This window comes from Mustela nivalis (genome assembly GCF_964662115.1).
Source record: "Mustela nivalis genome assembly, chromosome: 20".
Classification (NCBI taxonomy): Eukaryota; Metazoa; Chordata; class Mammalia; order Carnivora; family Mustelidae; genus Mustela; species Mustela nivalis.
In genome coordinates this window covers 12,397,236-12,465,946 of record NC_139039.1, presented here as the reverse complement: position 1 = coordinate 12,465,946, position 68,711 = coordinate 12,397,236, and the positions used below count along the sequence as shown (strand labels likewise).

General features: G+C 47.9%; 5 protein-coding genes and 1 long non-coding RNA gene across 9 annotated transcripts in view; 2 read left to right on the top strand and 4 right to left on the bottom strand.

The window, feature by feature from the left end:
- The window catches only part of MAK16 (MAK16 homolog), a 15,377-nt gene extending 10,781 nt beyond the window's left edge, over window positions 1-4,596 (top strand). Inside the window, exons 7-10 of the mRNA XM_082715470.1 lie at window positions 55-129; window positions 850-960; window positions 1,701-1,766; window positions 1,908-4,596. Of these exons, the coding sequence (XP_082571596.1) occupies window positions 55-129; window positions 850-960; window positions 1,701-1,766; window positions 1,908-2,096 (441 nt within the window). The 3' untranslated portion in view covers window positions 2,097-4,596. The remainder of the gene's footprint in view (window positions 1-54; window positions 130-849; window positions 961-1,700; window positions 1,767-1,907) is intronic.
- Window positions 186-10,818, bottom strand: TTI2 (TELO2 interacting protein 2). Of its 3 annotated transcripts, none has more exons than XR_014306717.1 (8): window positions 9,731-10,809; window positions 8,188-8,374; window positions 6,987-7,079; window positions 5,716-5,903; window positions 5,495-5,638; window positions 3,637-3,799; window positions 2,549-2,728; window positions 186-931 (listed from the first exon to the last, which is right to left on the bottom strand). XR_014306717.1 is itself a non-coding variant. In XM_082715464.1 (8 exons), exons 1-7 carry the CDS (start codon window positions 10,375-10,377, stop codon window positions 2,624-2,626), a joined length of 1,527 nt encoding a protein of 508 aa, XP_082571590.1. In that variant the 5' UTR covers window positions 10,378-10,818; the 3' UTR covers window positions 186-931; window positions 2,606-2,623. The 3 variants fall into 3 exon arrangements, 2 of the variants coding, with proteins under 2 accessions (XP_082571590.1, XP_082571589.1); XM_082715464.1 differs by having other exon boundaries at window positions 2,606-2,728; window positions 9,731-10,818; XM_082715463.1 differs by having other exon boundaries at window positions 186-2,728; window positions 9,731-10,814.
- A 16,965-nt stretch (window positions 10,819-27,783) lies between these two features.
- Window positions 27,784-44,118, bottom strand: RNF122 (ring finger protein 122). Of its 2 annotated transcripts, none has more exons than XM_082715486.1 (6): window positions 43,636-44,118; window positions 38,055-38,211; window positions 31,611-31,656; window positions 31,294-31,335; window positions 29,383-29,465; window positions 27,784-29,217 (listed from the first exon to the last, which is right to left on the bottom strand). In XM_082715486.1, exons 1-6 carry the CDS (start codon window positions 43,658-43,660, stop codon window positions 29,103-29,105), a joined length of 468 nt encoding a protein of 155 aa, XP_082571612.1. In that variant the 5' UTR covers window positions 43,661-44,118; the 3' UTR covers window positions 27,784-29,102. The 2 variants fall into 2 exon arrangements, with proteins under 2 accessions (XP_082571612.1, XP_082571613.1); XM_082715487.1 differs by having other exon boundaries at window positions 29,383-29,462; window positions 43,636-44,068.
- A 58-nt stretch (window positions 44,119-44,176) lies between these two features.
- Window positions 44,177-45,221, top strand: LOC309855321. Its single transcript, XR_014306724.1, has 2 exons — window positions 44,177-44,286; window positions 44,897-45,221. It is a non-coding gene; the product is annotated as an uncharacterized lncRNA (long non-coding RNA).
- A 6,559-nt stretch (window positions 45,222-51,780) lies between these two features.
- DUSP26 (dual specificity phosphatase 26) lies at window positions 51,781-60,719 on the bottom strand. Its single transcript, XM_082715485.1, has 4 exons — window positions 60,356-60,719; window positions 58,099-58,380; window positions 56,261-56,475; window positions 51,781-55,759 (listed from the first exon to the last, which is right to left on the bottom strand). Exons 2-4 carry the CDS (start codon window positions 58,317-58,319, stop codon window positions 55,560-55,562), a joined length of 636 nt encoding a protein of 211 aa, XP_082571611.1. The 5' UTR covers window positions 58,320-58,380; window positions 60,356-60,719; the 3' UTR covers window positions 51,781-55,559.
- Window positions 60,720-63,788: 3,069 nt separating this feature from the next.
- LOC309855290 (uncharacterized protein) lies at window positions 63,789-64,839 on the bottom strand. Its single transcript, XM_082715462.1, has 2 exons — window positions 64,761-64,839; window positions 63,789-64,590 (listed from the first exon to the last, which is right to left on the bottom strand). The coding sequence occupies exon 2, from the start codon at window positions 64,441-64,443 to the stop codon at window positions 64,057-64,059; it is 387 nt and encodes a 128-aa protein (XP_082571588.1). The 5' UTR covers window positions 64,444-64,590; window positions 64,761-64,839; the 3' UTR covers window positions 63,789-64,056.
- Between the last annotated feature and the right edge of the window lie 3,872 nt (window positions 64,840-68,711).

The window sequence follows — 68,711 nt, the reverse complement described above, 5'->3', positions numbered from 1 at the left end:
TGAAAAATGAGTATTAATAAAGTAAATGGATTTACTCAAATTTTTCTGTTACAGGAAAAGGCATTAATAGCAGCTCAGCTGGATAATGCTATTGAAAAGGAATTGCTGGAGAGACTGAAACAAGATACGGTGAGAAAGCTAGGAGCCTTGGGATATAAATACAATTTTCAGACCAGTAATAATCATGCTGGGAAACAGAAATGTGTTTTATTTTCGAAGATGCTGGAAAGATCTTCACTTTAATTTTGTTCCTGGAATAGAACAATATATAGGCCTTGGCTTCCCCATTTATTTGGTTGACACGAATGCATGAAGTGTTCTGGTCACCCGGATGCTTCATTCAGTGTAAGAGACCTTTCTCTCTGCACCGTACTGCCAGTCCTGTTCACAGTGCAACAGTTCCAGATCTCTGTATAAAAGGCAGGCAGTCTTGATCCTCTTGCACACTACCCTAGTAATCTTAGGCTCTTTAAAATGAGTTTTTAGTTCTCTTTTTAAAAATTAGTGTCATTTACAAGACAAAAATGAATAAAACTTACTTTTTCCTTATTATTTGCTGTCTGTCAGCAAATTTACATGTGTTCTAACCCGTGGGTTTTATACACTACTACGTTTTCAGTGATGTGCTTCTATTCTTCATGGAAGTTACCTGTTTGACTTTAACCACTGATTATTTAAAATGTGTTTTTAAAGACATTGTTCATTCTAGGCTTGAAATTAATACAGAAATACTACTACATATCAAGTTAAGTATTCTCATTTAATCACTGAGGAATATGCTTCTTGGACATGGACTTCAAGTGTAAGACTGAGATGTCATTAAAGCCGGTGTGTGTTTCTGTTCTTCAGTATGGCGACATCTACAACTTCCCCATTCACGCCTTCGACAAGGCCCTGGAACAGCAGGAGGCAGACAGTGACTCTTCAGATTCTGAGGAAAAAGATGATGAAGATGAAGAAGTAAGCCTTGTTTATTTTTGCTTCAAGGAGCAGTAATCTGCAGAACTAGAACTTTTTACATGTACTTAAGAGACAGAATATCATTTTCATCCCCCTAACCAAAAATAATTCTTTGGTCATTTTTTTCTATCATGAGGTTAATTTTAACTCAGCCAACAAACTACACATTGACAGTTTTGCTTATTGAAATTCTAAAACTTTTCCTGCTAGGGGACAAATGAAGAATCCTTTCTAGCTGATAGAATATACCATTAAGGAACCTACCGAAATTTATATAGGATTTAATTTCACTATTAATATAGGGGAGGTACTTGAATGATTGCATTTTTAGGAAAAGGGCAGATTTAGCAAGTAGTTGCTTAATCACATGGAACACTCACATAGGCACATAGGAGTACTTTTCCTAGTAGTAACCCTTTTTTGATTTTTGAAATTAAAATAGGTTTAATTAAATGTACATAACTGTTTGTAAAGCTCCATCTATAAACTGATTTTTCTAACAGATTAAAATGAGGATGTTTTACCTCTAATAATTTGTATTAGGCATGAGAATTGATGTCCCTGAAATGTTTTTAAATCAGAAGTATTGAGCTTGGAAGTGAGTAGATTTTGGTTGAGCCTAGTAAGTAGACTATGAATCCGTCTGTTGTTTATGCACTTACTTATCAAACAGTAGTACTGGATGTGTAAGCAGAATTTTCATTCTGTATTTTGAACTTAACAGTTATGTTTTCTTTTAGGATGTGGGCAAGAGAGAGTTTGTGGAAGATGACGAGGTGGATGAGAGTGACATAAGTGATTTTGAGGTGAGATTTTGGGCCTTTGGGGAAAAGAAGGTTTCTGAACACACAGGCAGATGAATTTTCTGGTTCTAAATTGAGAGTGCAGTGAAAGGAATCTGGGCCATAAGTCTAGCATTTTCTCTTTTCTTTTCCTCCCTATATCAGGATATGGATAAACTGGATGCCAGCAGTGATGATCAGGATGATAAATCCTCTGTGGAGGAAGAAAAGGCCGTTTATGCCAGACATAAAGGCAAAACACCCTTGAAAGGACCCTTGCGGAGAAAGAGAGCCTATGTGGAGATAGAGTATGAGGAGGAGACAGAGCCTGCGGCCAAGGCCAAAACGACGTGACTTCACCCCAGGCATTTATGAACAGGACTGAACATTTTCAACATCCTCCTTTCTTTTACCATAAACATGTACACACCTCCAGTTTTTGCTCTTTCATATGGCATTGAACACAATATTTGTGTTTTTAATATTTATGCTACTTCTGTGGGGCAAGAAATCTGGGAGGAAGTAAAGGAAGTCTTAAGTTGTGAACAGTTATTTTTATAGCATTGGCATATGCTTTGAAGTAACAGCTTGAGCCCAAGAAGTTTAACAGATGAATTTGTGGGTATAAATATTTCTAAATTTTAAATGCTATCCACCCGTTTCCTTGGCGTCCTCCCCCCCACCCCCCAACTTTATTTAGAAATGTCCAGACTTCATTTTTTTTTTCTTGTTCTCTCTTCCCTACTTCTGTGGGAGTAAAAGTAGGAAGAAGGTGGTCTAAGTTATAATGTTCAGTATGAAAATACCTTTTTTCTTAAATCATTCTGTTTACACAGTTGGAACAAGAGGAAAAGCCTTCCTACTTTAAACGTATGAGAAATTTAATTTCTTTCGTGGGACGCGCCTTCAGACACCTGCTGCACTTTCCTGATACAGTTCACCACCTTGCTGTCTTCACAGCTTTGGAGAATTTTGGCCAGGAGATCCTGCAACATGAAACCAAATAGGCTTTGATTTTTTTTTTCTTTTTTTTTTTTTTTTTGACACTTTTCCTTTTACCTTGGTTCTTCTTTCTTGGTACCATACTCAAGGAATGAAGGAAGAGAGGAGACTAGAGAGCAGTTCATGGAACAGGTGTTACGTTAAAATGTGTTGGCGTGCATGTGTCCTGCTGGCTCAGGAAGAAGTGGGTTAATACCCCCATGCAAATTAGATTGGATTCAGGGCTCGAAAACTGCCTGACATGAAAACCGACACGAAGTTATTTGAATAAACTAGTAAAACAACAAATACTATTTCTAAATGTTTTTAGGATATGAATTTCTTCTCATGTTGCTTTATAACTTTAAATTGAAGATTTCTGGGGAAGATTAAATGGGGGAAGAAATGAGGTAATAGTTTATTAAATATATTTAAATAGACAGATAGCTATTATATGCTTTAGCTTTGAAAAGTTAACTTTTGTGGAATGTGAACCTAAAGGAAGAATTCCCATATGAATAAATAGGAATATGGAAAAATACGGTTGCCCCGGAAAAACTAGAAACATTTTTGGGATCTGAATCACTCTACTTATATCACTCCTTGGTGGCTTACAGCTCACTATTTCATCATTTTAAAAAAAAATTCAGATGACTAAAATAGAACTTAAGTTTTATAAACTTAATATTTTGCACATTTTCTGTCCTCTCCCCCAGAGACCTCTCCTAACCCTCTTGCCTTTTGGTCTAAACAGTTCTGAATCGCTTTAAAATAAGACTAAGGGTGTTAATCAACCCTCTATTAAGGGTAGCTGTCTCCAAGGTGGGGGTCTGAACCTTCCATGTCCATTTACAGACGGTCAGGCATGCGAACAGTTATAGGAATTACTTAAGGACCGGATGCAGACTCCTACCTTCACCTGTCCTTGAGAACAGTGGTCCAGGAGAATCAGGCAATCTGTGGCTTCTTCTAATAAGGCATTCTTAACAGGCTCAGGTGTAAGATTTGGATCCCTTGCTACATCACATATCAGTTTTAGGAGAGCCTTCAGCAAGACCACAAGTCTACAGGAAATTCTGGAATCAAGAAGAAAAAGTTACATTCATACTCTAAATCAGGATATTAAAGCAGATTTCAAAGGCCAACCAGGCCCTCATTTCCTAAATGACTTAAAGACCATGGAGCTAGAAGCAGAACGAGAGACCAGATACCAGATTTCTTAACTTCAAGCCCCCTTTTTCCCTGCAGTGTAGTGTGTACTCATACACACACTCTGCCTAAGAATACCTTGCTCCCTTCTAGAACCTGGTTCTACTGTAAAGAAGTCATCCCTCCTGAAAAGGGAGATGTGGGATCTCCCCTTCCCAGGGGCTTAGACTTTGGGCCAAAGAGGAAATGGTCCACAGTACTTCAACTTTTATGCAGCTTTGGGCCTGGAAGTTAAAGTGGGAGAAATAAGCTTGGTTTCTGGGACCTGGGACCTCCATGTCAATTGGAATCTTCTGTCATTTAGTTCAGATCCTGGCTTACCATCACTTAAGCCCAGCATATTGACTTCAACTTACTAGTCTTTCTGAAGGTTTTTATCTTGATTAAAAAAAAATTCTGGAAAACGATGTGGTGATGGTTGTACAAAATTGTGAAGGTAATTAATGTCACGGAGTCCAAACATTTTTTTTTCTGAGTCCACTTTTAAATGGTTAATTGTATGTACTTCTTTTAATAATTTTTAAAAAACCTTAAAAGCCTTAATCAGAGCTGAAAAATAATTTGTAGTGGGAAATATGCAAACTAAACTATCTCTGGACAGAAATGTGACTGGGAGACTAACAGTCTGCATCTCTTCACCTAATAAATATTAAGTGGTTTCCTACATTGTTTGCTGCTCAGCTCTCCTACCTGTCCTCAACATAACACCTGCTGTTTCCCACTCCCCAGCCCTCTCCTTCCACGTAAGATATCCTCTTCTAACCTTCCCACTTAGGCCTGCCAGTCTCGACTTGGGCGCTTCGTCTGCTCTTAAAGGCCTGGCAGCATTAACTGGATTCGGTTTCATTCATCTGTCCACTCAGTCTGTTCCAGTCCATTCATTCTTTTGATATTGGTGTATTTAATAACCAGGTACTGAGTAAACTTCTGTATACTCCATATCCCAGAGTGGGCTTAGAGTTCAGTAGGGGAGAAAGACCGGAAGCAAACAAAGGCAGTCCAATTACAGATGTAACTAAGGGTAAAAACTACGGTTCAGAAAAGACAGATGTTGTTGGAGCACTGCACTCTAGGTGTATTCAACTTTGTTGTCCAGCAAGAAAGTGTTTGTTGACAAAACATGTCTGGGTTCCAGCTTTTTGTTCTGACACCAATCTCCAGCCGGAGTTGGAATGCTTTCTAAGCAATCATATCCTCGATTAGGATTCTCCTGGTTACTGCTCGGTAGGTGTTCGGTAACGTGCAATGAAGTTCTCTACTCTCAGATTTAAAAAACTCTTAGGGTGAACAAAGTTAAGTGTGTCTACCGTAGCACTTCTAAGCGGCCTTTGAAATTCTAATATGCATTATAAATCTAGAGAGATGTATACCTGCAGTAACAATGGGTATATTTTACCTTTTCAATATGACTTCCTCAGTTCAAAACCTAATAGAAATGTAAGCATGGGAAATATTCAAATACAAGGCATGTCCTTAAGACTCTGTACACCTGGGCAATCCCGGGAGAGAAAACTGGTTGAGTTCTGTCCCTCTTGACACACCTGCCTGCTTGGCTGTTTTACCTGGGCCATGCATACTGCATGAGAAGTTTCAGAGTTTCCAGTATCTGCAATCTAGCCTCCTCCTCTGGTCCATCATAAACCTCCAGATAACTAATGATGACTCGCTCCAGCCTCTTCAAGTGCCGGACAGTTAGGATCCCCAACCTAAAAAGTAAAGAGAAAAAGTGGCACCAAGGAGATGAACTTGAGGAGCAGGCCAGACCAGCAGGCCAGGCACTCACCTCTTCACAAACGCTGGGAGGTTTCTTGCATAGGTCCTACGTAAGAGAAGGCGGTGTTCCGGCTCCATGTGGGTCAGGATCAACCGCAGCACCTCATCGCAGTGTGTGCTGGGTCGAGCGGCACCTCCTTTCCAGTGCAGGCCTTTCTCCAGGACGGGGAATAAATCCAGCAGACACAGGAGCACAGCCTAGGAGGCAGTAAGAGAAAAGAACTGTTTGCCCATTTGCATTCACATTCGCTGACTGGTCTTGCAACTTTATCAATCCATCCTTGGGGTCTGTGTCAGAATTCTAAAAGATACAATATATGAAGTGTATTTTACTTTATATTTTCAAGCTGGTTTTACGTAATCTCCAAACAAGTTAACACCTTCTCTTTCAGACTCCTCTTTGCTATGAAACAAAAGAACTCTAACTTCTTGGCTATCAGTACCTGGATTCTCAATTTAATACTTAATATTTGAAAAGAAAGGTGGATGGGGACATGGGGAAGGGAGAACAGGCGTAGAAGAAAGAGCTTACTTCTACCTCTGATTTTATATAACTTGTTTCTTCTGTCTTCAGAATGTTCTTGCCCCTCCTCAAGAACTTCTGTTCATCCTTCAAATATCACTCCTTCCCAAACGCTCCCAAAACCGTCCCACCACCACCGAACCTGGTCAACCACCCTTTGCTGGACATCCACTGCACTCTACACAAACCTCATGCTGCACTATACACATGTATAAATACTCATTTATTTACACGTCTTTCCAAAGGGTTTCTTAAAGCCAGAAGCTCTGTCTGACCCATTCACTCCTGGAACCCACAATGGTTACTCACACCTATTCAGCTATTCAGTGTCTTTTGGAAGGAAGAATGTCACTGTAATACCCAACATACAAAGAGTTTCAAGTGTGTGTTGAAACAAAGAAGCAGAGAAGGACACAAGTTAATAAAAACAGAACTTCATATAAGTTCTGTTCATGTATGTTCATATAAGTTCATATAAGAACTTTATATCAGATGTTGGTTCAGCCAGGGTCGGGTGACCTAGATGAAGACAAATCACTGGCTCTGTGGAGACTCAGAAATGTGGATGCCTACTTAGTATTGAGACATTTCCACTAGTCATTTGCTACTGCTTTATTTTCAAGTTGGCTATGACTTAGTCATCATCCTCAATTTCCAAAAGAGGAAAATGTGTTTCAACTATTCTTACTCATATAATACCAACTTCTACTCAAATCTGAGAACTGAGATTCACAGTAGTAAACAAATCGTACAATTACCTGAATGAGGTTGTACTCTGGTGTGTAGAGGTGGTTGAAAAGGGCATGGTATAGGACCTGGGCTCTGTTATACTGGAGCAAATCAGCAGCTGGCTGCAAGCAGACAAATTACCCAATTAAAAGTCTCCCAACATTGCAAAATGTTCGTGATTTTTAAAAATATTTTATTTATTTAAGATTTTATTTATTTGTCAGAGACAAAGAGAGCAGGGGGAGGGGCAGAGAGAGAGAAGCTGGCTCCCTTTGGAGCAAGGAGCCCAATGAAGGACTCAATCCCAGGACCCTGGGATCATGACCTGAGCTGAAGGCAGACGCTTTACTGACTGAGCCACTCAGGCATCCCAGATTTTACTTATTTTTGTGAGAGAGCACATGTGCACACAAGCAGGAGAGAAGGGCAGAGGAAGAAGGAGACTCCCCGCTGAGCAGGGAGCCCCATGTGGGGCTTGATCCCAGGACGCTGGGATCATGACCTGAGTGAAAGGCAGTATTTAACTGACTGAGCCACCCAGGTACCCCTGCAATGTTGGTAATTTTGAAACTGAAGTATGGATACACGGAATCGATCATGCCATAGGATTCATTATCACTCTCTACTTCTGTGTATATTTTAAAAACTCCGTAATACACAGTTAAAAAAAAAAAAAAGTTTACTTGAGTAATATAATAATGGCTTGCACATTTGGATTTAATTTCTTTCAGTTTCTGATTTTTTTGCTTCTTGGAAGTCAACTCAAGGTCTGGTTATTCAGTTTGACATGCAGGATGATGGCCCAGGTGTCTTATACATGTTACTTATGAGGTATAATCTACTAGGTTGGCAGAAAGAAAATATAAAGAAAAAATATATAAATAGGGGCGCCTGGGTGGCTCAGTGGGTTAAGCCTCTGCTTAACCCTGGAGGGTTAAGCCTTCAGGTCAGGTCATGATCTTGGGGTCCTGGAATCGAGCCCCACATCGGGCTCTCTGCTGAGCGGAGAGCCTGCTTCCTCCTCTCCCTCTCTGCCTGCCTCTCTGCCTACTTGTGATCCCTCTCTCTCCCTCTGTCAAATAAATGAATAAAATCTTAAAATATATATATATATGAATGTAGCCATAACATTAATAGAAGTTAATATAAGATATAAAAAGACAACGATAAAATGATATCATGACTCAACCCGTCCCATCTACACAGATGATACAGTGCAGAGCTGCTTACCACATTCAGCACAATGTGATGGAGGCAGTGTACACCCAGTATTTTGTTCTCGGTTTGATAGTCATCCGAGATGAGCAGTGATGGGGGAAGTATCCTTTCCAGATGTTGGTTCAGCCAGGGTCGGGTGACCTGTTGCAGAGTCCATGAGAAAACATGTTTGGTGGCTGGGTTATTCTTCCAGGATTCCCTACACGGAAATGTGAAACCACATTAAGTAAAGTGACGTGGTGTTAACTAGCAAAGAAAATCAACCTCTTCAAGCTAAACAGACCATTTTCTTGTCCTTGAAAAGAATACATCACATGTAACTCTTGGTGTTATACATTTTAAGATTTGGATCAAAATAACTTACAGAACTTGCACTAAAAGAACAAAAAACAAAAAACCCAATACTAAGTACATTTAACAATCATTCAGCCAGGGCTCTAGGTCCAAAGCTTATCCAATGAAAAGGAGGCATTTAGAACAGTAGCTTGTAAAGAATCTGTGGTGATGGTGTGGGGGGTTACAAGGAAGACCTGCTAAGAAGAGAGAAAGGAGTGGGGCGCGTGGGTGGCTCAGTCAGTTGAGCATCTGCCTTTGGCTCAGGTCGTGATCCCAAGGTCCTGGGATGGAATTCCACCACCAGGCTCCCTGCTCAGTGGGGAGCTTACTTCTCCCTCTCCCACTCTCCCTGCTTGTATTCCCTCTCTCACTGTCTCTGTCTAATAAATAAAATCTTTTTTAAAAGGTGGGGGAGGAGAGGAGTAAGAGAAATACCTTCTGTATTATTGTAAGTATAACAAGGGAGCAAGTGAATCGAGATTTGAACAAAAGCAATTTACAGCTTATAAAGTGGGCTTAAACACGTTACTCAACCTTCAAAATAACTGTGTAATAGATAACATCTTTATATTACAAAAAAATGAAACAGGTTCAGAAAGGCTCTCCGACCTGTCCTACTCAGAAGCAATTAAAAAAAGTAGGAGCCTACCTCAAAATTTCAAGTTCCTGGTAAAATGACAGTTATGTACACAGTTTTTTCTCATCACTCTCCTCCTACTAATAGTAACATATAAAGTAGCAAGTGGAACTCACCGAAAATATTTTAGCTAATAACAATCTGAAGGGCTTTTTTCATCCCAAACATCACTTCCATATCTAATAACCATCCTTATCTAATAACTAGTGCTGAGTTTCAACATCCCTAATTTTAAATTCAAACTCCGAGTTTAAATCCTCTCCAGATCCGCATCCTCACCTAACTTAAGAAACTTGAGTATAAATAAATGGGACAGAACTCCCAAAGTTCAGGGCAGTTATGAGAACCGGAAAGAGCACCAGGAAATGAGAGTCTGAAAACCTGGGCTCTAATGTCGAATTTGCCAATACCCAATAATGTCATTTATAGAAAATCGCAACCTTCCTGGGCCTTAAGAGACCCGCTATTATCCGGACTCCTTTATCTTACCATCGAAGAAACTCAGGTTCCTTTGAGCTCTAACAATTCTAAAACTTTAGGATGAAGCTCGAGTTAATGGTCCCCTTTGACAAAAATACTCACTTATTCAAATCTGGTTTGAGAAGCTCCATTATTAAAGTAAATCTCCCTTTCTCGTCTTCATTTTCTCCGTGCAGAAATCCTGCCACGGAACCACACTGAGTAACTCGGAGGAGTAAGGCGAGCACCTCCCCAGCAACGTCTCGGGATCTTGGGCTGGTCCACGGTTGCTCCAAGCTGTGTGTAACGGCGAAAATATAGATGGGTCCTGCCAAGGGACGGAGGCCTATCTTCCACGTAGGACAAAGCGAGGAATTCTTGGCCGCCTCAATCTTCCCTATTAATTTAAGAAACAGTACCCCAACTGCTGCCCCCTTCTCAGCCACTTCAGAGTAGCCACGAGCTCTACCTTCCTGCTCCCTGGGTGGGGCTGCATACTTCCCCAGGGCTTTGGCCACCTGCCCCAGCATCTCGGGCATTCCGCGGAGCGACGTGTCGCTCCCCTCAAACAACTGATCACATTCTGCGGCTTCTATAAGAGCATCGAGGTCCTGAATTGCTGCACTTCTGGCCTTGCCCCGTCGGGACTCCTCGCTGGTGAGACGGTGCAAAACCTGGGATAAAGCCTGTCCAAGGGTGGAGGAAGGCGGATCTCCCGGCCAGGAAGCGCCTTCCCGCGACGGGTTTTCCCGAGAGCTGTCCTGCTCCATTCCTCGGCGGGCAGCAGTGATGAGCCGGTCTCCTCCAGAGAGCCAAGATGGGACGCTGATGGGGATCTGCTGGAGGAAAAAGGATCACCCGGAGGCTGGAATTGTCCCGAAGAACGCAACGTAAACCAAATAAAACTGCAAGACTTGGGGGCTGAGGGGTGCGAGTCTAACCCGCCCAAGAGTACACTCCGGGTAAAGGAAAAGATGGAGGAAACCGAAAGGAGCCTCTCTGGAGGTAACAGAAGCTCAGACTCCCCACAGCAGAAAAATTATCTTGCCTTCCTGAAGATTAAAAGAAAAAAAAAAAAAAAACCCTACGAGTTTAAAAAAATAAATCCTTAAGGCATGACACAGGCACCTCCGACGGAGCCTCCACACCCTCCAGTACCGCTCTACCTATTAGGATCCGGACCCACCTCGCCTCGCTGCCGCAAAGCACATGGCGAGCGTCCGCCGATACGCGGGCAACACTCCGTCATTTCACGACCTGCTTGTCGTAAAGCAACAGACACCCAGCTTCCCACCAAAAGGTGGAGTTGGGGCGGAGAAATTTGCATATATATATATGCGCTCGCTAATTTGGTTCTGTTTTAATTTACGAAAGTAGAAGCAAAAGAAAAACATCGAAGATGTTTTAAAAGTATACACTATTTTACTGTTGAGACCGAGTATGTAAGCATAAGTCTGTCACCCTTTCTTAAAAGTCGGTGGGACATCCTCAGAATCCCTTAGTGGTGGCACTACTGGGATCCTTTTGTAGTTCATAAGCATGATGATTGGGTGTTCACGCTTTTGTGTGACATGTGCCACCCTTTAAACCTTGTTACGACCTCGGCACATTACCCATCTGACGTGAACTTATGGGATCCTATTTTTCAAGTTTTATGGAAAAAGAGTTAGAAGTTTTGGTATTTTTATGTTTGATCCTCGAGTTGTGGAAGCAACGCTGTCGGTAATTCAAGGAGCGTTAGCTCTCCGGGGTACGAGACAGGTGTGGGCGGTGTAGGTTTTTAACCACCTCCCGGCTTCCTCCATTTAGCAGATAGCTATAGGCTGCTGCAAGTCAGATGTCTGGATGGGGAGGAAACTTGGCCTGTGGTACCTGACCCCCACCCAGACGCGGGGCCGCCTGGAACGGAGTGGTGATCCGAGCGGGCCCGCGGGTGAGAGCGGGGTGCTCTGGGGCAGCCCCGCGCAGTACTGGGCCTGGGCGGCAGGTGGCGCCCGCACCGAGCCGGCGCGCCGTGGCGATCCGCAGGTCCAAGCCGGGGACAGCGGGGCGCGCGGAGGCAATCCGCAGGTCCAAGCCGGGGGCAGGGGGCACAACCACCTGTCTTTGGTTCTGTTGGACAGACGAGACGAGGCGGAGCGGGACGGAGAGCCACCGCGAGTGCGACCCCTTGTCCTTGTCCGTGTCATGCTACGTCGTCGCTGCTTGTCCCCCCGCTGCAGGTTCCCCGAGTGTAAAGCTGTGTCCAGTTGACTCGCGCGGCGCCCGCCTAGAGGGGTCAGAGGAGGAACCCTCGGCGGGCAACCCCGCCGCTCACGGCAGCTGCTCAAATCCGCGCTGCGGGCCGGGCGGGCTGGGCCGCCGCCGCACCCACCCCCCCCCCCCCCCCCCGTCCCCCAGGTCGCCTACAGGCCTTGGGATTCCTGCGTCCCTCGGGGCCAGAGAAAGCTCTGCAGGATTTTTTCGATTTGGGGGGAGGGGGGCCTGGAAAAGGAGGTGTCGACAGTAGTTCCTCCTCCCCAGGGGGTGATCATGGTAATTTTGTCCCACCTGGGGGAGAGGGCACCGCTTGCGAGTGTCCTGTCTGCCCTGTCCTCCCATGTCCCCTTCCTCGTCCTCTCGCTGAGTGCCCTTGGGGGACGAGTTCAGTAACCTCTCTGGGCCGCAATTTCTTCAGCGGTAAAATGCGAGGCGTGATAGTCCCTACTTCTCGGGATTGTTATTTAAGAATAAAGGAGTGAATTTAAGCATGTGTCCACAGCTGACAGCGATCTCGGGTGAGCGTTGAATTCAATGCCAGCGTTAATTGTTAAACCACAGCTAATGTATTAATTCAAGTTTCCTCTTTTGAGGAAATTCTGTGGTCAGGACCCTACCTCTCTGCCTCTTTCATTTGGCCTTGCCTTCCCTGACCAATTGGTGGCACTGAAGATTTTCTAAGTAATTTCAAACATTGATTAATAAAAAAAAAAGAAGAAGAAGAAGAAGAAGAGTTCCTCCCATGGGGATTCTCCCGTATTAAGGTCCGCGTGAGAGCAAGATGCCAATCAACGGTGTCATTGTGTCCAGCCTGTGTGTGAGCCCGTCTGTCCTGTGCCACGCACCCTCTGTGCTCAGTGGATCTAAGAGCTCACTGCCTTGTGAGCAAAACACTTGTATTGCAGGGGTCTCCCCCTCTTCTTTCTGAGTTTCCTGAGGCCAGAGACCATCTCTTTATCCCCAGTGCCTGGCACGATTTAGCCATGCAATAAATGTTTGTTGAACGCACAAGTCTATCCACAGAAGATGGGCTGAATAAACCACTGGCCATCCACACAATGCACTTCTGTGCAGCTTTACAAAAGAATGAAGCCCGTCTCTGTGTAAGGCCACAGGACTCCAGGTTACATTAAGTGAAAATATATGTTGCCTTTTTTCTGGGACCACATATATGTTGCCTTTTTTTCTATCAAAGATGTGTGCATTTGCTTACATTTTCAAGAAGAGGCAATGGAAGTGTAAACCACAAACTAATAAAAATGGTCACATAGAAGGAAAAAACAGAATGAAGGGAATGGGAGTGGAAGCCAGGCTTATTTTCATATACTGTGTTTTATAGTTTGACTTTGGAATCATATAAATGGCTTACATGATTTTTTTTAAGGTTTTATTTATTTATTTAACAGAGAGACAAAGCAAGAGCAGGAACACAAGCAGGGGGAGTGGGAGAGAGAGAAGCAGGCTCCCTGTCGAGCAGGGGGCCTGAACCCTAACCCAGGATCCTGGGATCGTGACCTGAGCCAAAAGCAGATGCTTAACGACTAAGCCACCCAGGTGCCCTGATTTTTTTTTTTTTTTTTAAGAAAATAACAAAGCATTTCTCAAAAGAAAAAAAAAAGCCACTATTCAAAGTGTATCAGGAGTTACTTGACATAACTACCTGGAAAAATAAGTAACTGACTTTAAAAGTCATTATTTGGACTATGTATCTTTTGTGTGACACATCCTCAGGATTTAAAAAAAAAAAAAAAAAACAGCAAAGTTGGGGCGCCTGGGTGGCTCAGTCGTTGAGTGTCTGCCCTTGGCTCAGGTCCCGATCCCAAAGTCCTGGGATCAAGCCCCATATCGGGCTTCCTGCTCCTTGGGAAGCCTGCTTCTCCCTCTCCCACTCCCCCTGCTGTGTTCCCTCTCTCACCATATCTGTGTCTGTCAAATAAATAAATAAAATCTTTTTTAAAAAATGGCAAAAAATCAAGCTGCACTTAATAATAGTATTTGTTAGTAATAATCCTGGAATTGTTGTCTAGCTGTTTTTGCATGCATTTGTATTTCACATCTATACGTGTAAGTAAAATAGGAAATAAGTCATTGAATTGATATCATGAGATGCCAAGGTCTTCAGTGAAAGACGAAGAGATACGAGTCTCAGATCAATGATGTTAGGGCTAAGTTACATAATGGAAAATTTGAACCAGCAGTGGTAGTATGGGTCACGATCAATTTTTCTCTTTCTACAAATCACATCTGTGTTAGCTGTGTCCACGGAAAAGGCCAAGAAGTAATGGCAGTCCAGTGGCTATGAGCAACCCTAGTGTCCCAACTCATCATCTAAATGCCATTGCCCACTAAGAGAAACAAAGACCCCTTTAGGAGATGACGGCTCTCAAAACTGGGGCAGGGATTGTGTAAGATGAGCCTGTGGCATTTTGTTACGCCCCAGAATAAGGTAGCTATCACTTACTTCTGAGGTTATGTCAAAAGAGCCAAGATAAAGGGGCGCCCTGTGACTAAAGATGCAACAGTTTGGGCTGATGAATGAATAACAACGGACTGATTGAAATATATCACATGTATACAAACCCATGAATGCATAGTAATATTTTTTTTAAATCCCTCATTGTTTGCTCTTCTATCACCTAAGGAACTACTTGTTGGAAAATCGGTAAATAAGAGGGAAAAAATCAAGCATTTTTTCTGCTATCATTTCAGGATACCCAAATAGTGTGTAAGGAAGATAAATGCAACAGAACAGTTGGAATTACAGCGTCACTCTTCACAGCTTGTAAAAAAAAAACACCCTGCAATAAGGCAGCAACAGCCTTAACAGCCACTCTATTAAAAGTATGGGTAGAGGGGCGCCTGGGTGGCTGAGTGGGTTAAGCCCCTGTCTTCAGCTCAGGTCTTTGTCTCCAGGTCCTGGGATGTAGTCCCGCATTGGGCTCTCTGCTCGGCGGGGAGCCTGCTTCTCCCCCCTTCTCACTCTCTGCCTGCCTCTCTCTCTACTTGTGATCTCTCTCTGTCAAATAAATAAATAAAATATTTATAAAACAAAATATGGGTGGAGGGGGGCATCTGACTGGCTCGGTGAGTGGGTAGAGCATGGGGCTCTTGATCTCAGGGTGGTGAGTTCAAGCCCCATGTTGGGCATAGAGATTACTTAAAAGCAAAAATAAAAAGAAGTATGTTGGTGGGAAACATATAATGGCGCGAACAAGCTAAAACCCCTAAACCCACTGATTTATCTTAACATCGCTGAGCGAGACAGATGCCTCCCGTTGCAATGCTAAAGGAAGTGCACAGCGTCTACGAAATGTTCTTGCACAAACTTTGAACCTGCGTCTAATCGAACTTCTAGATCTAACTACCAAATGGCGAGAAACATGGGAGACAAAGAAACAGATGAAAGGAGACCATAATGGTTTGAGCAGCCGAATCCGGACGTGGGAAGTTCCACCAACCACCCAGTTCTTCAATCAACGATGAGCGTGAAAGAAATGGAGCAGAGGCAGAACTGATCAAGATGAAAAGCTCTTAAGGACAGCTCAACCAAATGCAGTGTCAGATCTTGTTCTCCATACGTTAGAAAAAGACATACTGAAGGCAATTGGGAGAAATTTGAACATAGACTCGTTATTAGGGTGTTAATATGATTTGTCATCTGAACAGGAAATGTTGAAAGTTAAAGGGTACAAAGGTGTATATGGGCTCTGTCCAGGCCAACCTGATTACCCTGGTGTCACACAACAGTGTGGAATGATGGTTAATTTTTAGATTGACAACATGGTTATGTTTATTTTTATAAGCTTTATGTCAGAAAAGCAATTCTCTAAACTTTTAGTCTTAAGAACTCTTTATACTTTTAAAAATGACTGAGTCACACTCCCAAGGATATCTAGCATCAAGAACGCTGAAAATAACAAATTTTGGAAAACCTATGGAGAATTGGAACACAGATACGTTGGTGGTTGGAATGTAAATGGTGCAGCTGCTGTGGAAAGCAGTTTGACAGTTTCTCCAAAAGTTAAGCATAGAGTAATACAGAGTTAGACTCAGCAATTCTGGTCCCAGGTGTAGAGCCAAGAGAACTAAAAACATGCATTCATACAAAAACTTGGACACAAATGTTCTTAGTAGCATTATTCCTAATAGCCAAAAATGGAAACAACCCCAAAGTCCATCAGCTGAAGAACGAATAAACCAAATGGGGGCGCCTGGGTGGCTCCGTGGGTTAAAGCCTCTGCCTTCGGCTCAGCTCTTGATCCCAGGGTCCTGAGATCGAGCCCCGCATCCAGCTCTCTGCTCAGCAGGGAGCCTGCTTCCTCCTCTCTCTCTGCCTGCCTCTCTGCCTACTTGTGATCTCTCTCTGTCAAATAAATAAATAAAATCTTAAAAAAAAAAAAAAGACGAGAAGACAAAATCCCATACAATGGCTTCAGCAGCTGGGGCGTGCACTGAGCGTGGGTGCGGGGAAGGCCTTCGAGAAACAAGGTCACCTATCCCGAGGGTCAGACTCTCTGCCCAGGGCCTTCCAGACGTTTTTTTCCTCACAGCCGCCTTCTGAGACTGGCGCCCTTCTGTCCATTCTGCAGAGGATACTGAAGCCCAGAAGTTGGGCAACTTGGCGGAGATGCCACAGTGGAAAGGGGTCGTGTGGGGACTTGAGGTGAAGCCCGTTTGACCCCCAAAGCCCGCGCTCTTCACGGCTCTTTCTAAACCTCCATGTGCACAATCAAGGAGGGTCACTTTCACTACACACCGCATGAAGGGTGCCCCCTCCACAGAGGCCCAGATGGTCACCTGGGGGAGCCTACAGGCTCTAGAAGAACTAATAACAATCCCCCTGGATTGGTCATTACATTGCACATGGCCCCTCATTCGATCCACACAATTTAATTGCAATTTAAATGCACGGACTAAACATTTTATCCTCATCTGCTGTCCTCTCCTTAACTCTCCCTTCCTTTCCCTCCAGTCTTTGGAGAGCATTCTGGTAGCTTCTCTTCAAAGAATAAATGAATTCATCGACAGCTGTGCTCCTGAAACTCTGTCAAACACAGAGGACCCTAGCTAGCGAAGCCTGTGGGTTCTTCAAGACCACAAGGATAAACAAGTGGGTTGACTGTGTGGCTTCATAAGGCAAAGACCTGAACACAGAGCGAAGGCTCATCAGTGGCCCCTCCACGCTGGGGAACTCTCCTGCCATTTACTAAGTGAAGGGAAGCTAACTGGGGGGGAGGTCCCCACGAGGTGCTGTGCAATGGTGAACATAGGATACGAGAGATGCTGTGACCCGCTGTTTATAAGACAGTGCTTTTAAAAAAAAAAAAATGCATGCCTTGGGCGCCTGGGGGGCTCAGTTGGTTAAGCGTCTGCCTTTGGCTCAGGTCATGATCCCGGGGTCCTGGGATGGAGCCTGCATCGGGCTCCCTGCTCAGTGGGGAGCCTGTTCCCCCTCTCTCTCTGCCTGCTGCTCCATTGCTTGTGCTATCTCTTTCTCAAATAAATAATATATATATATTTTTTTAAATGCATGCCTTTCTAGGTAGATACATACCTAGGGGTGGGTCAAAGAATACCTAAGTTAGGAGAAAATGTGGTTGGATACCTCCCAGCTTCCCCGCACAGATGGCCTTGGGCGCTCAGATGGGGAAAAGGAGGGAGAGAAGAAACTGGGGAGCTTAGCAGAACAAAAACACAGAAAGAACAGACTGGCCACACCGTTTTACAAAGCACAGATGTGACCATGCGTACCCATGTAAAATTCTGTATGAATGAGATTATGGACAGGGAGATTAATTTATTAACTATTTCCTTTAAGGAGAAATGAAAGAATGCAATAAATTCCAGAGATTTGGTGGCTCAACCTTTCGCCCGCATCTCCCAGGTTTTCTGAGACCATACAACTGACGATGTGAGGTGAAGTCTCCCTCCTCGGGGGAAACAAAAATAAGGGGAAGTCGCGGCGCCGGGGTGGCTCAGTGGGTTAAGCCTCTGCCTTCGGCTCAGGTCATGATCCCAGGGTCCTGGCATGGAGCCGGGCATTGGGCTCTCTGCTCAGCAGGGAGCCTGCTTCCCCCTCTCTCTCTCTCTGCCTCTTTGCCTACTTGTGATCTCTCTCTCTCTGCCAAATAAAAATTTTTTTTTAAAAATGAGGGGAAGTAAAAAACAAGTGTTTGCTCCCTTCCCTTCTCTGAAGAGTAAAAACTGACGTGTTTAGAGCAAGACAGTCTTTGCAGCTCTGTCTTTCAGGGTTCACGTGGTCTCGGCATGGTTAATAATAGAATTGAGAACACACTGGAAGGTAATTACTGCTTTGCAGCAAAGCCACTTTTCTGATTACGGGCCAACTGGAAAAATGAGAGTCCAATATTTACAACCCCTGAATGCCTACAGAGAATGAGGTGACCACTATATCCTTTTGCCTACGAGGCTACAAAAGATTTAACATAACGAAGGCTGGTTTGGGTGAAAAGAGTATACTAATTATTTGGAAGGTTCTCATGTTTGTAGGATTTGTAGGGTAAGCTCCGAACGGCTTTTAATGAACCAGAATTCTTTGAGGCAGCGTAGTAAAGAGAGCTATAAACAAAAGAATCTTGTAAACATAGAATACCCACCAGAATAATGAAAGTCAGAGCCACGTTGAAAATTTGACTCAAGGAGTCAGGTCTCACTGTGCTGTAAATCCACATCTCCAGGACACCTTTCTCCCTCCTAAATGTCTAGGTTCTCTTAGCTTCTTTTTCATATCTGTGCTGTCAGCTTCATATTTCTACACATGTTTTTTATTAGGACGGCATATGATCTAAGCCCCTCTTACCCAGAGGCTGTTCCTTCCACAGGGACTGGGCTCCTGCTGACTGTGTGTCTTTGAGTACCTCATTCCAATGGCATTCCCTTCCTGTGCCCTAATCATTCCCACTGGTGCCCCAAAGGGCTCACTCCGTTCCACTGTTCGAACGTTCTCCCTGACGCTATGCCCCTCTGCGCAGCAAAACGTCTGAAGACAGAAACCCAAATAACAAACCCACCCGTGTTGCCTCTCTCTCTCCCCACCTGTCTCGCTTAGAAATTTCTTATGGGATGCTTGCTCCTCTGGCTCTCTCCTGAGGTTTGAAAGCTATGGAACAGTTCTCCTCTGTTTTTGAAAATGTCATTGAAGAAACAAGACCACGTGTCTGTGTAAAAAGGACCAAAGCTCTGGACTTGGCGGATTGCTGCTTCTTGCTGTCATCAAATTTTCCCCTCTGCCTCCCCTATTTCTTATAGAGAGATTGTCAGACAGAGAGGCAGGGTGAAGTGTGGGATCAACCTCGGGGGCAGGGCTGTGTGCTTCTGATTCTGTCACTGAAGGCACCTGGTGATTTCCCACTTTCACTGGGGAGAGTGCCATCTGCATTAAAGTTCCCTCACCACCAATCTTTCCTCTGATAGTTCAATACAGTTTGTACAGGAATACAGAAAAGGCTTGATTCTTCCTCTTGCCAAGTTTTAGAATGAGTTTAGTGCTCTAGGATCCTTCAGTGGAAACCTGGTATTTTGCTGTTGTTAGTTTCATAGGATCTCAAGGAATTTTATAGATTTGATGAGTTTCATTCTATTATTATTTTCACACTCAAATTGTTCTATCTCTTGCCAAAGGGAGGCTTTTTTTTTTTAAGATTTATTTTAGGGTGTTGCCTGGGTGGCTCAGTGGGTTAAGCCTCTGCCTTCAGCTCAGGTAATGATCTCAGAGTCCTGGGATCAAGCCCCGCATCCCCCGCATCGGGTTCTCTGCTCTGCAGGGAGCCTGCTTCCCACCCCCTCTCTGCCTGCCTGTCTGCCTACTTGTTATCTGTCAAATAAATAAATCTTAAAAAAAAGATTTATTTATTTTAGAGAGAATAAGAGAGAGAGCATAGGTGTGCGTACTTGCGTGAGTGAGGGAAGGGGCAGAGGGAGAGGGAGAGAAGCGAACTCCCTCCCTGCGAAGCAGCAGGGAACCCAACATGGGCTCCTCCCCAGTCTCCAGCTCATGACCCTGAGATCATGACCTGAGCCTAGATTAAGAGTCAGACACTTAACCATCTGAGTTGCCCTGTTGCCTCTGGCCAAAAAAAATCTTTAATTTTTTTTTAATAGTCTAATTTTTATTTTTTTAAAAGACTTCATTTGTTTTGACAGAGATCACAAGCAGGCAGAGAGAGAGAAGCAGACTCCCTGCTGAGCAGAAAGCCCCATGTGGGGCTCGATCCCAGGACTCTGGGATCATGATCTGAGCCAAAGCCAGAGGCTTTAACCCACTGAGCCACCCAGGCATCCCTTAAATACAGTCTAATTTTTATTTTATTTTTTTAAAGATTTTATTTATTTATTTGACAGACAGAGATCACAAGTAGGCAGAGAAGCAGGCAGAGAGAGAGGGGGAAGCAGGCTCCCCGCCGAGCAGACAGCCCAATGTGGGGCTCGATCCCAGGACCCTGAGATCATGCCTGGAGCCGAAGGCAGAGGCCCCAACCCACTGAGCCACCCAGGCGCCCCTACAGTCTAATTTTTAGAGCAGTTTTAGGTTCAGGGCAAAACTGAGCAAAAGATACAGATTTCCTGAATATCCATTGTCCCTCCTCCACTTCCTCCCCCTCACACACATTCGAGGCCAACGGGAATCTTTTCATTTTGGCTCCTGTATCTTTCTGACATGACCAGTAGTCTTGGATTTCTTCCTTGCTTTCTAGAATGGCAAGACTGAATCAACCATTCAGGAGCCCTGTCTCCTTCTAAGGGGAAATGCTATTTAAAGGCTATAATCCAAACCATGGGATGCCGTTCCTCCTGACCTTTTTTTTTTCCCCCTTATTTTAGGTTTTCAGGCTCAGCAGACACATCTAGGAAAAATGTATTCTTGAGAAAATAAAAATAAATCATGTGTTCATATTGAGATTTCCAATTGAAATTAAGACATCAGGCTTCTACTTTGAAAGTATTAGACCTCTCTTTCACTGAAAATCTTTTCCTACAACATTAACAATTACTTCTTTGCTTTATCCTCAATCTACACAAAGTTATTTAAGGAGAAGTATTATCACTAAAGATTACTGAACACGATTGAAGATTTCTTTGCTATTATTTCCTGCCTTTTGGATATACTAGTACATAATTACAATCAAATGCTATGGGTCAAGCCACCTGAAAACTTTTTTTCTTTAAAAATTTTTTTTTGGAAGATTTTGCTTATTTATTTGACAGAAAGAGACAGCAAGAGAGGGAACACAAGCAGGGGGAGTGTGAGAGGAAGAAGCAGGCTCCCCGCTGAGCAGACTTTTCACATAGTCCCTTATTTGGGGGTCTAAGTCCCTACTGCTTCACAAACAAAAATGGCTTATATTTGAATATGACTTTGAGTCTGTTTTAAGCATGCTTTTATGTACTCTTTTTATTTTTTAAATTTAAATTCAATTATTTAACATAAAATGTACTCTTGGTTTCTGAGATAGACTTCTTGACCACACTCTGGAGGCAGTTACCACTAGCTCCATTTTACAGAGGAGAAAGGTGAGGCCTCACTACAGAACCAGGCCAAGTCTCCCAGATAACTGGAGACAGAGCTGCGTTTAAAACCCATTTTGGGGGGGCACCTGCTTGTCTCAGTGGGTTAAAGCCTCTGCCTTGGGCTCAGGCTATGATCTCAGTCCTGGGATCGAGCCCCGTATCTGGCTCTCTGCTCATGGGGGAGCCTGCTTCCTCCTCTCTCTCTCAGCCTGCCTTTCTGCCTACTTGTGATCTCTCTCTGTCAAATAAATACATAAAATCTTAAAAAAAACAAACAAACAACATACCCAGGGGTGTCTGGGTGACTCAGTAGGTTAAGCCTCTGCCTTCCGCTCAGGTCATGATCTCAGAGTCCCAGGACCCCCACATAGGGCTCTCTGCTCAGTGGGGAGCCTGCTTTCTCCTCTCTCTGCCTACTTGTGATCTCTCTCTGTCAAATAAATACATAAAATCTTTAAAAAAAACAAACCAACACCCATTTTTTGTTTATTCCACACATAAATTAGCCTCATAATGAGGAGCAGCAAGGAAGGTACCCCTGATCTAAAAAGTCACAGTTCATTAACTATAAACCTTCTGTTTCTCAAATACTGAGCCCGCCCCCCCACTGTAAAACTAATAATTATCAACAAAAAACATTCATTGAAAACTTCTCTCTGTACGCTTGTACTCGCTTCATGCATTTCTCTCTAAACCCAACTAAAGGAAATTCTGTCGTATTCTAGAGCGATGTCTCACTTTAACAAAAACTGATTTTATATGAAGATTTTAGGGTTTCAAAGTTCAGAAATTAACAAATGAAAAAGTCCTCAGCCCTCATTTTCAAGACTTTTTAAGCCCTAAAAAGACTCAAACATAGAATTCCCTTAAATGATGAAATCCACCTGACACATTTAAGGCAATTATTCATTTCAATGTGCGCCATTACCAGAACATATAGAGATGCCTGTAAGTGCATTGCCTGTTTCTCAGTCTAAATGGATCAATCTCTAATCTTCAGACTTGTAATGAATTTGCTAGATTACTGTCTTTACTATATCTTCAGCATTTAATAAAGGAGTAATCTGCTGCCTTGCAGAGTAATTAACTTGAGGCCATTACATTCTAACCACAAAGAAATGCAGATTTCCCCCTCTTCTGCATTCTTCTTTTCAAAAAAGGTTGCTCAAAGTGGTATTTAAAAGATAATTCTAGCTTGCTAAATTTAGGGTGTGGAAAAAGTCCAAAATGAGAATATTCCACGGGTAATTGTGCAAGAAATGTTAATATGTGCGGGAAGAGGAGAGTGTCCTATCCTCCCGATGCATGTCTCCCCTCCCCGTTTCTTTTTCCCTCACCACCAGCATAAAATTGAGCAAGGTTAAAAGTTACCAGAGGCAGTGAAAAACACTTTACTCATCTCATTTTAAATATAAAATGATTTCATAGCTGAGTAATTTCTAAAACCATCCTGATGTCAGAGCTTCCCTTCAGAATTTATCAGCAAGTTATCAGAAAGTGCCAGTCTTCATATTCAAGACAGATTTCTGGTCATTCTCAGTTCACTTGCAAACACAGAAGCGGACTGTAAACTTTAATACAGCAAGTGTCCCGGTATCGAAGTTTGCTTTCAAATGCATTAAAAAAATACATTGATTATGGATAAATGGATAGATATGGGATAAAACAAATACAACAAAATGTTCATTGTGCCATGCAAGTGGTTCTCCCTATACTTGAACCTGAAAAGGAAAGTGGTGGTGGGTCCCAAGGTGAATGTGGACGGTCACCTTAGCTCCCAGGTAGCAGCCGAAAAGGATGTCAGTGGAGGAAGCTCTGTGGGTTCCTGGACAAGCAGGACTCCTGACACCTCAGCAAGCTTCCCACACTGCAGACTAGGCACCAGGGATGACAGACGTGGGGTCTTTGGGGCCCAGAGAACAGACAGATCAGTTGTTTCATAGCGAGTACAGAGGACGGGGTATGGGAGGGCGATCTGCATTAAGATTCTAAGACTCATGAATAATTTGGAGAGGAAGGCAAACAATGTATACAGGAAGAGGAGGAGAAATTTGGTGGCTCAGAGTCAAAGGCAGCTGGAAGGTAAGAAAACTATTTCTGGAGTGACTGGGTCTGTGAAGGAGGTTCACGCTTCCAAGGCAATGTTGGAGCCCACCACTAAATTGTTTGCCCCTCCTCTTGATTCATCCAGATTTGAAACACTCCAGTTCCTTCCTCATAGAATTTTTATAGCATCTGTTTTTTCTGCAGACATAAAGGTCTGAGTAAAGTGATCCAACAGAGATTTGGTGAATACTGAAGGCGGCAGAGAGGATGACTCCCTGGCCGGGGTACAGGAACGCTACTGTATTTTGTATTTGTTTGGATTTCTCTCGACTTACGCCCAACTGGACATCCACTGTTCTTCCAAATCAGCTTCCCTCCACTGAAGCAAACCTGGGTTTTCCTTTCATTGGGTTTGGATGTACCGGCCCCGCTCACGTTGCACTGTGCCTTTAAAGTTATCGTGCATTCTCTTCCTGTCTTGGAGGGTATCAGCCACCTTCTTGAGACTTAATGAGCATATATAAATATTAAACCCTTAGAAACCCAGAGCTGGCCACCGGGGGATCTCACACCATCGTCTGGGTCAAAACCCTTAGAAACTGATGTATCTTTTGAACCATTCATGACGATCACGGCCCATCAGGAGTGTTCGGCAGTAATGTCATATGAGTAGGCTGTGATGAGGAAAAAAGGCAGGAGACAAAAGGAACGAGGGAGGGGAGAAGACAGGTGAGAAAAATGTGCTGAGATACAGCAGTGGTGGAGACAGACAAAGACCGTGAAGTGCACCAGGAGCCACCAAAGATGGCTACTTGTGCTCCTGGGGCTGGACGTTTCCCCTTCTACAGAGCACAGGCCCTGGCTTGTTGCTGAGACTGTCATTTGGGACAGAAGCAGAAGCCATGTCAAAGCACAAAGGGGATATGGATCATACCCCCCCCCCCCCCGCCATACACAGTATGTCAGCTTTGGTGTTTTTTTTTTTTAAGACTTTTTATTTTTTTTAAGATTTTATTTATTTGATAGAGCGTGAGAGCACAAGCAGGGGGAGCAGCAGCAGGAGAGGGAGAAGCAGACTCCTTGCTGAGCAGGGAGCCTGCATGCAGAGATCATGACCTGAGCCAAAGGTGGATGCTTAACCATCTGAGCCTCCCAGGCGCCCCAGTATGCCAGTTTATTAAAGGAAGAGTTATATGGGCATGATTTCTTAAAAAGTAGGACCAGTAGGAATCCAGTGCTGTGGATGGTCTGGGGTCCGAGCCATGGTAAGCAGCTTGATTTTCTTCCCATGAATGGCGTTGGTCATTCATCAGCCCACATGACTGGTCACCGTAGACCTTTTTGTCTCCAACTGGATCCCATCCATCGCTCTGAATCTGTGCATAGGACTTTGGCAAATTCACCCGAAGTGAGTGAGTGACACACGGTTAAGGGCATTCGTGTTATTCTGACCCCCGGAGAAGCAGAAGAGGGTGGCAGAATGGAAGATACCGGCTGTCGGGGGTGCGTGAGCACGGCCTAACTGCGGAGGCAGAAAAGGCTCCAGTGAGAGTAGGAAAAGGCCCAGTGGGCAATGAGTGACTTTGGGTTGGAAATGGTGGACCAGATGGGAGTGACGCAGAACAGGAATGTGCCATTCTTTGGGGCACCCGTTGTCCCAATCTATTTAAGTCCCTGACTTTCAAATTTTGCTCTGAGCTTCTCATTATAATTTTTCATTGTAAATGGCGGATCCACAGAAGATTCTTTTAAAGAAATTATCTGGGGCGCCTGGGTGGCTCAGTTGGCTAAGCAATTGACTTTGGCTCAGGTCCTGATCCCAGCGTTCCGGGATGGAGCCCCACATCGGGTTCCCTGCTCAGTGGGGAGTCTGCATCTCCCTTTCCTTTGTTCTCCCCCTGCTTTTGCATGTGTTCTCTCTTGCTCACTCTCTGTCAAATAAATAAATCTTCAAAAATAAAAGAAGCCAGCTATTGTGGAGTTTAAAAATACCCGGGGCACCTGGGTGGCTCAGTGGGTTAAGCCTCTGCCTTCGGCTCAGGTCATGATCTCCAGGTGCTGGGATCAAGTCCTGCATTGGGTTCTCTGCTCAGTGGGGAGCCTGCCCCCTCCCAGCCCCACCTGCTTTCTCTGCATATTTGTGATCTCTGTCAAATAAACAAATAAAATCTTTAAAAAAAAAAAAAATCCATGGTTCTAGCTAATGGTAAGCTCACAAATCACTTGACAATAACCTGGGGCTTTTTTCTTCCATGATGGCATCAGCCCAGGAGCTAACTAACAAGCACCTTCTGCTTTGAGTATCTTCATGGAGGGCAGTCTGCCTCCACAGAGGGGTAAATACAGGAAGGAAAGCAAAATGTATTTTGTAAAAGAACTTGGTGGGTAAGTGGTCATTATCTTCAGATTGTTTGGTGCTTGCTTACCACGGATCACTGAAGTTAGGATCCTGGTATATATCATTATCTCTCAGCTTCCTTTAGTTTTTGCTTTATTATTATTATTATTATTATTATTATTATTTTGTATTTTATTTATCTGAGAGAGAGAGAGACAGAGAGAGTGAGAGAGAACACAAGCAGAGAGGAAAGGGAGAAGCAGGCTCCCTGCTAAGCAGAGAGCCTGATGCAGGGCTCTATCCCCAGACTCCAGGATCATGACCTGAGCCAAAGGCAGAGGCTTAACCGACTGAGCCACCCAGGTGCCCCTGATTTTTTTTAAAGGCAATCTCTATGCCCAACATGGGGCTTGAACTTACAACCCCAAAATTGAGAGTCGCATGTTCTACCAACATGTGCCCCTGTTTTTAACTCTTTGAAACATGATCAGGATGCAAACGCTTCCTCAGTAATGGGAGCTCTACACACACTGGAGTTGCCTCTGAACATTTTGTGCACAAAGGCATTAGCTTAGCTTCCAAATGGGACTCGGCTCTTTTAAAAATCCCGATCTAAAGGAACTTCTGGATTCTCGCTCTACCAAGTTCCAGGCTCCTGGCCCCACACGGGATGGCCTCACCCCCAGCCTTTCTCCACATGAACGTTAGGACTTATGTGCCCTCTTAACCAACCCACCAGGCTGGTTAACCCTTTAGTGCTTTTGTCCAGGTCACTCCTGCAGGACTCAGTTCCAGTATCATCCCCCGATGGGCCCCTTGCTGTCACTTCCACACCAGTTGAGCCCAGAGTCTTGCCCCATGAGCTTACTCACACCAGAAACACCGTGCTTACATACACCCTTTCCAAAGGCAAGGGCCGTCCTGCCTTCCAGCACCCAGCCCCCGTGGGCACGTGCCCTAGAAACACAACACTGAGAAACAGGACCACACTCATGACAGTGTATTGGGGACCAGTGACTATTTACCTTGTGATTGCTTACTGTCGTTCCTCTCTGATCAGCGGTAGCAGTTTTTCCCTTCCTGTGCACTGTTCTACCGGGCTGGCTCGAAGCACTGCAAGCAATACAAGGCATGTTCACCGTCATTCCAACTTCAGGACAATGCTATTCGAGTCTGCGAACGTGGACATTTTAGTACCAACATTTTAATTGGAATATGCCAACGCTGAAGAGGAGGGGACGGTGGTGTGGAAGTTTGTAGATAGACCCCTGGTTTCCCCCTCATCCCTGCACTGAAGCTGGCCAGACTAGAGGAAGAACTGGGGTCCCTGATGAAGTTAAGACCAGACTCTGTAGGGTTGGCAGCAGCGAGGGGGCTGAGGCTTTAAGGAGTGGGAGTTAGTCCTCAGAGTGTGGAAGAAGTCTTTGGGCAAAGGACCCCACCAAGATAGGGGCTGACCACTTCCCTAGGACAGGCTGGTGCTCCGGCCTCATCGGTCCGTCGGACACGAGCACAAACTGTACCTACCAGCAGTCTCCATGGCACCATCACACCTACCCTTCAGGCCCAGCTCCTTTGGGTGCATGGGCAGCTTTCACCCATCAGTGGCCCCACCACCACACTCAACTTTGCTCAATATTCCTACTGTGCCCAGGACCCCGGGCTTGCTTCCTGGGATGACCATTGGCCTCTGCGCTGGGCAACCATGGCCCACCTGCTCCATACTCACAATGGCCAAGAAAATTGTCCCCGGCCCTTCCGGTACATTTTGCATATCCATTCTTGATTCCATACTCCCTGGAGACGTTCGAGAGGGACACTGGAGCACGTGGGTTACAAGATCTGAGCACATAAATGTGGTGATGCCACTCTTGAGATGTTAGTGCAGGAGGGTAGCATGCGTCCGTGATGGTCAGCAAGGAGGTGAGAAAAAAGTTTAATAAGGGAAAGATCAAGCTTCTGTGTCGCAACCTGGACCATGAGTGGTGGCAAAAACACAATTGTGTGAATGTCATGTCGGATTTTATTAATTTCAAGTCTTACTGATCTTGGCATTCAAACACACGTCACGGTGGCATACATCACGCCTTTCTTGAAGCCAGGCTCATTCAGCTGATTTCTAGAATATTTTTAATCAGGCCTTAAAGTACACAGATATTAGTCCTATGGCATACAGGTAGTAACCCGATTTCCATTTTTTTAAGATTTGGGAACCTCTGGGCATGAGTTCTGAGTACGGGGAAGTGAGAAGCAGCAGTAAGAGAACTTTGTTTCCTTTGCTGGCAGAAAAGGGCCAAGAGACACAGGCCGCAACCACAGGCAGAAAGTTAGAGAACTTGTTATTAAATTTAATTTTCTTTAAATACACACCTTTGTCCCACCCTCACCTACTCCGGGGTGGGGGAGAGAAAACCCCACCCCCTCCATTCAGGGGTTCCATGTATAAAGCCTGAGATGGTGAGGAGGAAGTATAAAAATCCTATTTACAGAGGGGAAGAAGGTACCTGCCGCTACCTTAATTAACCTTCGGACACCCCCAGCCCCAGGCCCCTTTTGCTCCTTTAGAAAAAGCCCCTGCGAATTCATCTGAGTGTAGAAGAAGCCCTTCCTCTCGAGGGGCACTCAAACCCCAACACGGAATCGGAAGCTCTGAGATTAACGGAGGAAGAGAGTGAACGGATAGCACCACAGATCCCAGCAGAGGGCAGGCCTCTGCCCTCCGTTACCCCGCAGTCAGCAGGCCTGCGGGCCAGCCTTGATCTCCACAGGCCCCATGTAAACATCGACTTTCCTTTTTTTATGTCCCTGCTCTTCCTGACTTCCTACAGAGCCTCCCTTCCCTTCCGCGGGAGGCACTTGGTTCCTTGATCGCTCCTTCCTCCCCTCCGCACCTTCCTAGGCAAGGGTCAAGAGGGGAGGGAGGTTCCAGGTGGGGCACGGCCCATCGTATCCCTCCTCTGAGGTCAGGGCAGCCTGTCCTCCTAAGGGGAACCCCCAGGGGGTGAAGGCCAAGTGCTGAGCCAGGTAAGGATGGACGGCTTTTTCCCCAGCAGGGACAGGCAGGGAGTCAATCCAGTATCAGGATACAGTGTCCTTTATGGGTGATGCCATTAGTTCCGAGCAGCAGGGAAGGCGGCTTCAGGAGGCCGAAAGGTGGGGCAACTCTGGTCTCACCCTGACGGTGGGGGACCAGCCTGCATTAGCGCCCCTTCAGAGAAGCAGGTCAGTCCCCACCCAGCAGTCTTGTTCACAGCAGCTGTGCAGAGGGACCAGGCACCCGGGAGGCAACGGGTCTTCTCCAGGTCTTGGTGCAGAGGCCAACACTCACACCAGCTCATCCAACAGGATCCCGATGCTCTGAGTGGCCTCGGAGGGCCCGGCGATGGGCTTGTTACACATCGGGCAGACACAGCGTACTTCCAACCACTTCACCAGACACCTGTGGGCAGAAGACGACGCTGGCCGGTTCGGTCCATCTCAGAGAGCCCAGCTGCTTCTGGGAACATCTCTGTCCCTGCCCCTGCCCAACCCCTCCGGCTTGCCTGGTGTCCTGACAGGATGTAGGGCATCCCTGGATAACGCATGCCCCACAGCGGACACTTACTTCCGGTGAAAGGCATGTTGGCACGGGAGCACACCGAGCTCATCCTTGCCCTTGAAGTCTTCCAGACAGACTGCACAGGTCTGCTGCGGGGAGAAGGGGGCGGTGTTGAGAGGAGACTGGAGAAGAACCACACTCACCCATCAGCTCATCCCCACCCAGGGAAACCAGGCTGTGGCTGCTTCCTCATCAGCCACTAAAACTTGAGTCAGAGGGTAGCCGTGAACCACACATGCTTCCTGGACCAAATGAAGGTGAAATTAAAAGTTTAGGCGTGGGGTGTCTGGGTGGCTCACTGGGTTAAAGCCTCTGCCTTCGGCTCAGGTCATGATCCCAGGGTCCTGGGATTGAGCCCCACATCGGGCTCTCTGCCTGGCAGGGAGCCTGCTTCCTCCTCTCTCTCTGCCTGCCTCTCTGCCTACTTGTGATCTCTGTCAAATAAATAAAATCTTAAAAAAAAAAAAGTTTAGTTCCTCAGTTGCACCGGCGCCATTTCAAGGACTCAGCAGCTGCAATGTGACTAGAGCAGCTCCCACACTGGGCTGTGCAGATGCCGGACATTTCTATCCTCACAGAAACTTCCATTGACCAGTACTGTTTTAGAAGAGTATTTTTTAATCCTTTCTCACCTAGTACATTTGGCAAGGGGGGCATGTATCACTAACTTGAGGTAAGGATGGGGACGTGGTGTTCGGTTAATACTCTTTGAATCCAGAGAGGGTGGTTGGGTTATGGACACTGGGGAGGGTAGGTACTATGGTGAGTGCTATGAAGTGTGTAACCCTGATGATTCATAGACCTGTACCCCTGGGGCTAATAATGCATTATATGTTAAATTTAAAAATTTTTTTAAAAATGAATGAGAAGACAAAAAATAAAATAAAATAAATATTCTTTGAATCCAGCTTTTTGTCATTATATATCAACACCTCAGAGCTGAACTCTTCCTCTCAAGGGGGGCTCAGGAAATACCCCAATTTGCTGAGATGTAACAGCAGGCATCAAAAAGAGAGATAAGGGGCACCTGTGTACCTCGGCTGGTTAAGTGTCTGCCTTCAGCTCAGGTCATGATCTCAGGGTCCTGGGATCGAGCCCTGCGTTGGGCTCCCTGCTCAGCAAAGAGTCTACTTACCCCACTCCCCTGCCCCTTGTAAGGGAGAAAAAAAAAAAAAAAGAGGCTGTCTTGTGTGAGCAATACCTGTGGATCCTCTGGGTCCCAGACAACCAGACACACCCTGTGCACAAGTGTCTGTGGTTACGGATGGAAGCCTCGAGAGAGAAGTTACGTGATCTCAGGGACACAAGCAGGACAGGAAGAGGAAACGGCCTCCTGAAGAGTCCGTGTGAAGACACCCAAGGCCTTGCTCTACTGGCTGGCGGGGGAGGACTGGAGGACCGTGGGGATGGATACCCCTGTCGGCTCCAGCGCTGGCTCAGGCCGGGTGCGCGGACGGGGGTAAAAGGGAGGGAGGCTGGACTCTCCGCGGCATGGAGTGCTGGGCCCGCCCTCCTCCTCAGCACTACGCAGAGCAGCCTTCCCGGGGCCACACATCGCCACCACTCAAACCCTTCTATGACCCCTTTAGATCATCTGCCTGCACCAGTTCCAGACCTCGTGAATTCCACATACAGATTACTTACTGGGATGAGTCCCATTTATTTGGTCCAAGGAGAGATGAAGACAGGGGTTGAAAGTTCCTGAAAGGGGAACCCCTTTGGGTCTCCTCCCTCCTTGGGAACTCTGTATCGTCATGTTGCTATCCCTCAATCAACCTTGCTTTACTGACCACCAAGATAATGACGACGGTAATAGCAATAATAATAAAGTTCCTGAGGGCCCAGACTGAGAGATGGAGAAGGTGCCATCTGCCTTGCCAGCTGGGCCCTTCCCGCATGCTGCCCCAGCGTGCTTACCCCATATAACTGCAACTTCTTCGCATCTCCTTTAAGCACCACCTGGGAAGACAGAGCGAAGCCACGGGGTCAAAAGAGCCAACTACAGGGGCCAGGTGCTCTCAACCAAAGAAGGGAGTCAGGTGTCCTGGGTCCCGTGTCCCCGTCACCGCCCCCCACCCCCACCCCCCGCAACAGTAGGGTCTTCCTCTCCCTCTGGCGTAGGGCGAGGGCGCCTCAGGCACTGCCTGGGACAAGTCAGACAGGAGGACTGTACAAAGCCTCAGCTTCCACAGGAGCAGACAGGAAAAGTCTCAGGGAATGAGGCTGCACTTTACCTCCTTATAGCCGTATCGCTCACTCTGGGCCTGGTTCCGGAGTTTGCTGGGGGAGAAAGAGAAGGGGAGAGAAGAGGCTATTGCTACGCCTTGCAACAAAGAGAGCCATTCAGAGTAGGAGAGGCAGGCAGGCTGCGTGGGCTGTTCCTCTTGGGCTGGGAAGCTGCTCGTCACGGGGCTGTCTCATCCCAGAGATGCCACGGAGTGTGGTCCGGACCCAGGCGGATCACCCAGAGGGGATTAAAGAAAGACCAACCAACGATCTTTGTCAGGCCCAGCAGCCTCAACACTTACTGGCAGGTCCCACAGACGGGAGAATCCTGGCAGAGCACAATCTGGCAGATTTATTCATTCCTACTCCCTGCTGTTTCCCAGTACGTCGGTTTATTTAGGCTCCCCAAGTCTACAGACCATCAAGCTGCTTAGTGAGTACACAGAAGGAGTTGGATGGTCTTAAAAGGGGTCCCGCCATTAAGCCAGGGCGGCAGGATATAAATAAGTCTGTTGACCCTGGGGAATTTTTTGAGCCGGTGGCCTACATAAAACCTAACACAGCCAAGAAGTGTGTAAACCTGGTGATTCACAGACCTGTACCCCTGGGGCTAGTAATACATTATAGGTTTATAAACAAATTAAATGTTTAAAAAAACAAACAAACAAATATATACAAACAAATATATATATGTAAACAACAACTAGCAACCAAAAAAACAAACAAACAAACAAAAACCAAAAAACCAAAACCCTAACACAGCCAAAACACAGCACACTGTCCCCAGCGTCAAGCCCACAGTAGTTACGGACGACTTGCTCTGTGTCCACCCCTATTAACATACACATGTACACTGAGAAAGTTTCCTTTCTACAGAGGAGGAAAACAGAAGCCCAAAAAAGTTAAATAACTTGCCCAAGCCCCACAGCTAGTTGGCAGCATGAGTGGGTTTGAACCAAAGTCTACCAGATGACAGAGCCTAAGCTCTCTCGGACACATACTGTGGCCAGTTTCCCCTACTACACGGGACACGCCATTGTCCTGAGAAGGATACCAAGGATACCAGGCCACTTGGGAAACACTTGTTTGTCCCCAAGGCCACAACTGATGGCTGGGACCGTGATTATGCATTATTATTATTATTATTATTATTACGCTGTCTTATTTGCAGTGAAAGAAACTTTCTAAATTTAGCAGGTAGCGCTAGGTCTTTCTATAAGTGGGAGCTCGGTGGGGCTTGCTTCTACCCCAGATCTGGGTTATTGGAAGAAAATATCACAAGCTCATCTGGGTATAATAGGTGTTGCAGACTCTAGCCGAAGGACCAAAGCCAGCTGACCACTTGTTTTATAGGGCCTGGGGGTGAAGACTGGTTTTTATTCTTCAGTGATGGAAAGTAGAAATCAAAAGAATATTTCACGTCATGTGAAAAATATATGAAACTCAAATTTCCATGTCCATAAAATTTTATTTGAGCACAACTATGCTCATAATTTCCCTATTGTCTATGGCTGCTTTTGCCCAGGAGAGTGGAGTTATTGAGAGAGACTGGATGACTTCCAAAGCCCCAGATAATTCGTCCTTTTGCAGAATAAGAGTGCTGATCTGAGTTAGAGGAAGAGAATTTCAAATCGTGAGCCACAACCAAAAGGCGTTGAGAGAAGATGCTCTTTCCGTAGACAGTGTGGAGAAGCTGAATTGTAGCCAGAACAGGGGAAGGTGTAAAATGTGGGGCAGAGCAGAGCCGTGCCCAAGGGTCAGACCTAGATCGGGCCGCCAGCTCCTCCACTGTTCCTAACAGAAGTCAGGGGGCCTGGAGAGGCTCTAGGCCCAGAACCTCTTAAGATCTCCAGTCTAGGGGCGCCTGGGTGGCTCAGTGGTTTGGGCTGCTGCCTTTGGCTCGGGTCATGATCTCAGGGTCCTGGGATCGAGCCCCGCATCGGGCTCCCTGCTCCGCAGCAAGCGTGCTTCCCTCTCTCTCTCTCTCTGCCTGCCTCTCTGCCTACTTGTGATCTCCGTCTTTCAAATAAATAAATAAAATCTTTAAAAAAAAAAAAAAAAAAAAAAAAAGATCTCCAGTCTAGGGGGACTGAGTGGCTCAGTCAGTTGAGCACCCGAATCCTGGGTTTCAGCTCAGGTCATGCATGATCTCAGGCTGGTGAGACTGAGCCCCAGTGGGCTCTCTGCTCAGCACGGAGTCTGTTTGGGATTCCTTCCCTCTTCCCTCTTTGCCCTGCCCCCTGCACTCTCCTCTCTCTTCTTCTAAAAATAAGTAAAATCTTGGGCACCTGGGTGGCCCAGTCGGTTAAGTGGCTGCCTTGGGCTCAGGTCATGATCCCAGGGTCCTGGGATCGAGCCCTGCATCAGGCTCCCTGCTCAGTGGGGAGCCTGCTTCTCCCCTACTTGTGTGCTCTGTCAAATAATCTTTCTTTTCGTTTCTTTTAGATTTTATTTATTTATTTGACAGACAGAGACCACAAGTAGGCAGAGAGGCAGGCAGAAAGAGGAAGGGAAGCAGGCTCCCTGCTGAGCAGAGAGCCCGATGGGGGACTCGATCCCAGGACCCTGAGACCATGACCTGAGCTGAAGGCAGCGGCTTAACCCACTGAGCCACCCAGGCGCCCTCAAATAATCTTTAAAAAAAAATGAATAAATAAAATCTTAAAACAAAAAAACAACTCCAGTCCACGGGTGCCTTGCTTGCTCAATGGAAAATGTGACTCTGACCTCAGGGTTCTGAGTTTGAGCTCCAAGTCAGGTGTGGAGATTACTTAAAAATAAAATCTAGGGGTGTCTGAGTGGCTCAGTCATTAAGCGTCTGCCTTCAGCTCAGGTCCTGATTGAGATAGAGCCTCACATCAGGCTCCCTGCTTGGTGGGAAGCCTGCTTCTCCCACTCCCCGTGCTTCTGTTCCCTCTCTCGCTGTGTCTCTGTCAAATAAATAAATAAAATCTTAAAAAAAAAAAAAGGAACTCCAGTCCAGGTGGGGTCCCACACCACAGGACTAAGGTGGCCAACAGCAGCATATCTCCTAGAGAGTTTCTGGTCATGAGAGGTTTGAACCAAAGGCTTAACCAGGACTCCCAGTGTCCCAGCCTTAACTTTGCAGGGAACTCCTTAGTCCAGGAAAGTCTTTCATATGCAGGGCTCTGGGTCCCACCTCCAAAGAAGCGCTTCCCCCCCGCCCCCCCATGCCTCCAAAGCCTAAAGGAACAACTGTTAGCTGGCTTCCAGGGATGGAAGCTGGGGAAGGAAGAAGTGATCCCATTACCAAAGTGCTCGGGGCCGCCTTCTGAGGGAAGACAGTGCTGACCAGCTATGCAGCAGAGTCCATAAGGAAGTGGTGAGAAGCCTGCTTTGTAACTTGGAGAACGGGGGACGGCTCACGTCTCATGTGTCCCACTGCCTTACCTGCCCCATGGCTCCTTTCTGCTTGTTTCACGGGATGTGCGGGGTGCCCCCCCCCCAATCCCTTCTGTCTGCCTGGCTCCACTTAATGGTCACTGCCAAGGACCCTCCAGGAGCAGGCAGGACCCCCCCACCCCCACCCCCCACCCCCGAGCCCAGCACCACCAGAACTCCTTTACCCTGCATGGAGATTTCTGGAAAGGGAAGGTATACATTGTGAGGAGATGGGGGTGGGAAAAAAGGTTGCAAGGGAAACAAAGCAAAAGACAACCCCTCCCCCGCCAACCCGGGCCATCCCGGCAGAGGATGTAGTGCCAGCAACTTTGGACAGGTGGCCTTCTCAGCTGTCCGGTGAGCAAAGCTACTAAAAATACTCAGATTTCAATGAGACCATTTCTAGCCAGGCTGAGGGGGCTCTCCCTGGCTGCTTTTCCCTTTTGGAACAAACAATGCAACCAGGTCCTGAAAATAATTGCCCCTTTCCTGCCTATTTGTACTTCACTGGCCCCTCCATCCTGCGCAGGGCAGAGGTCAGCTCTTGGGGACCGAGGGAGAAGGAGCAAGGGGGAGCCGGGGAGTGGAGGCTGGTGTTGGCCAATGAGCTCACCAGGTGGAGAGCAGGGGTCAGGGGCCTATTTTGGCTGTGGAGGAAACGGAGAAGCAGCGAGAGGAAGTGGTTCTGTGCTTGTGTGTCTTTCTATATATAGACACCCACAGGCTGCCACACAGCAGCGAGCCTCTGGAGCCATGAGACTCCGGGGTCAGCAGGCTTCGGGCAGGCTGCAGAACAGAAGGTGGGGTGACAGAAGGGACAGGTGGTGCCAAGCGGCCCGCAGTCAGGAAGGCTTTTGGTATCATGTGGTTATTGCTCGGTTTTGCCTCCAGCCGGCCAAAAATAAGTCAGCGAGACCCGGCTCCCCGGCCTGTCCTTCTGGGGGACCCCGATCTCTAGCAGGAAGGGGGTGCTGAGGGATGCCACAGCTGCTCCTCCACTTCCCATTCAAGGCGTTAGCACTCTGAGAAGGCGAAGGTCTGGAATCTGAAAGGCTCGAGCCAATGGCCACCAGGCTAGCCCACTCCACTTCTGGATCTTCCCAGACTTAAGACCTTGGGCAAACCCTTCACTGCCTGAGCCTGAGCAGGAATTTCCTCATTTACAAAGTGGGCCAATATATATGCTGGGCAGGGGCGGGGGGCGGGGCACAAAACACCAGTCACACCGTAGCACAGAGAAGACACTACCAAGTGTTAAAACGGTAGTTAAAAACCAAGGTCACACCTATCCTATTAGTGGCAGAATTAGGAAATGAACCCTGGTCACCCACTTCCTGGCCCTGGGTTTTTTTCTAGATTTTCCTTCAGCTGACCCCCTCTGCAGCGTGGGTGTGCACCAGATAGAGCTGTTTTTTGCAGACTCCTCCCCCAGCAGGATACATAAACCTTTGGTATTTGGTAGGTCTCGGTCTTCAGTCTCTGGGGAATTGCATGAATTGCTTGGTGTGGGGAGATGGGGGTGGCTGGTGGTCAGGAAGCCAGAAAGTTTAAGGAAGAAAATATAGGCTTTGAGGAAGGGAAATGCAGGACAGAGAGCTACTAGAAAAGCTGCCCTCATTCCCACTTGTGCAAATTGTAGACTCAACTATACGAAGAGAGAGAAAATAAACCACTATCCTCTCTGCATACACTTGTAAGTAGGAAACTCCAGTCCCAGGAACTTTATGAAGTTCTGAGAAAGAAGTGGCTGACTGGGGGCACTCAGGGCACTTCCCCTTTTATAGAGGAAGCTCTTATTGCCTCAGGAATACGGAGGAGTGTCTGCGTTCCCCCTCACGTCCCTCCAGGTGAAGCACTCAGACCCACCAAGACATCTCAGTAGGGAGCTTGAACTCCTTTCCTTCAACTTAATTTAAATGATTTGGTAAGGGGTGCCTGGGTGGCTCAGTGAGCTGGGCCTCTGCCTTCAGCTCAGGTCATGATCTCAGGGTCCTGGGATCGAGCCCTGGGCTCTCTGCTCAGTGGGGAGCCTGCTTCCCCCTCTCTCTCTGCCTCCCTCTCTGCCTACTTGTGATCTCGCTGTCAAATAAATAAATACAATCTTTAATAAATAAATAAAAATAATTTGGTAAGACTCTAGCTGATAGCCCTTTGGTCAAGTGTGAGTGTGTGCGCATGCGCGCTGTTGGGGGAGGGCGTGGCTATCACAATGGCCCCAAGGCCCACGAGGGTGCTCAGGGATGCTCCACACTCCCCAGTGGGCAAGACAGTCCCATACAATGAGGGAACTGTTAATACCAAGAGCCTGCCCTTGTCAGAAACACTAATTTCCACTCTAAATACCAGTCATGCCCCAAATTTTTGGTAGAAAACCAGCCACCAGTTCCCATGTCTCTCAACAGGAGGTGAAGAAACAGTTCCTGGAGTTTGGGAAGCCTCAGGAGCCCTTGCCACACTCAAGTCCTTCCCTGGATCTCTACGTAGTAAGAAAAAGTGACGTTTTAAGGGTTTTTTGGGGGTAGGGGGGATTTGGGTTTTTCTCCCCCACCACTATAAAAAATAAGAGCTTACCAGAGAGAATAAACAACCAGCTCCCCAGACATGAGCTTGCTAATATTAGCATCTGGAGGGCTGACAACAGGATTTCCCAGGAGGGCAGAGGAACATACCAGTGGTGCGACCGAGGGCCACCTAGCCCTGGCTACCCAGAGTTGTGAGCGGGGAGTGGAGACACAGTGAAGGGACAGACTCATGATACTACTTGGTCCGATAGTCATCCTAGGCCGCCCTAGGATAAGAGGCCAAGAGGTGCGCTGCAGCCCAACCAACGGTGACCTTACATGCACTGGGACAACTTGACAGGCCGATGAAAATAGAAATAGCGGGCCTCAGGGGCCCAGGGAAGGGCAGGCTAGGCCCTGTGTCCTCAGAGGAGGGGCCCCAAGGGGAAGCCAGGGACTCTGCTGAGGGAGCCTCACTCGGCTCACCCCAACCCCTGGCCACCTTCTCCCTGCCTGCCGGCCCCAGAGGCCACCCAGGGTGCCACCCACCTGATAAAATAGCAGCAGAAGATGAGGCTGAGCATGAAGACGAAGATGCCTGTGCCGAAGATGACCATGTAGATGTTGAGAGGCAGGTCCTGGAAACTGATAGGTGGCATGGAGCAGGACTTGTTGGTACTAACCAGTCCCAGGCCACAGAAACACCCTGCAAAGAAAGCGAGAGGGAAAAGGTTATCGCTGGAGATGGACCACCGGGGCTGATGGTGCTCGGTCGGCCAGGATGGAAAGAGGAAATGGCAGGCTCTGGGCTCCTCACCATCTCTGCCGCAGAGGCCGAACTCTACACCCCAGCTCTAACGCGGAGCAGCCGTGGCATCTTGGGTAAGTCAGTCATCTGCCGTCTGTGAAATGGGAGAGCACACCTAGTACTTCAAACCTCATCTCCACCCAGGGAATCAAGGATTCAGAGTCAATGGAAGACTTGATCCCATCAGCAAGAAGCTCCCAGAAAGCCACAGAAAAATGCAGGCTCTGCAGAAAAATGCGGAGCCCGGGGTGACAAAATGGGTATTTGGGTGGCAACCCTGCCTCTCCCTACAGAGGTGACCTTTAAGATCTTACCTATCTATGCTTCCCTTTGTCATTTAAAAACAAGCAAAAACAAAGAGGACCAAAGTGGGCGAGTAAAAACTACCCTTTGTAAATTGCAAGGTGCGGCTGCAAAGGTCATTTGTCATTAGGAAGCCACCTGCTTCAGCTGACAAGCTGCACCAGGACCAGAATAGAAACTGTTCATCCCAAGGGTGGGCCCACTGTTCCAGAAAGTGGTAGGGGATGCCGCTTACTTTGACTGGCCACTTTCCCCTTTTCTACTCAAAGCTTCGATGCGTGGTTTCCATAGTGACACTGGCATCGGTTGCAAAATCTTGTAAGAAATGCAAAATCTCAGGCCCACCCTGAACAAAATGAATCAGAATCCACATTTTAATTAGGTCCTTGGGAGATTCCTACACCTGCTGTGTGGGAAACACTGACCCGTCACTAGCCTCGTCCCCCAGTCGGGTAAATCCCGACTGGCCTACTGATCTCACCTTCCCCTTGCCAGGGTTTGGTGTGGAGGTAGGTATGTTGACAGGGCTCTGGCTAGAAACAGAGCAAAGTTCTGCCGGACAAGGAAAACAGTCCCATCTTCCTGAGACAACTGGAATGGTGACAGCCGACTTACGGCTGGACAAGAAGGCTTTTCAATATAAAGCCAAGGGCGGAGGGTGGCAGAAGGGACAGGGGAAGAGGTGACAAGAGTATGGCAGTTACTGCTGGGTGAGCCAATCCTGGAGCCACTCTCTATTTGGGGAGTACTCGTTTTGAGAATTAGTAAATTTCCTGTAACGTTTAACGATAAGAAAAAAATACATACAGGATATGTATGGGTAGAATGTTCTGTCCTGCGACCAGGACAAACTATAGCGATCCAAAAGGCAAGCACAATAAAATTCTTGGATTTCAGCAAGTGTGGAGACCAGAAAACTGGTTGTCTACCATAAACCTGCTACATCCCAAGCGAATTCTCAGGCTACCAATCTAATCTTTGTAATGCCACTGTGAAACTTACTTTCCCTCTCAGCAAGGAAGAAAGAATCATTATTAAATAAGCTCTCTTAACTTTAAGCAGCTAAGAAGGCTTGTATCCAAAGTCCCTCCGTACTCAAAGTCTTCAACATGGGTTTTAAGCACTGGCCTGACCTCTTGGTTGAGAGCCAGAACCCATAAATATACTTCAGAACTCTAGATTATAATTTCCAGGGCTGCCACAACTCAGAAGACTGGTTTAAAGGACTGGAAGTCAATTCTGACATCCTACATCTCATGTCTTGTCATCCCCTATATCAATCTGGTGACCCTATCATGAGCCTCCCTTCAAAGCTCTTTCAGATGGGCCCCATTCTATTGCAAGTCTCTGTCCCCGACTCATCATTGATGTCTGGTCGGTCCTCTAATTTAGCCCATCATGTTATTTCCCAGGCTCATGACTAGTTTCCAGGCTTCCTAACCCCACACACCCTGGGCCTCTTCAACCTCCCCAGCTCACCACCTTAAGGAATCACCCACCATGGACCTCCTTTTTTTTTTTTTTTTTAAGATTTTATTTATTTATTTGTGAGAGGTACAGATAGTGAGAGACAGCAGGAGCAGGGAGGAGAGAGAGAGAGGTAGGCTCCCTGGTGAGCAGGGAGCCATATGCAGGGATCAATCCCAGGATCCTGAGATCATGACCTGAGCAGAAGCCAGATGCTTAACGACTGAGCCCCAGGCTCAGTCCCCTCCATCTCACTATTTCTTGTCCTTAACCTGCCTCCAGACCTTTGCTCAAGCAACTTTTTCCCTGTCCAAAACTCCATCTCCCTTCTGGAAGTCCACCGGGTCTAGTCCTCATGACATCCCAGGGAGCCTTCTCTTCCTTTGAATTCTACAGGGCTCACAGCCTGCACCACCAGCCTGCATTCTGGCTCTCGCATACTCCAATGCTGTTCCAAGCATCAACTTAACAGAACTCAAATACGGACTATAGGACAAACACCATGCCAGATATTGAATATGAAAAAGCAAAGAAGGACTGGATGATTTTTACTGTGTAGGGACAAAGACAACCCAAAGGCTTTCACTGTACCAAGGAAGGCACAGCAGTAGAGGTGGGAGTACAGTCCTGAAATCAGAAGGAAACAGTTCTAACCAGCCTGAGCACTCCTAAGTCTGCGTGAAGTCTGAGGATGGCAGACTTGGACTCGTGCATACTCTCCAGTGCCTCGCCTAGCGTTTGGCATGTTTTCAATTAACTAGTTGACAGATAAATAACTCCTGATTTTCAAGACAACCTGGTACCCTTGGGAAAGGCTCCCATTTCAAAGCAAGGAGAGTGATACTTGGGAAAATTGCCCAGAAACTGCCCTCAGCTAATGAATGACCGGTCAACCAACAAGTATTATTGAGGGCCTGATTTATGCACTGACCTGTACATTGTGGGAAAACAAAAACCAGAAGAAGTAGTTCTTGTTCTGAAATACTTTGTTGAAAAGATTAATTAGCTCTTAACCTTGCTATGTTGAACAGGAAGCCCTGGCTTCTAGGCTCCCTACTTCAGCAACAACTGATGTCCTAACAGCATCTAACCCCAATCCCAATCCATCCTGGCTCTCCATGCACGTTTTATGAGCTGGATCCTGGTTATCTTCAGGGTCCCAAAGAACCTCATTGGTTTCCTGTCCCGTGGGCCTTTGATCAGTTTACCTTGACCATCTTAGCTCTTCTTGTCAGAAGAAGGCTTCTGACAGAGGCTTTCCCTGGGCTTCCAGGAATGAGTCAGTGAGCTTGTGACTTTATGTGATAAAAAGATATAGGTGAGAAAGGACGCCTGGGTGGCTCAGTGGGTTAAAGCCTCTGCCTTCGACTCAGGTCATGATCCCAGGGTCCTGGGACCAAGCCCCCCATCCGGCTCTCTGCTCAGCGGGGAGCCTGCTTCCCTTTCTCTCTCTCTGCCTGCCTCTCTGCCTACTTGGGATCTCTCTCTCTGTGTGTCAAATAAAATAAATAAAATCTTTTTTTAAAAAAAAAAGATATAGGGGCGCCTGGGTGGCTCAGTGGGTTAAGCCGCTGCCCTTGGCTCGGGTCATGATCTCAGGGTCCTGGGATCGAGTCCCGCATCAGGCTCTCTGCTCAGCAGGGAGACTGCTTCTTCCTCTCTCTCTGCCTGCCTCTCTGCCTACTTGTGATCTCTCTCTGTCAAATAAATAAATAAAATCTTAAAAAAAAAAAGATATAGGTGAGAAGAACTTCATAGCCAAGGAGATGGTACATTTAGTTATATCTGAAGATAAATGGTATGTTTCCTTATAATTAAATATAAATGGTAAAGACACATACTGGCCAAAAGGTGTAGCAGGAGTCATTTTTCCCTCCAACTTGTAAGGACAGAATACCAACCCCAGGAAACAGAGACTCCAAATACTGCCCCCACCTCCCCAACAAAGGGATGGGGGAAGGGACTGCTTCCTCCTTGGAGTCAAAGAACAGGATCTATCAGTCACTTTAAGTGACAAGAAAAAGCAGCAAGCCCTCTGCTGGTCTAACAACCCCACATGAAATAGGAGTGCCAGAATAAAGTGCCAGCCACCTTGGTTCTTAAGCCTCTGTTCCATTGTCTCAGCTGACCTATGAAAGCTGTGACATCAGAAGGTCTCATCTCGGTGGTGAGCAGGCTGGGAGCTGGAATGACGTCAAGAGAAGGGCTGGCCAAGAAAGACCAGTGGGTCTGGGAAATGCATCCCCTTCCCAGCCAACGGGAATCTTTCCCAGATGCTGGGATGCACCGGCCGGCCTCACCCCCATCCTCCGCCCCCTGTCCCTCAATGCCGGCCTATCACACACAGCTCGGTTCATTTTCAGGAAATTAGATCCTACCAGCAAGAGGAAGAGGGGGATGGGGGCCGCTCATACACATGCTGTCCAAACCAGGCCTTAAAACAAAAGCCGTTTGAAAGAATTCATCCAAGATCTGGCAGGGGTCTGCTCTCAAGGGTATTTTCTGTTGTTGTTGTTGTTTTTCTTTCTTTCTTTCTTTCTTTCTTTTCTAACTAGCCAGCCTACCATGCTTAGATAAGGCCAGCTGCAGCACCCCCCCATTCCCGCCCCACTTCTCCAGAAACTCCAATCTTGGAACAACGCGGTCAAAACACCAAAGTTACTGGAAGGTATTAGTATCCAATACCAATACCTTTTAACTGACCTGCAACGAAAGGCCCTCCTTTAAGGTAGCATGGGTGGAGTCAGCCCCAAGCCCAATCTGTATCACCTGAAAAGTCAAAAAGCCTCAGGTGAGGTGGATTTAGCATCCCTCCAGGCCTGGGAGGGAGGAGTGACTGGATAAGTAGGTGCGGCCACCACCCCGGCTCCAGAGCGGGTACAGCAGCCCAGCCTTGGGGCCAAGAGAGCACGGCTCCCGCCGGCCTGGCCCTGCACCCAAAGGTACCAGGACGCCGAGACATCTGCAAGGCTTTATCAACCAATAAAGACATGCTCTTGAACCCGTCGTCCTCCACAAGCACAAAGCCCATAGCAGCCAGCGAGAAGCCAACAAAGACACGTAGGAAGCCGCCCCCGCGCCCCGTCCCGCACGCTGCATTGTATACATATTTAAAATAGCCTGCAAAGTTCCAGGCCGGGAACTTGAGCTCCCTCTAGGAGATCCCAACCCAAGCGCGGATTTAATTCTCCTCCGACAACCACAACAAAGACCAGAGTTTGAGCGCACAAAGGCAAGGGAAGGGGGTAGATGAGCGAAGCCGCCACACAAAGGCCGCGAACCCCTCAGCTCCCACGCCCCCCGCTCGCCGCACGTTCTGAGACGGTCCCGGGCCTGGAGTTAAACCTGATTTTTTTTTTTTTTTTTTTTTTTTCAAATTCCGCGCTGTGCAGAACCGAGTTGGGCGCCAGGACGCTTGCTCGCCCGTCCCATTTCATGAGAAACTTAGCTCAAGAGGAAGAGCGCGAGCTCTCGGTCTGATCTCAAGCCTTGCGCCCGACCTCGTCTGCAGCCCGCCCAGCGTCCGCTCGCCCTCCCGGCCCGCGGACTCACCGTTACACCACTGGAATGGGTGCATCAATGAACTCTCGGCTGGCTTCCTCCGGCGAACGAAGGCAGGCGGCGGGTAGGGCAGGCGGGGTGGGCGCACCGGCTTTCGGGTCCGCAGGAGGTGCCGGTGTCGTCCGCGGCAGCCGCCTTTCTGGAGAAGTCGAACTCTCTCCGGAGTCGGGGGTTTGGGCTTGAATGGTTTTAGAGCAACAAAGAGGGAAAAGGAGAAAACAGAAAGTCCCCTGGATCAGCACACCACAGAGGAAATGCAGGAAGGGGCCCCGGGCTGGGGGAGATGCAGGGCGCTGCAGAACAGGGTGGGGGCGCCCAGTTCGCAGAGGCAGTCGGCCCGCCGAGGAGGGAAAAAGCTTCAGCAGGAAGCTGGGCTCGGGATCCTTGGCGCGAAGGTGAGCCGCCGGGACTCCGAAACTGACACGGGCAGCGCACACCCCCCCTCCATTTTACTCCCCCCGGGAAACTCCGCCCCGCGCTCGTCACCCGCCCTCCGGCCAATGAGAGCCTTCCTGCTGGCCCCGGGTCTGCTCTGCTGGCCCGCCCCCCTCCTAAGGGAGAGCATCTTTGCGCCTTGGGCGCCTCCGGCTTCACCTTCCCAGTCCTCCGGAAACTTAACTCCAAACAGAAGCAAGTTGCGGGGTGCGTCGCTCGGGGTGCGCGGGGTCCAGCCTCCTCCACCGAGGACCTGGAGGGAACGGAACAATAAGTGCCACATTGTTTCCCGCCTGCAGAGCTGTTACTGTTTCGCATTTCCACGGCTCTCTGAGAAGCCGGTTCTAGGGAGGGGTTGGTTACATTTCTGCTCGGTGGGCAAGGACTTGGTCCTGGGTGGCGGCTAGCGCGCTCCTTGCTCGCAGCGAAAGGGGGAACTGGAGCAAGGGGGTGAAGTAGATGGATTACAAAAGTGAGATCTGGGAACAGCTCGAGTTGCCCTCTCATTTTTGGTCAGCCCCTCGTTTCACAGACAAGGAACTAAGGCCCAAAGTTTACGTTTAAGGTAGACTTAACAGGGCTCCGCGTTCCTGAGTAGCAGAATCAGAAATCAGAAATCGACACTGGGTATACCTTAAGGGCAGAATCTTCAGCATCTAGCACGATGCAGGTGTTGAGATAAAGAGCAGTGGTAGGAAAGACTGAATCTCTTAACCACCACCCCTTACCCCCTGGCCAGAATGCTTTCTTTTTATCTGATGTTGCATCCTTTGTTTATTTCTGTCTTGCCTGTCTTTCTGTCTTTTCATTTATTCAGAATGTATCCACCGGAAACCTACTTTGGGCCAAGCACTGTGGCTCCGGGGACCCACCAAAGTCGTCGGAGTCAGCGGGGTTCTACTCTCCTGCGATTTTCAGCGCCGGAGGAGACAGACAGTAAACAAGCAAGCAAACAAATAAGAATGACTCAATCTCATCTTCCAATTAAGCTTAATCTGTTAATTGAAGGTGATAACTACTTTCCCTAACTCTTGGGAATCTGTGACACTCAAACAAGATTATGCATATGAGTGCTTTGTCATTTAAAAGCAAGGTGGTTAAGGCATTAAATAACTTGGCTAAAATCACATAGCAGTATGCAACAACTGGTTTAGCACTTAATTATGTAATTGTCTTTAAACGTCTTTCCTTTGAGCTGGTCTTGAGGATCGGAACCATGAACAGATCCAGCTCGTTTCATCTATTAGTTCGGCAGTTGCAAAACTTCCTACCTGGTCTCTCTAACTCGTGTCTCTGCCTCAGACTTGAGAGCCCATGGGAATCCCTTCTGTTTAGAGATGTCACAGATCGAGACTCCCAGGCCTTGAGCTCAGAGATTCTGATTCAGAATCTCATGGGAATAGAGCTGGTCAATCAGGACAGTGAACCTCTCGGGTCATAACTGCAAGGACCATGAATTCAGTTATCAGTCAAATTTATGTTCTAAGTCTGATATTTTAAACATTCAGTAAGGTCTCCAGAGGCACTAAAGAACTCTAAATTGGCAAGCTCGATGCATCCCTTCTCACTCCCTCACCCTCATCCCTCCTGGTCATGGTGGCCACAGGGCTGTGCCTCAAATGATAGCTTACTACGGGAGAGACACAGGTTGAAGGGCTCCGGTCTTGCACATCCTTGAAAAGATTGGTTCAGTCTCTCGTAGTGTTTCATAGACCAAAGGTCTTATCAAAGATAAGTTGATTTCCCACATTGTATCAATACTATTTAGGTAACTTACCCCTGCTCCCTCATCCAGATGATGGTTCAAACCCCCAGCCTCTTGTGAGTCAGGAAGACATGTCTGGTTATTTTATTGAGGAAGACGGAAACAGGAAAGAAGCGGATGGATTATATATTCGAAGTTACTTGAGAAATCTGAAGTAGAACTGTGTCTCTAAATCTTCCATAGAAAGAGAGCAAGGTGATAATAAGCCTCCAGGAAAACTTCTAAGGAGTCAAGGATTCTCTTCATTCCCTACTGCCCTACCCTAACATCCTCTTAGACACCCTAAGAGCCCCCTCATTTTAAGGCCTTGCAAGTGCTAGAGAACCACTTTGGGGAGAGCCAGGTAATTCTGTGGAGGAGGATGGGACCCGCAGCCTTGACCATCCCACTTCACCTTCAGTAAGAGTGTCTCTTCTATGGTCCTCCACAGCCAGCTGTTAGATATGGAAGAAAATGCTAACCACGGTGATAATTAAAAAGTGATAATTAAAAATTAAGGGGCGACTGGGTGGCTCAGTCGGTTGGGCATCTGACTTGTGATTTCAGCTCAGGTCAGGGGTTTTGGGTGGTGAGATCGAGCCTCATGTTGGGCTCCAAACTCAGCTCGGAGTCTCCTTGGGATTCTCTGCCTCTCCCTCTACCCAACCCCACCTCCCCCCACCAATAAATATAAATAAAGTCTTAAGCTGATAATTAAATCCAACTAACTGTTTTATTTCTTAAGAGAAGTTTGCATGAGAGGATCATGTGATTCTTTGAAGGCATTGAGAGTTGTTCACTGTATATTTGGGCAAATCAGATCATTCACTCATTTTATTTGTGAAAGATCTGACCTTCCTCTGTCCAGATACCCTAGAAGTATCAGTACCAGGATGCTTTTCAGGGATTGATACAACTCTTGAGGAGATGTGTTCATAATTTCCTTGGTTCCCCAGGAACATGATGCAGCAGTTTCCCGACCCTGTCCCTCAGCTCCTGACCCACAGGACACTCCATGGAGTGGGGAGGGGAAGAAGAGAATCTCAAGCAGCCTCCACTGACACAGGGCTCGCTCGATCTCGTGACCCAGAGGTTATGAGCTGAGCCGAAATCAAGAGTCAGCCAACTGAGCCACCTCAGCGCCCTGTGATGCTCTTCGTAAATATTGAAGGATGCTAGAAGGAAACAGAAGCTAGGGGTTTAGGGTCCTGCTTTTAAGCCTAAGAGTTAAACATAATCCTGCTGTGTCTCTGGACTTCTGGAATGAAGCCGATGTTCTAGGCCACAGCTGGGCCATCTCGTGTGTGCAAGTGGAGGTAGGAAATAAAGTAGGTCGGAGGAGAGTCACACCTCTGATATACCACCCACCCACCGCATGCCAAGCCCTGTACGCAGTGCTCGCGTATTTTCCTCTATTCCTCACCACAGCCCTCCAGCCACTGTTGTTTTCTCCTTGTCTATAGGATAAAATGGAAGCCCAAGAAGGTTAGGTCTTAGCAAAAATCATGGAACTCTTTTTTTTTTTTTTTAAGATTTTATTTATTTATTTGACAGACAGAGATCACAAGTAGGCAGAGAGGTAGGCAGAGAGAAAGGGAGAAGCAGGCTCCCTGCTCAGCAGGGAGCCCGATGCGGGGCTCGATCCCAGGACCTTGAGATCATGACCTGAGCCAAAGGCAGAGGCTTTAACCCACTGAGCCACCCGGGTGCCCCCAAAATCATGGAACTCTTAAGTGTTGGTGACAGATTTCCAACCAATCTCATATCCCTTTCCACCAAGCGTGCCCTTTCCTCAACACTGGTACGTGGTTACGTGTGAAGGCTCTGGAATCTAGCCTGGTGTGAACTCAGCTAAACCTTAGACTCCTTACCTGGAAAATCAGGGCAAATAGTAGAATGTACTGTAGAGGATTCCATGAGGAACCATGTGTGATATATGCTTGGCATAAAAAGCCCCCAGTAAATAAATGTTCATTTTTATTATCATCAAATTACATCCTGAAGTCTCATGGCTCAAAAGTGTCATTGGGCCAAAGAGCCAGTACGTCTAATGTATTAATTAGGATGCAGGGGTCCTCACTGGGGTGGTTTCGAGAACATGCCCACAAATTATTTAATATTCCTCCCCTGAAGAGGGGGAGCCTAGTTCCCATTCCCTGGAGACAGCATTGGACTTGCGGACCTTCTAACAAGTAGAATGAAGCAGAGGTGACAGTTTCTGATTTTGGAGATTGGGTCATAAATGCACTATAGTTTCCTTCAAAGGCACTTAACCTACAGAAAAGCCATGTGGTGGGGAAAGTCTCCGTTAACGGCTATGTGAATGAGCTTGGAAGGAGATACTTTTGCTTTAGTCAAACCTCCAGTGACTGCGGGCCTGCCCAACACCCTGGCTATGACCGCAGGAGATTCTGAGACCAAAAAAAAAAAAAAAAACACACACACACACAGTTCATTCACACTGAATTCCTGAACCACAGAAACTATGAGACAATAAATTTTTGTTGTTGTAAGCCACCGAGTTTTGGGGTAATATGCTGTTTAGCAATGGAAAAATAATACAGCTATTGTGGCGAAGAGACATAAAAATGCAGAGGCTCAGAAGAATCTAGTTTATTTCTGTCTTGTAAATATTCCAAGAAAAGGGGAAGGAGGAAGCATGGCTTCCTATAGCCATCAGAGACTCAGGTTCTTTTCTCTTGCCACTTGGCTTCATCCTGAGATGTGTTCCTTTTTCATCCATTAGAAGCTGGCTTGCCAGTTATGTGTCTTATGTTTCAACCCCAAGGGAGGGTATGATAGAGTTGGGGGACAATGTCTTCTCTCTGAGAAATAGAGTATTACTCTTGTTCCCCGCCCACTGGTGAGAATTTGGTCACATGGTTCCACCTAGCTGCAAAGGAGGCTGGGAAATGGAGTCTCTTGATGGACAGCCAGGAGGCCTGCTGAAACTCAGGGGGGTTCTATTAATAACAGGAAGAAGTGGAGAATGGAATGGAATCTAATGGACGGTGAGTCCTCTCCCTACCTGGATCCTGATGTTGGTGCCTTTTCTGAGACTTCAGTTAGTGACCTCTCCAGAGCTGCTTTCTCATTTAGAAAGTGAAGAATCCGATGAGACTGGCAGATTCCAGAATTTTTTTTTTAGCAGATTCTTTTTATTAAATAATATTTTAAAACAGAAACTGCCTGCATAAAAGAAATAAAAACAGATCTGCTCTGTTGGAATCACCATGGGGGTGTCTCTCCCCCCCCCCTACATTGGTGCCCCCACATAGGTGGCCCCATGAAAAGTTATTTGAAATGGGGCACCTGGTGGCTGCCTGCTCTGGGGCACTTGGGTGGCTTAGTGGGTTAAAGCCTCTGCCTTCGGCTCGGGTCATGATCTCAAGGTCCTGAGATCGAGCCCCACATTGGGCTCTCTGCTCAATGCGGAGCCTGCTTCCTCTCTCTCTGCCTGCCTCTCTGCCTACTTGTGATCTCTCTCTCTCTCTCTCTCTCTCTCTGTCAAATAAATAAAATCTTTGAAATGCTGGGGCTCTGTGAGGCATGGTCAGAAAATCACCAAATGAAAACTGTTCCTGGATTCCTTCCAGTTCTGGTGTTTTTGAGGTTGTGATCATTCACCTGTGTGTCCTGAGCTGGGCTGGATCACAGCCTTGTCTTTCTTGGCAGCTGGGAGTTTGCGGGACCCGCAGGCGTTGGCAAGAGGACACACGGGAAAGAGCCTTTGCTCTGGGTGTGTGGCTCCTCCTCGCTTCTTTAACCCCTTCCCTGATCTTGTGACCCATTTCTCCTTTCTCCTAATGCAAACTGAGTGTCCTCCCATCCCTGGCCAGGGGCCAAGGTGCTGTGCAGCTCGGAAGGAGTGTTCTAGGTTGTCAGTACGACTTAGCCTTGTGTTCCATCCTGCAGGTGGAGTGGAGATTCTTGAAGCAGAGTCTGCCTTCCTCTCAGGTTAGTACTTCTCTCTCGCCCCCCCCTTTTTCTTTCTTTCTTTCAAGATTTTATTTATTTACTTGAGAGAGAGAGAAAGAGGAAGAGAGGTAGAGTATGAGCTTGGGTGTGGGGAGTGGTAGAGGAAGTGGGAGAAGCAGACTCCCCGCTGAGCAAGGAGCCCAAAGCAGGGCTGGATCCCAGGACCCTGAGATCATGAATGGGAGCGGAGGCAGACGCTTAACCAACTGAGCCACCCAGGCACTCCCTACCCCCAGGTTAATATTTCTACCTCCGCTCTTGCCTTGTCCTCTTCCCCACTGCCATTGGCCTCGAGGGGGATTAGGAGTTCAGGTTCTGTCGAGGCTGTAATTGGCGGATGTGGACTTGCCCAGCCTGGACACAGTTTGTGAGAGAACCGGAGACCAGCAGGGAGAGGCCCCTCCCCTCTGATTTTTTCCTTCCCCAAATCATCTCACAATTCTCAAAAATACAAACTGCCTCAGGGAACGTTACCTAGGGGTTAGAGAGTTCCCTTTCTTTTAGTCTGCAGACCATCAGAACATGATAAACATTCCTCTTCCTGTGGCCCAGGGTCACTTTCCACCTGTTTCCACCAGCGTAAGATTCCTTCCTCAGAGACTGGCTGTACGGGCCACCTTCTCCCAGGCCACCTCCAGACGCTAAACGAGAACTGGGCAGAGGCCTTAAGTGTCCGGCAAATCAAGGGAACAATCCCAGGCCATTCTGAACGCTAGTGACTACTGGCCACAAACAGAACATTGCTAGAATGCTGGGGTTGAGGTGGGGAGTGGGAAAAAAGGAAGCAATGTGGATCACTCTGAGCTGCTTAGCATAAGGACTATCTTACATTTCTGGGTAAGACATTAGGACCCTGACGAGCTGGTTTACCACAGGGCCTGCAGGCAAATGATCTTAAGGAGTAAAGTAGGTTCCAGTGTAAGAACCTACATGGGTCCCAGTGAACTGGACAGCAGGTGGCACCTCATCGAAACGGGACAGCCCCCACCCACCATGGTCATGTGGAGACGTGGGCTCACTGTCCCTTTCAACTTTTTAAGAGAAACCAGAAATCCAAATTTTGTGGAACATTGCCCAGGCGTGGACACGTTGCACAGAACACGGAGCGCCCTCTGCTGGCAGGTTCGGCTCCCCGGCGGCCACTGTGCTACCCCTGAGGGCAAGCCCTTCCTGGTGAAGTCACCCTGCAGGGCTGCCTACTTCAAACAAACAAACAAAACACCAAACCATGTTGGGGATTAGTCTCAGCATTTTGAACCAGTGGCTAGAAGTTCACCAGAAAAGGTCTTCATGGAGATTCCAGGGGATTATAGTTGTGTCCCACTGCTGTTGTAAGAAATTACGACAAACTGAATGGCTTAAACAATGCGAATTTATTATCTTACAGTTTTGCAGATCAGAAGTCTGACAAGAGTCTCCCGGGGCTAAACTCCAGCCCTGTCCGCAGGGCTGTGTTCCCTTCTGGAGGATCAGGGGAAAATCCACTTTCTTGCCTTTTCGTCCCTTCTAGAAGCCATCGGCATTCCTCCGTTCATGATCCCCCGCCTTGTCTTCTAGGTAGCAGTGAGGCTTCTCTCATCACCATGTGAAAAGGTTCTCTGCTTTTCAGGATTCATGTGATGGGGCAGACAATCCAGTGTTATTTCCTCATGCTAGGTTGTAAAGTGTTTTTTTGTTTTTTAATTTATTTAAGCAATCTCTACACCCACCATGGGGCTTGCACTCATGGACCCCAAGATCGAGAGTTGCATGTTCCACCCACACGGAGCCAGCCAGGCGCCCCACAAAGTTGTAGTTTAAACACCTCTGCAAAATCCCTTTTGCCACACGAGGTAATATTTTTATAGGATCCAGTCATTAGGGTATGAACACGGCTCTTCCCTAAACTTTTGAATCTTTTCCTCCTTCTTCAAAAAAAAGGTCTGGGGAGAGAAACCTATGATAAGCAGCTTTCTTTCTTTCTCTTTCTTTTCTTCCTCTTTCTTTCTTCTTGTATTATTATTATTTTTAAAAAGCCTTAATTCCACATCCAGTATTATATTAGTTTCAGGTATATAACACAGTGATTCAACAATTCTTTTTTAAAAACAGATTTTTTTTTTTTTTTAATTTATTTATTTGAGAGTGAGAAAGAGCACGAGGAGAAGCAGGCTCCCTGCTGAGTCGGGAGCCCAGTGCAGGGCTGGATCCTGGGACTCCAGGAACAAGACCCGTAGGCAGATGCTTAACCGACTGAGCCACCCAGGTGCCCCTGATTCAACAATTCTGTCCATCACCCAGTGCTCATCACAAGTGCACTCATAATTCCCTTCACCCATTTCACCCCTCCCCTCTCGTACCCCTCAGTTTGGGTGTATCTCTCTCCATAACCAGTCTCACTACACTGCCCCCCAACCCCCCCCCACCCCCGCCAAGGCTGCCTTCTCTGTAAGAGATTATTCTAGCAAGGGCCTTTCTGTGCACCCAAGCCCAGCCCTCTCCAGCCAGTGTAATGCTCAGCTGCCTCTCTAGTTCATTCCATCTGCTACCTCGGGGCTCAGAAGCAGCCCTTCCCCCTGAGCTCCCTTCCCCGTGGAGCATCTCAGCTGGGATTAGTTACAGGGTGAGGGACTGTGCCAACATCTCTCCCTCTCCCCAGATGCAGCGAAGGCTCGGGGGCTTGGGGCAGAGGCTGGAGTCTGCATCACCCAGGCCGGGGCTGGAGACGGCCAGGGCAGGAGCAGAGCAGGACGACAAGACAGACATGGGCTGCCGTCTCTGAGGGGCAGGGCCTGGCCGGCTGGAAGCTCGGGCTGCTTCTGCCAAGGGCTCACTTAGTCCTGTCCACTGCCAAGTCCTTGGCTTGGGTTCAAACGGCCAGCTGCTCCCAAGAAGAGGATGAGGGAGTCTGGACTTTTAACAGCCTTCAGTGGTGGAGTGAGGGACGAAAGGCAGGGCGGCCGGATGGCTACACGGGGGTAAATCCTGGCATCTCCACTGCTTACTTCTGCGTGTGTCCTCGTGAAAATTACTTCACCTCAGATGCCTTGTTCTTAAGCAATGCCAAGGAAGGATACCTTTCATGGGGTTTTTAGGAGGATTAAATGGGGTTAATATCTTAACATCTGTAAAGGCCAAAGATTGCCTCTGCAGAGCTGTCACGTGGCTTTGTTAAATAGTACGTAACCTGCTCTGAGAGGATGATCTGTGGCCAAATCTGGTTTAGTAGCTCCACGTCTCCACTAGAAGTCAGGCATAAGTTCTCAAGTGACTCGGCTTACGACAATGCTAGGGGATTTGCGTGAAGCACATTCAGTCTGCACTCACACAGCTGTGTTTTAATTTATTTAAACAATAACTCCACCCAGCGTGGGGCTCGAACTCCCCTGCTCCGTGAGGATCACTTTTGGCCAAATCTACTTTAGTAGCTATACTTGTCTACTGGAAGTTAGAAGGCGCTGCGGGTTACATCAACAGTAACAGATACATGTACTAGACTAGAACAAAGGAGGTGCCAAGTCCACGGTACTCTGTGCTGGTCAGGTTAGTAGTCAGTCCATCCTCTTGGATGACTGACTTCTGGGTTATTTCTTCTTATTCTTAAGTCCTCCTGCCCATGGTTCTGATAGGGAGTCAATGCATTTTCTTTGGAATCCACATTCCTAATGAAGGCCTTACTTTACCCCTTAGATAAACTTGACCTTCAACAGTCCTAGAAACCTGAGGTCCCAGCGACTACACTCTGCTTGAAGCACTAAGACCAGCCCTGGTTGCCACCAACCGAAGAGAGACGCCACGGTCAGCCAGGCTGGGGAAGAAACTTGAAACGGGACAAAGGCAGACTCTTGGACACGATCAAAGCGGCTAGGCGGAAAGCAGAGAACACAGGAGAGCTGGCTTCAAACTACAGGGAGGGACAGGGCAAGACAAAGAACACTTATTAAATACTGACTGTGCTCTGAGCTCAGTACCACATACTTAAACGCCCATTGCGACCCTGTGGAAGCAGGCAGAACTCTCGCATGAGACGACGTGAGGAAGAAGCAAAGGGACCTGCCCAAAGGCCCCCATAGCCAGGGAGCCCAGGCTGGCAGATCTGTTGGCCTCACGTCACGACCTCTGTAACCGGACTGCATAACCCATGTGTGATTGTAGAGCTTTCTCATATTCCGAGCTGGCATGATGGCATGGAAGTTCTGTACCAGTTCCTCACCATCGAAGGTGTCCGAGGAGATGCTGGATGGAGATCTTCAAAGATATTAAAGAGAGAATTTATTCATGCCTTGTTGGAGGGTGGAAATGCATCTAGCTTTGAGATTCTGAGTTTCTATACTTTTCTATACTTCTATACTTTCTATACTTTTCTATACTTTGGGGTATACTCTTCAGGTATATGAAGGGATTTCCTTTCCCTGTATTTTTCACCTTCTCATCTGTCTCCTTCTTCCCTTCATGCAGATACTCTGTTCTGGGAACATGTTTTTTTTCTAAAAGGAGATGGTGGCTGGCAGTTTGGGCGACTAGGATAGCAGAAACACCATACTACTCTCTCTGGTTGGTGAGTCTACATTTTTACCAAGTTTACTAAGGAGATTGCGTTACACTCGGGTGAGGCAAACCTGGAAAGATGTCAAGAGGAAGCAATTACATCACCCCTCCTTCCCTCTCCTCCGATTTCTTGTTACCAAGCAAACCCCGTACCCCCTGAATGTAGAATTTAGGGAAGGGGTTGACTGAAGATTCATATTCTGCTATCCCATCACGATGGGGACTTGATAGAGAATCTGGAAATTTTTTGGAAAATAAAGCAGTATTTCCTGCACACCTGAGCTGGGGAACAGAGACCTAATTTAAGCCTGGCAGACGGAGCAGGGGTGCAGACCTAACATTTTTTGGTCCTCTGCTGCCCCTGTGTGGACACAGTGGGAAACAACACCTCAAGATTTCGCTTGTGGCCACGGTGAAATTGGACTTGAAAGAACCACCCCGAGAACCGCTGGAGGTTTATGACCACGAGGAGGGAGTCAGGAACTGTTCCTATGGCCAGAAAGCTAGGGGCTTCCAGGAGAGAGGTGGGGAGCCCCTACAAGCTGTCAATGACTTCACCAAAGTCGTGTCCACCAGCTTTATTTTTCCTCAAGACATCTGCAGCCAGGAGGCGAGCCATCATCTCAAGACTCGCAGGCATGCACCTCTGCGGCTTCTGGCCGCGACCAGCGCCCGCGGGCACAGCGCCAACCCTCCCACACCTTCTCTTCCTGCGCTTGGAGTAACAAGTCTGTGAGTGTCTCCCTCTGGTTTCACAGCTTTTCACACCCTCTCTTTACCGTCTGTCTCGACACCACCATCTACACAACATATCTACACCATGGCATGGCGTTCGTGCTTGCAGCATCCCTGACTCCCTGCACAGGCACGGGACAGAGATGACACTTGTGTTCTTAAATGAGCGAGGGGGAACACTTGGGCACAATGGGGGAGGGTGCGGAGGGGGCTCTGGGTGACTGGGAGCAGCCTGGCTGGAATCCAGGGTGTCGGAGTCCGAGGACTGCCATCTACTTACAGCTTTAGCTGCTTCCTTCCCCGGTCAGCTCCCTCCTGGGTGCCCAGCACACCAGCCAGCCTCACCCCCCAGCCCCTCCCGACCAACAGCAGCAGTGGTGGGAGCCCCAGCCCTCTTGCTCTCCTGCCCACAGGAGAGGATGGGATATCTGGGCCTCCTCTCTCCAGCTGGGAGCCAGGGCCAAATGCACCTGGCCTGACCTCCTGTCCCCTCCCCTCATGCCTCCAGACCCTGCCGCAGCCTGCGATCCAGGGCCAGGAGCTGCCGCAAGAAGCCCCGGTTGGGGATGATGCCTCGGTGGTCCTTGACCTTCTTGATGGCCTCCACGAGGGTGAGGTGGTGGTACAGCATGAGGTAGGCCAGCACCAGCGTGGCGGACCGGCTCACGCCCACGGCGCAGTGCACCAGGATCTTCCCTGCGAGGACAGACACACGAGGCGGCCGTGGGACCATGTGTGGTGGGCTGGAGGCGGCGAGGGCTACAGGGTTGGGTGAGGAGGGAGACGGGGAAGCAGGGTGCAGACTGCGGGTGGGAGGAATGCTGACCCCTGGGATGCCTGGACAGGCTACACAGACCCGTAGCACGCAGCAGCTCAGCCTCCGGGAGCCTGAAAAGGGCTCCCAGGGAGACAGATGCTCGTCACTAATGCAAATCCGAGTCTCGCACAGAGTGGTGATCTGCCCGAGTGTATCAGGTACATTAGCATCGGGCCTCGGTGAACACTGTGGATTCTTTCCTTCTCGTGTTCTCATGCACCACCTTTTATAAACAGATGACAGTGGCTTTTTGGCCTTCATATCAGATCCTGAGCCTCTGTCCTGTCGCTCAAATCTCTCCTGCCTTGAGCCCTCCGGCTACCCCCCCCCCTCGACTCCATGTCCCCGGTTCCTTCCCTCCCCCGGCCGCTCCCTCCTACCTCCTGGCTGGTTCAGCGCCCGGTGGATGAAGTCGGCAGCTGTCTGGAAGTGGATGCTCATGTCAAAGGCTGGCGAGTCATGGGCCTCGACACCCAGATATCGGATGCCCAGCCCCTCGTAGGCCTCGGGGGTGCCTCGCCACCTGCTGTGGGAGGCATTGAGGACGTGCGTGATGCCCAGGCGGCGGAGCTCCCGGCGGTTGTTGGCGATGTCCCTGTGTAGAGCAGACGGTAAAGGCGGCTAGGCTCCGGGCCAAGAAGCTGTGGCCTCCACCCTGTCCGCCGCCTCGCTAAGGTCACCGGCTCCAGGCCTCTGCCGCGCCTCCGGAGGACCCAGAGTGGGGGACCAAGATGGCAATGACCTGGAGTCTCATCCTAGAGCGAGGGTTGGGAGTTCTGGGGGAGGTTCTGCCTGGAGAAGAGAAGACTAATGGAGTGGCTAACTATAGCCATAATGTAAAATACTGAAAGAGTCCTCCAAGGCAGTGGGATTTTACTTGATTTGTGGGCAGGACTGAGTGGTTCTGTACTTCGTGTATGGAGGTATGTACTAACCGTGAAATCCAGCTGAAGAAAAAGAGAAACACCTTTGGGGTAATGACTCTCCCGTCACTGGGGGTATTCAAGCAGAGACAGAAAAGGTCAACATGGAGGTCGGTGTACCAGTGGGGATCTGGACCTTGGCTGGGTTGTTGGAACAGCTCATGTTCAGCCTCCCTGCTAACCTGGAGGTGATAGTATTCTGACCCTGGCTCCCACACCTAACTCCCCTGTTGCTTTCTCTTTTTTTCAAGATTTTATTTGAGAGAAAGAGAGAGAGAGAGAGAGATCACAAGTAGGCAGAGAGGCAGGCAGAGAGAGGGGGGAAGCAGGCTTGAGGCTCGATCCCAGGACCCTGAGATCATGACCTGAGCAGAAGGCAGAGGCTTAACCCACTGAGCCACCCTGGCGCCCCTCCCCTGTTGCTTTCTACTCTCTTTGATACCCAGAACCTTCTCATGTTCTACCAGTTGTTCTATGCTCATATGACCCTGTCTTATGACATCACCTTGGGGTGTTCCTCTGGCCCATCTCCCTCAGCTTAGTGCCAGACGCCTCTCAGGCAAAATGGCCATACCTCAGGGCCAATGCTCTGTCCAGTGCAAACTCCTCAAGTACGACGAGCACTGAACTTGAACCTCCAAGTCCTGGCTCTGCTACTTACGACCCATCTGACCTTGGGCCAGTCACAACATCTCTGAGAGCTTCAGTTTTGCCTTTTGTAACCTGAGGGCAGTGGTACCTACCTCCCAAGGCTGTTGTGAAGATTAAGAGAGAAAATGCATGTGAAAAGCTCCTTGTACACAATGAAGCCCTTGAGAGAGAGAAAAGTGAGGGGGACTCTTCCCTGGATGCTCTTCTCTCCAGGGCCCCCAAGCCCCAGAACGTCTGCGTGTACTGCGGCTTTGACTGGACACCCCTTCGGCTTGCCACCTACTTCCTGGCCCCCAATGGCTGCCCTTCACCAGCATCACGGCTCCACAGATGGAAGGTCAGGGAAGTCATCTGTGATGTCCGCTGCATGCCATCGGCACTCAATAATTAATTTTGCTAAGTGAGTGACATTATTGCTTAAACAGAGACTAGCTGTCCAGAGTTGGGCATATCAATAATCCTGCCCCAGCTCCCCCAAACCCTCCAGCCTCCACTCTCTGCCCATGCACCCCTGCCCCTCCCTCCTCAACCTGGAACCAACAACATGACTCAGGGCCTCCCCGCCACCCTTCTCCTTCTTGCGTGCGTACACACACACACACACACACACACACAGCCATGACCCCGGGCTGCCGGCTACGTACTGGTCTCCGAGGTAGAGGCCCGGCCAGACCTCATCGGCATGGTTACAGGCGGTCTTGCCTGTGTAGAGCAGCCTCTCCAACTCAAAGACATTGAGGAAGGGATGTTGAACCGAGGGCATCTCCTCCAGGGCCCCTCTAGTGCGAACGGGAGACCTTGAGCTGCTCCGGGAGAAGCGGGCCATAAAAGTCATGGAGGCCCAGAGCCAGTTACCAGGGCACATCTCAGAGGCAGCTGCAGGCGTGTCCTCGAGCTGCTGACAGGTCAGTCTCCGGTGGCTGTTGCTGCAGGAGGGAGGGAACGGAGACACATCTGACTGGGTCCCGAGCAGCTGCTTCCCTTCTTGCCAGCTGGGCTGGGCCGTGGGGAGAAGCCTCTCAAGGGAGGGAAGGGAACTCTGGCCCTGGGGGCAGGGGGGGCACCACAATTACTCTCTCTCTCAAGCTGCAGTGGCTCCTTTCTGCTCTTTGGCTCCGCCAGGCAAGGAGGTGGGAGTCACATGTCCTTGTTTACGGGGAGAGGGAGCTGCCCAGCTGCTGGCTTTCTGCTCTGCCACTCCACCCCCACTCCCAACACACACACATAAACACACACACACACATTTGATATTTGGGTGGCAGTGCCCGTTGTGGGAGCTCTTGCCAGCCGGAATCTGGGTCTCATCTGCCTGGGGCTGCAGGCAGAGAACCCAGGGAGCTGGGATTGGAATGGGGGGTGGCTCTGGACCCATCCCGAGGGAATTAGCGGGAAGACAGCAGCAGCTGGGGCCATGACATATGCCAAGCCCGATTCTCAGCACCAGAGATATGGGCTACTTTAACCCATTCCTGCCCTGCCACTGCCTCAGAGTTAGGCCTACCGTGGGATGTGTATGTTGGGGGCTGGGAAAGTGGGGGAACAGCAATAAAGAGGAAGTGTAAGTTTTTGAAAAACACTTGCTGAAGGCATGCACTAATGGAAGAGGGTTCCAAGGTATGTGCGCAACGGCCAAACCACTCTCCTTCGATCAGCATGCAGACATCACTGATCAAACCTCATCTCTCATTTCTGAGTCAAGCAGGGCTGGAGTAATGTGTCTGGGTGTGGAGGGGAGAGGCGGAGGCTAGGGGCTGAAGAACGGGACGGATGAGGGCTCCTGCCAGGGTCTCAGAGGCTGAAATGGCCATCTGTATTGCTGGTGAAGCCAAGTGACCCTATGCGGGGCATGGGGCTGGCAGTGAGGGGCTTAGCAGGTGTTCCCTGGACTCTCTGTGGACGGCGGGCCTTTCTGAAAGTGGGAGCTTGTTCTGAACGGCAGAGCTGGGAAGGGCCAGCCTTTGAGACTTGGCCAGGGTCCTTCAGGCAGAGAGGCCATTGTGATAAGAGCCCCTTTCTCCTCCTCCTCTCCCATCACCAGGCTGGGCTGGTCCCAAGGATTCCCTTTTCGCTCCCTCCCTGGTCCTCAACCGAAAGTCCACTAGCTAGAGGCCATCTTTGACCTGCACACCTCTGTGAACTCATCCCTCCCCGTGAGCCAGGGCCCCCAGCTCTCCTTTCCCTTAGGCCAGGGGAGACCACGCAATAACAGGTCTTAGCGTGCAGGGGCATTAGGATCAGGGCTGCTGAGGGGAGCCTGGACCTTAGGGTGTTCAGGGAGAGAGATTTTTGCAAAGGCTGGGGTGTGGAGAGACCACAGAGATAATAGCACCATAGCCACCATCGCCATCACCACCACCATCATCATCGTTCGACCATCATCAACATCACCTGCCTTGTCTCCTCGCTCCTAAAGACCCCATCACTTTATCCCCAAAGAACGGTTTCTCGAAATAGCTTCTGCTGCCCCGGTAATGGCCACTGCATGGTAAAGGGGAAGCGGGAAGGAGCTCACAGGTAGGAAGGAGCTCGTTGGGACTCTATTTCTCCCCGGGGCTGGAGGAGCCCCGTTCCGTCCCGAGGTACCCCCCTCGGCCTTCTCCAACCCCATCCACCGCGTTCAGGCGCCCGCGTCCGCCGCATCCCTCCCGCCGGCCGCCCGCCCGCCGCCGCGGCGGTTCTAACAGGTTCATGGCTGTCGCCCCGGCCGCGGCCAGCCCAGACAGCCCGGCGCTGGGGGCGCAGGGAGGGAGCCCGGGGGAGCTCTGCTGGCTCGGCTCCCGCGTCCCCGCCTTCGGTCCTCCCTCCCCACCACCCCCAGCCCCGAGCCCAGCGCCTCTGCGCGCCGCGAGGGAGGCGACCGCCCCCGCCCCCGCTCCCGCCCCCGCCCCGCAGCCCCTCTACCTCGGTGCGAGGGCGGCGCGGGGTCTCAGTCCCGGAGGCCGAGGGCAGGCGCAGCGAGCGCCACGGCCATGACTCTCCTGCCACCGCCGCCGCCGCCGCCGCCCCCGCCCGCTGCCGCTGCGAGACCGGCTGACGGCTTAGCCTCTATTTTTAAGCCGTGACACGCACGTCGAAGCAGGGTTCCTATCAGTGTGTGTGTGTGTGTGTCGGTGACACCCAGAGACGCAGCCTCACCCGGCGGCCCGAGCGGACACGCCGCGCGGGCTCGCCCGCGGGTGTTTACAGACCAGACCCAGACCACGCAGCCGAGCAGCCCCGCCTCGCGTGCAGGCTCGGGCGGACGTGTGTGTTAGGAGCTGCGCCAATTACAAGGCATTTTGCTTGAGGATGACATTATACAAGCCGTCCCAGACGGTGCCTTTAACACACTCGCTCCTCCCCGGGCAGCATGAGTTAATCGCGTAGACAGGATGGCGCGCCTCACTTTGTCCATTGCTTCTTCTCAGTAACACCGAGTCGTAAATGACACGGGTCGGTAGCCCTGGTTCGTATTTACTATATATACCACGTGTTTCACATCTCTGCACTCAGTTTATCCGCACCCCAGGTCTGTGCGACAGGGGGACATTATCACTGTCCCCATTTTAGGGAGAAGGAGACTGAGGCCCAGGTAGGTGAAGTCATTTGCCAGGGCCACACGCTAGTTATGGACTGAGCTGAGTTTCAGACCCTGGCAGTTTGACTCGAAGTTCATGTCCTTAACTGTTCTAAACCAGTGACCCCACACAATGGAGAGGAAGAGTGGATTTCCCCCCAGGAACCCCTTTTGGGCAGCTCGGCTCTTAGTGAAGGCCTTTCCCCCTGAAGCTGGAAGAAACTCATACCCCTACTCTTCACGTGTGCTGCCTTTTAGTGATGTTTAGCTTTACTTGATTTTCTATGGTAATCACCTTGTGGGTTCCAAGATGGTCAACACTTGGAAGGCAAGCTTGGTATTGCTGTCCCCAATCCTTAGTTCATTGTTGATGGGGGAAGTAGAGAGGGAATGAAGGCCATCAGGGGATGCTGTTGAAAATCAGGCAGATGAGGACTCGGGGAGAGTTGTCTGCAGGAGGGAAGCAGGAAGTTGATAAGATCAGGCTGGACCTGGTTTCAGATGAGAATACATTATTAGTTGAAATCAGGATTGACTATGTTCCCAGCAGGGGTGGTCAGTGAGGCTTTGATCTCTGGTTTTCCTTCTCTAGTGCTTATTGGCTAAAGGGACACAATCCTCAGGTCAATTCTGTGCTACAGAGGAGGTTCCATCACAGGCTTCGGGCCAGGATTAATGTCTCCTCCTAGCCTTTTCCTCTCTAGAGAAGCAAACTCAATTCTCCTCCATGCCTTCTTGGCATGGTGGTTTACGTGAAGAAATGAAATCCTCATCATTCAAAACAAAGGATCGGCTTGGGAGATTTCAAATTTTAATTTGTTGTCCCCCCCAAAAGTCAGTAAAAAACGGTCACAAGTCGGGGCGCCTGGGTGGCTCAGTTAGTTGAACTTCTGCCTTGACTCAGGTCATGGTCCTGGGGTCTTGGGATCAAGCCCTGCAGCTAGCTCCCTGCTCAGCAAACCTGCTTCTCCCTCTCCCTCTGCGTCTCCCCCTGCTTATGTGCGCTCTCTTTCTCTCTCTCCATCAAATAAATAAATAGAATACTTAAAAAAAATGGTCACAGGTCAAATCGTAGAAGAGCACATATTATTGGACTAACCTCATTTTAAGTGACAGAGTCTTTAGGGTTGGTAGGTTGAGAAGGTATAGGTGAAATTGATCTCAAGCTTTGGCAAGATTTCTGTTTCAAACCTGCGTTTCACTTTTCTCAAAAAGCTGGAAAAATATGCTTTAAAGCATGCTATGGACAACAGGGGCAGATGTTTTCAGGTAACCATAGAAGTTGTCCATGGATCACTATCTTCATTAATGGTCCATTAATGATCAGATGCAACTCGGGCGGCTTTATATTTTTCTTTTTTCAGATTTTATTTATTTATTTGAGAGAGAGAGAGAATGAGCAGGGAGAGAGGCAGAGGGAGAGGGAGAAGCAGGCTGCCCACTGAGCAGGGAGCCTGATGTGGGACCCAATTTCAGGACCCTGGGATCATGACTGGAGCTGAAGGCAGACACTTAATTGAATGAGCCACCCAGGCGCCCTGGCTTTATATTTTTCTTAGTAGCTAGGACGGGTATTAGGTTTCCAGGTGATAGCAAACTAAATTAAGGCTGAGAGGAGGAGGGAGGATGGAGGAGTTAGTAGGGAGAAGGTAATGCAGAAGATAGGACGGGAGAGGGTTGGAAGCTAATAGACGCAGCATGTATTAATAATTTACTATCTGTCAATTTCGTGGGCTTTCACATTTATCAGCTAATTTAATCCCACCCAATTTGTAGGTGGGTGTTAGTATCATCACTGAATACCCGAGGTGACTGACACTCGGGCCAGATGGTAAGCTAATTCACCCACAGCTAGTCAGTGGCTGAGCACAGGTCCAAATACAGGGTTATCTGATTCCAAACCTTTATATTTCAAGATGACGCTGAAGAGTCACTTCCTTTATAAAGCCTTTGTGGATCCACTCTCTTTTGTCTGCTTCCTTGTTTGTATTGATACAGGTATCTATTGAAGGACACGTGAGCTATATGTAACTTCACTTATTTCTATATTTCTTTAAATCTCTGCCCTCCACACTAGAAAGCATGGATGCATTATACTAAGATGAACTAAAATGGAAAAATGAGGCTACTTAAAAACAGGAATAGATTTCCAAATGGTCTCAAAAGAAATGCCTCCCTCACCCCAAAATATTTAATTAAGAGAGAAGGAGAAGAAGTAGTTGCGGGGGGGGGGGGGGAGAGAAACACCAACAACCATATGTTAAATGGCAATTCTAATTCCTACCATTAACTGCTGGGCACTATGCTAAGTGCTTTACATAGATTAGCTAATTCAATCCCATAAAGTAGGTAACATTAATTCCATTTTACAGCTGAGGAAACAGATTTAGAGTGGTGGCAAATCCACTCTGCCACAGCCAAGTAGCTAATAAGTGGGATTTGAGGAAGGATTTAAACCCAAGACTTATTTTTTTAAAAAAGATTTTTATTTATTTATTTGACAGAGATCACAAGTAGGCAGAGAGGCAGGCAAAGAGAAAGAAGGGGAAGCAGGCTCCCCGCTGAGCTGACTGCCGATGGAGGGCTCTATCCCAGGACCCTGAGATCATGACCTGAGCCGAAGGCAGAGGTTTTCACCTACTGAACCACCCAGGCGCCCCTAAACCCAGGACTTTTTATTTTATTTATTTTTTGTTTTTATTTATTTATTTGACAGAGATCACAGGTAGGCAGAGAGGCAGGCAGAGAGAGAGGAGGAAGCAGGCTCCCTGCTGAGCAGAGAGCCTGATGCGGGGCTCGATCCCAGGACCCTGAGATCATGACCTGAGCCGAAGGCAGAGGTTTTCACCTACTGAACCACCCAGGCGCCCCTAAACCCAGGACTTTTTAAACCAAAGCCTGTGCCTCACATCACTGTAGCAAGTGGGCATACCTAAAGAAAAAGAATAGCAACAGTTAAAATGTATCAAGTCCTCCCGTGTGTCAAGCAGGCATTCAGCAGAAATTACGTGAAGCAAGGCTTGCTTAAGCCTGAAGTCCTGGTCCCTTAGGGGGCGCGGCTCGCCAGGGGCAGGTTCCGCTGGGTGGGAGCGCCGGAGGCGGGAGAAACCCGAGACAACCGCTGCCGCAGGGCACGGCTTTCCCGACACACGCCACAGCAGAAGGGCTGGGACGTGGCTTCCTTCCAGTCGCCGCGCCCTAAGAGCCGCCGCGCCCATCGCTCCCGGGCTGGTTCCTCCTCGCCCCCGGCTCGTGCACCCTGACCTGTGCTGCGGGGTTGGGCCGCGTTGACACCGGAAGGGTCCAGATGCAGTACACAGACAATTGTGACTTTATTTAGCGATGGGAATGTGGTGAGGGGAGGCGGGGCCGAAGACTCAACGTCCTTTGAGGGGCCCCGTGTTGATTCTGCCTTGTTCTTCCACATCGCCATTCTCCCAGGGCCTGTCCTTTGGCTTCTTCCTCCGCCCCTAGTTAGCACCTCCTCTCCCCTCGCTCCGCACGGGGGACTGGTGGGCCTGTCCTCTCAGGGGTCCGCCGGGTGTGAGTGAGCGTTTCCTTTGCCCGGATCCTGCAGGTTCTGAATTGGGGGGTGGGAGGAGGCACCAGGGTCGTTTTTTGGTAGAGGGACCATCTGGCTTTTGCTTCAACTCTGATAACTTCCTCTCCACCTCTCCTGTATTGCATTCTGTCGCCACTTTCCTCTGGCTTACCTAAGGGCGAACACATCTTACCGCCGTGAATACTCACTTTCTCCTGAGAGCCATGCATTATCGCACGGAGCACAAACTCCCTCCGTTAGCCTGGCTCTGGAATGCAAATAAACTCCAGGGAGCCTAGTGCCCTTACAGCAGATATAAACTAGGACATTGTGTGCAAATAAAACAGGACACAAAAGGAATATGCAGCAAATCTCCCTATGAAAAAAATAAGGGAAGAAAAAGAAAAGCAGGTATAAATACACATTTTGAAAAAGACCGAAAGGAAATATGTCAAATATTAAAGGAGGCCATCTCCAGGCAGAGGGGGAGGACAAATAATTTTTATTTTGTGCTTTAAAATATCCACATTTCCCAATTTTTCTACAGTCCATATGACTTCATTTTAAAGGTCAGTTCTATGAAATTAGTTGAGATTTCCTCAGTGGCTTTCCATGTGGCCAATATTTGCTTAAAGAGGCTATTTAATGTCTTTGGGAATGCAAGTTTCTATCTTGCTTTCCCTCCTATGTAAGGTTTTAATATATTCTAAATCCTTATTTTTTAAATCTTGGTTTATCAGTTTTTGAGAGATGAATTAAAATCTCCCAGGTTTATGGGCTTGTTAATTCTTTAGTGTAATTGGCCAAGGATATTTGGAAGGCAGGGCCGAATAAGGCACCCCACCCCCACAGTCCCTCAAGAGGAACCCACCCTCAAAAGGATTTTACACCACCCCAAAAGGAGCGCTCCCCTGTCTCCCATATGATAGATAGGTGACAAAAACCTGATTGGATGACGGGCATAGGAGGGTTAATCAGATTAAAACAGCTTACCAACAAGCCCATAAAAACCCCTTAAGATTTAGAACCTTTGGGGTGCCTGGGTGGCTCAGTGGGTTAAAGCCTCTGCCTTCGGCTCAGGTCATGATCACAGGGTCCTGGGATCGAGACCCACATCAGGCTCTCTGCTTGGCAGGAAGCCTGCTTCCCCCCTTCTCTCTCTGCCTGCCTCTCTGGCTACTTGTGATCTCTGTCTGTCAAATAAATAAATAAATAAATAAATAAATCTTAAAAAAAAAAAAAGATTTAGAACCTTTGATGGCTATCCCTTTGGGTTTCTTCTCTCATTTTTTAAATAGAGCTTTGTTCTATCACTTTGCTATAGCTTAATAAACTTCGCTTTGCTGCCCACCACTCTGTCTGGTTTATCTCTTCAAGAACTGCGAGCACCGACAGAGAAAAAAATCCTACAACATAATTCTGTCCATTGTTGTTTGGATAGTACCAAGTTGTGTTATTAGATCCATAAAGTTTACAGGCTTTTAAAAAAAAATTAAAACTTTTTGTTGGTAGGTTTTCTAAGAATTTAAAGAATCTGTCTAAAATATATGTATATACATTTTAAGTGAAGCTCTTATAAACTGTTTATAGTTAGGTTTAAAAAAATCAATCCATTTTATATTTAAAAATAATTTCTTTTAGAGAGAGAGAGAGCTCTCAAGCAGGGGGAGGGGCAGAGGAAGGGGGAGGAAACCTCAAGCAGATGCCACACTGAGCTCCAAGCCAGAGGCAGGGCTCCATCTCAGGACGCTGAGATCACAAAATGAGCCGAAATCAAGAGCTGGCCGCTAAACGGACTGAGCCACCCAGTTGCCCCAATCTGTATTTTAACAATGATTCTCTTTTTAAAAATTTATTTGTGATGACCGATCTATTTAAGATTCTGCCATTTTTTGTTTTTTTCTTAAATTTATCATTCTCTTCATTTTTGTCTCCTTTTTTTGATTTGGTTTATCTTGTATTTTTTATTTTCTTTACTGAGCTCAGTCAATTTTCAGGTTAAACTAAGTCTACGTTTAATTGGTCCTTTTACCCTCTTCATGAGGATTTTTATTTTAATTTCCTTCAGAATACTTTTACTACTATCTTCTTTATTATTACGATTCAGTACTTTGAATCCAGTTGTAGGAAAATTTGTTTCTATGGTCATTGGTCCCATAGAGAGCATAAAGATCCTGTGAAACAGTAGCTCCTCTCTGTCTAGAAGCCCCCCTTCCCCCTCACTCCCCTTCCCGGTTCCCCACTGCCTGGAAGCAAAGGTACTAAAAAACGCCAAGTATTTCTTTCTTTTCATCTTTCTCAATATGTTTATTTTACTGTTTTTTGAATTTCCAGTTTTAGGCATTACCTATTGATTTCTCAAATGAACACTGAAGGTTTTTTTTTTCTTTATTCCACCCCCCCACAATATATATGTCAACATTCCCTCCCTATACATTTAAAAAAAATAGCTGTATACTAATTTTGTTTGTAAGTTGTCAGTGTTTAAGTTATTTAAACTATAGAACTGTTATTCACAGTTGAACCACCTCCTTGACTACGACTTTTTCTTTGTTTTCCCTCTGGTTAATGTGTACTGTTTGTTTGCTTAATTTTCAGCAATGTCTCACTAATTACAGCACCACACTTTCCCCCAGTTCCCTACATCTCCTCTTGGCAAACATATCCATTACTTTCTCAGTGTTATTCCCACCGCTCGCCCCCCCCCAACCATAAGTCTTTTCTGGAACTTTCTGACTTATCCCCATCGAGACCCATTGCTCTCAGTATACTAGTGTTGAGCCATTACTCTGGGATCTTCTCTTGTTCTTATGCTGGGAATTTCTCTCTCCTCTGGAAGCCGGGATTCCTGGGCATCCTTCTGATTTTAGTAGGATACTGGTATGTTCAAATATGCCTGATATTCCTCCAGTCCAGAGACCTTTTGTTTTATTTCTTCAGAGAATAAGCTTCCAATCTCATGCCGAGGTGGGGAAGCACCAGTTGCCTGACGATGTGCTAAGAGGAGATCTGTGGCGTTTATTACCTTAAACAGACTTTTAGGGCAGTGTGTGGGTTTAGTCTGTCTTCAGACTTCGCTCTACAGACAGCTAGTGTTGCCAGTTGCCTGGCCTTTTGGGGGGCTCTGTGGTGAAATCAGACGGATCACCGATACTACCCAACTGACTTGCCTTTTCCATCTCAGCATCCAACATTTTGCTGCTACTAAAATATTTCCTGTCCTTTTCATTCTGGTAGGTTTTATTTTTGAAGAAAATCCTTTGACTGTCATTTTTGTGGGGTTTCAGGAAGAAGCAGAAACAAATGCTTGCTTTTAATATGCTGTCTTTAACTGGGAATGCCAGCTGGTTTTTGAAAATACACACAAAATGACTGATATTGTAATTTTTTTCACATTCAGTATTTATTTAGACTTACCAGCATGTTTTAACAATTCTTTTGCATACAGTTGCTTCTTAACCCACTGAGCACCCAGGCGCCCCACATACAGTTGCTTCTTTATCCTTTTCATCCTTTCTAGGTTCATTTCTTTCTTATTTAGTATTTCTTTTCATACTGGTCTATTAGTAGTAATTTACAAGTGCTTCAGTGTCAAAAAACTTCTGATTTGCCTTGACTTGTAAATGATATTTTGCCTGACTTTAGAAATGTCAGTTCCAGTTATGGTTCCTCAGCACATCAGAGATATTACTTCATTGTCTTCCAGCATTTATTTTTGCTGATGAGAAGTCCCCCCCACCCCACGGTGTTCTTGCCATTACTTTATTGTAATCTGCCTTTTTCCTTTGTTGGCTACAGAATTTTCTTGTTGTTCTTGTAGAATGCTGGCTTCCCAAATAGTACCTGAATAACTTCTTGGTAACACCAAACTGCGTATATTGCTTATTAGAGGGAGGGAGAAATCTAACTTCAGAAATAGTTTCTCCTCAAGACCTGATTAATTGATATTTTGATCTCTGGTTTAAGGAGGGTCTTTCAATGTAGGGACTTGATTAGAATTGGGCAATTATCATAATACAAGAGTTTAGGATTTACAGGGGATGGCTGGGTGGCTCAGTCAGTTAAGTGACTGCTCTCAGCTCAGATCAGGAGCTCAGGATCCTGAGACTGAGTCCCACTTTGGCTCCCTGCTGAGCGGGGAGTCTGCTTCTCCCTCTCCC

Bases quoted from the DNA above. Each gene is read 5' to 3' on its own strand.
- TTI2 (XM_082715464.1), bottom strand. From the start codon at position 10,377: ATGGAGCAGGACAGCTCTCGGGAAAACCCGTCGCGGGAAGGCGCTTCC. The intron at 8,375-9,730 runs GTGAGTATTTTT...ATTTCCGTGTAG, and splicing joins CTCAAACCAGATTTGAATAA to GGAATCCTGGAAGAATAACC. The intron at 3,800-5,494 runs GTAAAACAGCCA...TCTTGATTCCAG, and splicing joins ATGCAGTATGCATGGCCCAG to AATTTCCTGTAGACTTGTGG.
- RNF122 (XM_082715486.1), bottom strand. From the start codon at position 43,660: ATGCACCCATTCCAGTGGTGTAACG. The intron at 31,657-38,054 runs GTGGGTGGCACC...TTTCTCCCCCAG, and splicing joins TTCTGCTGCTATTTTATCAG to CAAACTCCGGAACCAGGCCC. The intron at 29,218-29,382 runs GTAAGTGTCCGC...TTCTGCCCACAG, and splicing joins CAACATGCCTTTCACCGGAA to GTGTCTGGTGAAGTGGTTGG.
- DUSP26 (XM_082715485.1), bottom strand. From the start codon at position 58,319: ATGTGCCCTGGTAACTGGCTCTGGGCCTCCATGACTTTTATGGCCCGC. The intron at 56,476-58,098 runs GTACGTAGCCGG...TGCTCTACACAG, and splicing joins GGCCTCTACCTCGGAGACCA to GGACATCGCCAACAACCGCC. The intron at 55,760-56,260 runs GTAGGAGGGAGC...CTGTCCTCGCAG, and splicing joins GGCGCTGAACCAGCCAGGAG to GGAAGATCCTGGTGCACTGC.
- LOC309855290 (XM_082715462.1), bottom strand. From the start codon at position 64,443: ATGGCGATGTGGAAGAACAAGGCAGAATCAACACGGGGCCCCTCAAAG.